Source organism: Melozone crissalis, unplaced genomic scaffold (genome assembly GCF_028551555.1).
Source record: "Melozone crissalis strain CALT ecotype California unplaced genomic scaffold, PUWL_Pcris_2 ptg000042l_1, whole genome shotgun sequence".
Lineage (NCBI taxonomy): Eukaryota > Metazoa > Chordata > Aves > Passeriformes > Passerellidae > Melozone > Melozone crissalis.
In genome coordinates, this window is record NW_026535820.1 from 28,661,213 (window position 1) to 28,733,301 (window position 72,089).

At 39.5% G+C, this 72,089-nt stretch overlaps 2 protein-coding genes across 2 annotated transcripts; one reads left to right on the forward strand and one right to left on the reverse strand.

Moving 5' to 3' along the window:
- Positions 1-21,246: 21,246 nt before the first annotated feature.
- On the reverse strand, positions 21,247-47,539 carry FBXO15 (F-box protein 15). The gene is made up of 10 exons (XM_054285111.1): positions 47,484-47,539; positions 43,920-44,033; positions 41,535-41,639; positions 37,773-38,015; positions 37,307-37,516; positions 35,349-35,478; positions 33,003-33,085; positions 31,773-31,918; positions 26,242-26,366; positions 21,247-23,163 (listed from the first exon to the last, which is right to left on the reverse strand). Exons 1-10 carry the CDS (start codon positions 47,501-47,503, stop codon positions 22,894-22,896), a joined length of 1,446 nt encoding a protein of 481 aa, XP_054141086.1. The 5' UTR covers positions 47,504-47,539; the 3' UTR covers positions 21,247-22,893.
- A 1,427-nt stretch (positions 47,540-48,966) lies between these two features.
- Positions 48,967-54,896, forward strand: TIMM21 (translocase of inner mitochondrial membrane 21). The gene is made up of 6 exons (XM_054285324.1): positions 48,967-49,357; positions 50,553-50,615; positions 50,715-50,812; positions 52,107-52,180; positions 53,964-54,069; positions 54,162-54,896. Exons 1-6 carry the CDS (start codon positions 49,069-49,071, stop codon positions 54,252-54,254), a joined length of 723 nt encoding a protein of 240 aa, XP_054141299.1. The 5' UTR covers positions 48,967-49,068; the 3' UTR covers positions 54,255-54,896.
- Positions 54,897-72,089: the final 17,193 nt, after the last annotated feature.

Consider the following 72,089-nt stretch of genomic DNA (forward strand, 5'->3'; position numbering starts at 1 on the left):
AATGCATCACCAGCTTATCTGTAGGTACCTTCCAACTTACTCCCTGCTCTCCTCTTTCCCATAACTAAACCAAATTCACAAGACAGATATTTTGTGCTATGGAAAAAACTTCACCTCCCATGTAAGTCAAAGTAGAGCTTTCTCTTTGCAGCTCTGTAAGGGCTCATTGCAGTGGGCCAGGATATCTCTAATTCCTTTTAACTTATCTAAAGTGTAATATTCCATTCCAATGATAAAAATCTTAGTAGATCAATATAGACCAAGTGTTCGTCCAAAAAATCCCACATTCTGGTAGTATTATTTTGACTTTAATTTTTTATTCCAATCTTGCTAATTTTAGAAATATCTCCCTAAAGCATTCCACAACTGACGTCTCATGAAAGTTTGTGAGAAATTCGCATGCTGTGACTTTGGAATTAACAACCGTTATAAATAGTACATTTCCATCACCTCTACATCTGCAGCATCCTGGCATGCCCAACTTGTCACTCAGAATGCCTTCACTTCTAATTAATTTTACTCTGACACAAAGCAAGCCAAGCCAACAGAAACTCAACTGGTCAAGTTCACAGAAGAAAAATACATGCATTTTTAAACAGCCACCATACTGCTTGGCATGTAGAAAATTTCTTAGTTTTAGAAATTTCAAATGAACTATTATAGTACTTGAATATCTGTAAGAAAAAGGCGGAAATAGAGTACTTGAATATCTGTATATAGGCCTTGCCCTGATAAGCTCCAGTTGTTCTTGATGGGCTGCAGCTGCAATGTCCTTAATTGGGCTGCAGCCGTAGGTAGTGAAGATAACTGGGATAAAAAGGGGCTGGGCTTGGCTAGTCCGGGAGAGCCTGGAAGGAGCCCTGACTAAGATGCAGCAACAAGCAGAGGAAGAAGTCTGTGCTGTGAAGAACTGCCCCCAAGGAATATAGCTGAGAAGGTATGGGACTCTAGAAACATGAATACAATAGGTGGTGACCCTGATGTGATAGAAGATAGGACAGCCGAGAGCTGTGGCAGCCTGAGAGCTGGTATTCTAGAAATATAACAACAACAAGTGGTGATAGAAGATAGGACAGCCAGACCTGTGGCAGCCTGAGAGCTGTGAAGAAACATGGCCCTTGAGTTGAGGAGCTATGGCAGCCAGGAGCTGTGAGAAATATGGCCTTTGAGCAAGGAGCTGCGTGTGTTGTACATGGCCTTTGAGTTGTGGGGAAATGTATGTATTGTACTTGAGTATCTGTAAGTAAAAGAAAAGGGAGGCATATAGTACTTGAATATCTGTAAGTAAAAGAAAAGGGGGAAATATAGTACTAGAATATCTGTATATAGGCCTTGCCCTGATAAGCCCCAGTTGTTCTTGATGGGCTGCAGCTGTAGCTAGTGAAGATAATTGTGATAAAAGGGGGTGGGCTTGGCCAGTCAGGGAGAGCCTGGAAGGAGCCCTGACTAAGAAGCAGCAAGCAGAAGAAGAAGTCTGTGCTGTGAAGAACTGCCCCCAAGAAATATCACCAACAGAAGGTACGGGATGTTAGAAATATGATTGCGACAGTATGGGACTCTAGAAATATAACAACAACAAACTATAACATGGGTTTCCACCTAATAAAGAAAATAACAGACTACAGATGTTTAATGGAATTAAACCAGGGAATTTTGTCAGAGAGAGATTTTGCAAGTTCTGTCATGACCTAATGATGAAAAATTGGGGTCTTCTCCTCTCGTTACCCATTCAGGTGCTGGGGGGGGCTTCCTCTAGCCATTGGAGATGGGATTAAAAGAAGGCTCTAGGGAGCAGGCAAACAGGGGCATGGCAGTTTGTGCAGGCAGGACAAGCAAGCAGAGTTACAGTCATCCTCCTGCTACTGGGATATTTATTTTGTGTTGGCTTTTTTTGTTTGTTTCTTTTCTTTAACAGCAATGGTCCCCAAACAATCAAAAGCCATACCTAGTAAAAGTACCAACCTAAACAGAACCCCCCAAGAAGGACACATCTGCCCAGACCCCTTCCTGTAAGGAGTGTTTGAGCTTGTCACTAGTACCATGGGATGGTGCAAAGGATGCCTGCCTGTGGTACATCCAGGTGAATGACCTCCTCTATCTGCTGGCTGAGCTTAAGGAGGAAGTATTAAGGAAATAGGTAAGAGGTATTAGACTAGGAGGTATTAGGGAAAGTGAAAGGAAAACAGTTTTGCCCTTCCAATACCTGAGAGAAGCCTACCAGGAGGCAGAGGACTCTCATACCACCTACCATCAGGCAAAAAGAGGAGACCTAGTAGATGAAGGGGAGTGAAAATGGGTCCCTACTGAGGGAGGTAATGAAAATTCCTCCTGATCTCCATCACCTATCTAGGTGCCACTTCAGAATAGGTATGAGGCCTGGATCCAGAGGGTCAGGCAGAAGACATAAAAGAAAATAAACTGCCCAGAGAGCCTCCCAGTTAGACTTGGTCAGCCAGATGGATCACTGCCTCTAGCATTAACAAGAAGGGTTGTCAGCAGGTGACTCCCTTCTGACGGAAACAGAGGGCCCCATATGTCAACCAGACCCATCCCACAGGGAGGTCTTCTGCCTCCCTCAGGCTCAGGTGGGATGTCACCAGGAGACTCCCTGAGCTGATTCAGCTCTCTGATTATTACCCACTGCTGATACTCCAGGCTGGTAGTGATGAGATTGGAAAGAAGGACACTTAAAGGGACTTTGGGGCTCTGGGTCGAGTGGTTGATGGGGCAGGAGCACAGGTGATGTTCTGCTCAGTCCCTTCAGTGGCAGGGACAAATGATGATAGGAACAAGAGACCCTGCATTATCAACAAGTGGCTCAAAGGTTGGTGGCATCAGCAGAATTGTGGGTTTTTTGATCATTTTATGATCACCTGGCCTGGTGAAGCCAGATGGACTCCATCTGTCTATCAAGGGCAAAAGGATTCTAGCCCATAAATTGGTGGGACTGAATTGGGAGGGCTTTAAACTAGGTTCAAAGAGGGAAGGGGATGCAACTAGGCTCTCCATAAACAAGCCCAGAGGTCATAAGCCAGAGTCAGGGATGAAATCAGCAGCCCAGTTGAAGTGCATGTACACTAATGCACACAGCATGGGTAACAAAGAAGATGAGGTGGAAGCCATGGTACAGCAAGAAACTATGACACAGTCACCATCATGAAAATGTTGTGGCATGACTCACATAACTGGAATGCTGTAATGGATGGCTACAAGCTCTTCAGAAGAGAAAGACAAGGGAGAAAAGGTGGAGAGATGGCCCTTTATGTTAGGGAGACTCTCAATGCCATAGAAATTGCGATTAATGATGATAAAGTTGAGTGCCTATGGGTAAGAATCAGGTGGAAGGCCAACAAGACTGACATCCTGGCTGGAGTCTGTTATAGACCACCCAACCAGGAAGAAGAGGTGGATAACTTATTCTACAAGCAGCTGCAGGATGTTTCAGGATCATCAGCCCTTGTTCTTGTAGGTGACTTTAACTTGCCAAATATATGATGGGAACTCAACACAGCAGAGAAGAGACACTCTAGGAGCTTGGTGGAGTAAATGGAGGAGAGTTTCTTGTCACAGCTGGTGAGCGAGTCCATCAAGGGAGGGACTACACCAGACCTGCTGTTTGCAAACAGAGTTGGGCTGGTGGGAAATGTGGTGGTTGGGGGCCATCTGGCCTTCCAGAGGACAGAATTTGGCCTATTCAGGAGACTTATTTGGAGAGTACCTTGGGAAGCAGCCCGCAAAAACAAAGGAGTGCAGGAAGGATGGGTGTGCTTCAAAACAGAAATCTTAAAGGCACAGCAAGAGACTGTCCCTATGTGCTGAAAGATGAGCTGATGGGGAAAATGACTAGCCTGTTTGGGCACGGAGCTTCTGAAGGAGCTAAGGAAAAGAAAGAGGGTGTATCACCTTTGGAGGGAGGGTCAGGTGTATTAGAAAATGTGTAAGGGATGCTTTTCTCCAACAATGCATGTTGGAAAAAAATTAAAAGAGCCAAAAGCCTAGTTAAACTCAATCTGGCCACTTGTGTGGAAGACAATAAAAATATTTTTATAAATACATTAATGGCAAAAGGACAAGGACAACCTCCATCCTTTATCAGATGCAGGAGGGAATTCAGTAACTAAAGATGAGGAAAAGGCAGAGGTACTTAACACTTCCTTTGCCTCAATACTCATCAAAAAGACAGGTTGTCCTCAGAACAACTGTCCTCCTGGGTCAGGAGATAGTGTCAGGGAGCAGAATAGCCCCCCTGTTATCCAGGAGGAAACAGTCAGAGATCTGCTGAGCCACTTAGATGCTCACAAATCTATGGGACCAGACGGGATCCATCCTAGTGTGATGAGGGAGCTGGCAGACGAGCTTGTGAAGCCACTCTCATCATTTACCAGCAGTCCTGGCTCATCAGGGAGGTCCCAGATGACTGTCAGGCTGGCCAGTGTTATACCCAGCCATAAGAAGGGCCAGAAGGTGTCACATACATGTTTTATGGAAAATCCTTTATTTAGAATTTTTTTTCTCCTGAGAAGCCTCAGGAACAAAATGTAAACAATGATCATCTGCTGCTGTGGAATGCAACAGGTGCATCTGTGATTGGTCCATGTTGATTGTTTCTAATTAATGACCAATCATAGTCCAGCAGTCTCTGACTCTGGGTCAGACACAAGCCTTTGTTATCATTCCATTTTCTTCTTGCTTGCTTGCTAGCCCTCTGATGGAATTCTTTCAGTATAGTTTTAATAGGTCACTTTAATATAATATGTTGGGGAGGATGGAACAGGAAAACCTTATAAATATGATTGCCTGGCAAAAGATTTTGAGAATATAGAAACTATAAGCGAGATTGAAATGAATGCAAGTTTTGAGATCCCTTAGTTACTGAACAACTGGAAAACAATGGTGTGGCCAGCCAAATGTAATCCCCTCTTGATGAAACAATACCCTCTGCAAGCAAGCAGGTCCAAGGGTCAGAGCAGACCCTGCAGCTTGGCAGATGGGGCCCAAAGAGTAAGATTTAGGGTTTAAAATGTAACACAGTATGGTAATGTAGTGATTCTTATAGGTTGTATGGAAATGTTATAGGATATGCATGCTGTAGTAGATTGGTTGATGAGAATCTGAATATTCAACACTGAAGATGATTTATTGTATTGTAACGGGAACTTCGTGCTCTTTCCTCGCTCTCTTTTCGTGTGCTTTTCCTCTTCTCTTCTCCCCTCTTTTTCGTGCTCTCTTCTCTCTTTTCTTGCTCACTTCTTCGTCTTCTCCTCTGCACTTCTTCACCCCCTCCTTTCCACATGCTCTCCGCTCTTAAACGTTTGTCTTTAACTCTCTTACACTTTAAGCCTCCCTTTTCTGGGGCCTGCTCTGAGCTGTGGCTGGCAGCTCCCAGCAGGGCCCTGCACCCACGCCCTTTGTAGTAAACCGGTAGTTCCACGACTTGGCTGCAGAGATCTCTCATCTCCGTCCGTTCCGACCGTGCATGACCCCCGTCACTCCTACAGACGCTCTTACAATAATATATATCATAAAATAATAAATCAAGCCTTCTGAAACATGGAGTCAGATCCTCATCTCCTCCCTCTTCCTGGGACCCCTGTGAACACCACCACAAGAAGGAGGATCCAGGAAACTACAGGCCTGTCAGCCTGACCTCAGTGCCCAGCAAGATTATGAAACACATCATCTTGAGTGCCATCACACAGCACCTAGAGGATGGCCAGGTGTCATCATCTAGTTATTAGTTATTAGAAATGCCTCTGCCTGAATTAAGGTGCAAATAAAACCATACACCAATGGCAATAGTATGGTTTTTTATTTGATAGTAAATATGAGAGAAAGAGAGAAGCAAGAGGAAGAAATAGAAAAGAGGTCAGGAAGACAGAAAGAAGGTGACACAGAGCAAGGAAAATATCACCACTCCATGGATCCCAACAATGTTCTGTTGACCCTCTCCAGCTGGTCTTCTTGGTGAAGGTACCCTCAGAAAACAGAGAATCCAATGGTTAATATACACTCAGACTAGGCAGGAAAATCCAGGCACTTCCCTAGGCAGGGGGAGTTTGCCCTTGTCTCTTACAACAGATTCTGGGTTTGCTGCATCATGTGCAGTCCTGTGGTGCAAGGCTTCAGGAATGATGTGGGGGGGGAGCCTTTGATGGATTGTGACGCCCCCTCAGCTGCCTCTCACATGAATGTCCTGTGGATGTGGCCTACCTGGGGATTCAGAGCTGGGCCAGTTTATGTAAGGGAGGATGGGTCACTGCCTCTAACCAGAGATTACACCTGAAACCTCCTCCTCCATCACTGTTTCAGGAGGAGGCTGTGTCGACCTGCATTCTGTGGACTGTGGTCTCCCCCACCCCAAACCCAGACAGGAGAGAGTTTCTGTAGTGTTTGACACTCTTGTGGATGCATTCCTTTCCCTCAGCCTTCTTGGTTTCTCCCCAGGCCTGAGATCATTGATGAATGGGTTTCTCTTTATCTAATCTCAGCAGTTTGATTTACAGCCCAAAGTTCTTCAAGGGGTTTTCTGTGGTTGTAGCTTCTTTATACAGTTTTTACTATAATGAGCAAAATTTTGTATCAATGTTTAAGGCATTAACTATTTCAGTCTCTTACACCAGGGATCACACCCAGCCAGCGTGGGTTTAGGAGGGGCAGGCTGTGCTTGAACGAACCTGATCTCCTTTTATGACCAGGTCATCCTTCTGGTGGATGTGGGAAATTCTGTGGATGTTGTCCACTTGGACTCCAGCAAAACTTTTGACACTGTCTCCCACAGCACACTTCTGGAAAAGCCTGGCTGCCCACAGCTTGGACAGGAGTACTCCTTGCTGGGTTCAGAACTGGCTGGGCCCAGAGAGGGGTGGTGAATGGTGCTGCATCCAGCTGGGGCTAGTCACCAGTGGTGTCCCTCAGGGGTCTGTGCTGGGACCAGTTCTGTTCAATATCTTAATTGATGATCTGGATGAGAGGATTGAGTTCACCATCAGTAAATTTGCAGATGACACCAAGCTGTTGATCTGATGGAAGGTAGGAGGGCACTGCAAAGGGACCTGGAATGGTTGGATGGATGGGCAGAATCCATCACCACAAAGTTTAACAAGTCCAAATGCTGATTCCTCCACCTTGGCCACAACAACCCCCTGCGGTGGGACGGCGTGGCTGGAGAGTGCCCAGGCAGAAAGGGACCTGAGGGTGCTGGTGACAGCCAGCTGAACATGAGCCAGCAGTGTGCCCTGGTGGCCAAGAAGGCCAAGGGCATCCTGGCCTGTGTCAGGGATAGTGCGGCCAGCAGGAGTAGGGAGGTCATCCTTCCCCTGTACTCGGCACTGGTGAGGCCGCACCTTGAGTCTTGTGTCCAGTTCTGGGCTCTCAGTTTGGGAAGGATGTTGAGACACTTGAGTGCGTCCAGAGGAGGACAACAAGGCTGGTGAGGGGCTTGGAACACAAGTCCAATGAGGAATGGCTGAGGGAGCAGGGGGTGTTTAGCCTGGAGAGAAGGAGACTCAGATGCGACCTTATCACTCTCCACAACTGCCTGAAAGGTGGATGTGGTCACGGGTGGTTGGTCTCTTCTCTAAGGGAACCACTGGCACAAAGAGAGGACACAGTCTTAAGCTGCACCAGGGAAAGTTTAGATTAGACATCAGGAAAAAATTCCTCACTAGTGACTGGGCACTAGAATCATCTACACAGGGAGGTGGTAGAGTCACCATCCCTGGACATGTTTAGAACAAGACTGGACATAGCACTTAGTGCCATGGTTTAGTTCATGAGTAGGTGTTAGGTCATAGGTTGGATTTGATGATCTCAAAGGTCTTTTGCAACCTAGTTCATTCTGTGATTGCCAAGGAAAAGACAAAGCTTGTCATGCTCTCATTATAAAGTATGAGATTACAATCAAAGTAACAAATAGTTAAATGGCAGCTATAGTATATTGTTTTCAGCAAAACTTTATATAAAACAGGAAGTCTGTTAGAAATCCTAGCTCTGCTAATGCTCTCATTTAAAAATGAAAGTTCTTTCCACTTTCCTCAGAGTAAAGTTTAGTATTTTCCTGAGGACACTTGGTGTTTATTTCCCACCCCAACTTTATTAATGAACCATATCTAATAAGGCCAAAGTAAGCAATGTAGCTTCTCTATTATCAGCTGTGACTGATGGAACCTGTTATATAAACTGTTGTGTATAGAACCTGATGCAGTAGGAATGTTGCAAATACCATGGCACTGCAGAGCCTGGTTGCAGTATAGCTTTTTTTGTTAAATCCCGGGTAAGTCTTATTTGTGAGATTTCACATCAGCTCTTCTGTAAAATGCAAAATCATCCTTCAAGTGAGATCAAATATTTTGTATTAGCAATCAAGTGAAAAAGCAAGAATGTGGAAGCAGCAGCTCTCCCCACAGGAGACACTTTGAAATGTGCTATAACCACAGATTAGAAGAAGTAATAAACAACAAATTAGAAAGGGCAGCAATCTTCTTTTCTAATGCAATGTTTTAATTGGGAAGGAGAGGAGGGAAGAAAGGGATATTGGGAAACAGGACTGGTTTCAACACTCAAAGTTTTAATTGAATATATCTTAAAACCTTAAAACATTTATGCACTACTGTATTTTTAGTATAAACTAAGGATTTTTGAAGGAAGAGGTCTTTTGAAGGAAGATGCCTAAATGATGAACCTGCTCAGAAATCACAGCTTCTAGAATTAGCACAGCATTTTTGAGACTGAAATCCTGGTTTGCACTGGAAGATTTTGAGTCCTAAACGACAACAATTTTATTTTGCTTGGCCTGTTCAAGACAAACTTTAAGCAGACCTTCACTTCTTGCTCATACTTAGCAAGAACTTTTGTTGGTTAAACATCAAATATTCTGTGAGTCTTGGTAGCGTGAGCAAGTGAATACTATCAGAAATTGAAAGAATTGCAAAAAAAAGTAGTTCTTACTAAAAACACTAAAGAAACTCCATTTGCATATAAATAAGATAATGCAGGAACACATATCAATATTGAGATCAAAATTCTAATTCTGCAGAAATATTCTGCTGAAACAATATGATCTGACAGGAAAGGTCAGAGAGTTAATGAACTCCTATTTGAAAGACTTAGTATAACTCAAGTATTTCCTGTTATACTGTTATAAGGACACCATAACATCTTGAAGGCATCAGAAGCAGTCACACAGGAAAAGTCAGGTTACAATAGAGCCTGGCCACTAGATAGATTGACTGGATACAAGCACTGCAGTTCTCACAGCCCTGAATCAATTGCCATTTACAACCATGGGTAACAACTTTCTTAGGAGTTAACTTCATATTAGCTTTCATAAATTTCAACCAATTCAAACAATTCAAGTTGTTTGAACAAATTCAAACAATTTCCAGTCACCGGCAGTTTCATCATTCCTCTTAAAGGGATGATTTCCTCCCATGGATCCCAGAACAGTGATATACCTGAGGAAGTGGCAAAATAATTATCTGTATGTATGACATAACAGCATATTCGCTTTGCTTTTAGAAGTAAACATTACTAAACACAGCTACCTAGGCAAATAAAGCTTTCCAGCAAGTGGTAAAGGGATATTATTAATGTAAAACGAACAGGCAGTTCCTCCTCCCCTCTCTAGATTTTTTCCAGGTAGGAAAAAGACTACAAAGTACACTGAGAAAGATGCACTATGCAGTCACATTCTAAAACATGATGACTGCATAAGAGATTTACATGATTCGATTATCTCCTTTAGAGCAGTAGGTTTTGGCTGACAGATGACTGTATTTTCATTGAGTCATCCCTCTAACTCTGATGCAGTTTTTTGTTCTCTACAAGTACACCTCTTCCCCGCTGGCCAAAGGCAGACTGTTTTGTGCTGCAGTTTTATCTTCATTCCCTGCAGTGCCTGACAATGGGGTTTTGAGACAATATTGTTTAAAACATTTCATGTAGTGCAGATAATTATGCGTTTGCACGAGTCTGTGTTGCCCATATTGATCCATTTATTCCAACACATACCAAAACCAGTAGGGTGCACTAACAAGATCCAACTGAGTGTGTAAGAATGTTATTATGCCTCCCCTAGAATAAACATCTACTGCTGTGAACAATTCAAAGTCTTTAAATGCCATCAGCATGCAAGAAAATAGAAAATTACAAATCAATGTATACCACAGATTTAAGTGTATTTTCCAGCTGCCAAAATAAATTACTCTCATAGGCACAACAGAGAACATCTGAAACAAATCAAGCCATGCAAATGTCTGATTGAGTGAAGTATACAGCATGCAACGACTCCCTAACACTACAACACTGAGTGTGCCATTTTTCAGAAGCAGTGCAGCCAAACAGCTATTGAAATTTAGTAATACTACTACTACTAATATTTACAATAATATTTATAATCTATTCTTCAGAGCATTTTCTCTACCACCATATTAATTTATCATTTTTCTGTCTTATCAGAAATTTGCTGCTGAAATGTACATCTTGCTTTTTATTTCAGAAAATCATTTATTTCCTACTACCTGCTAGAATAATCTTTAAGCTATGCACTGGCATTGCATAGTACTTAAGGTTAATCTACTTACTGCAGGTTACATCCATTATGCCACATTACTGGGCTACAACATAAACGGGACAATTATTGTCTATCATGTATAAAAAATATTGTGTAATTCTGTCATATTACAGCTGGGCCTCATTTAACCTCATCACATACATAACAGATTGTCCCTTAGCTACCTTCAGGTGCAGCACATCAATTTCAGAATCAGTGTAGCCTGCAGATTTACTTCCTTTTTTTTTAATTCTGGAGGAGGACTTTCTAATATCTCAGAATGCTTGCAATTTTTCAGCCTTGGGGCTGTTTTTTAAATCAAATTATTTAACATTTCATTGTGTGCTGTGCAGAATAGTTAGAAGCAGACCCATGCTAACACTTTGCTTCCAGTTCCTAAATTGTATCAACAGAGACCTATGCAAACACATTAGTTCTGTGTTGCCACAGCTATATTTTTCCTCAAACCTAAACACAGTTCTACAAATCTACACTAAAGAACCACTTTGCCAAAGGTTGCACTGCCAAAAGCTTAATACAAATTATGAAGTTTTCTAAACCCTATAATAAAAATAATATTTGGGATGACTCCCCCAAAACTTTGCCTTTTTGAGGTTTTCCAGTGAAGCAGAACATTTTCTGAATTTATCCAGCTTCATGTGGTACAGAAAAAGGAGCAGTTCTAAGGGAAAACTAGACAAAAACATTGTTATGATACCAAAGACAAATATCTAAGTCATTTGCAGAGCTGGGACAATGAAGAGTTTTAAAATCTATACAAATTCTTGGTCGACTAATGAACATCTGCTGGCAAAAGAAACACTTCAAAGCGATCTCTTGCTTCAAATTAGCTGAGCAATTGTTACAAACATAGTAAGGGAACAACAGGAAGTGAAATACAAACAACTTTCTATGCAATCCTTAGAAGCAAAGTTCAACTCTGACCCCACTTAAATATTTTACAGTGGAACCACCCCAGCTCTTCCACCCAAAGTTTCTTTATATATCCTGTAAAAATTGATGCAGCAGGATATAGAAACACTGGGATTGGCTCAGGTATAATGAAAATAAGGAGCCTGGAATAGAATTCACTGAGGAGATGGGAGCTGCTAGAGGGTAGATGGATTGCTGTTGAAAAAGCTGTTTAGAGCACGGTGCTAAGTAACACCAAGATCACAGGTTCAATCCCTGCACAGGCCATTCACTTAAAAGTTGGACTTGATGATCCATGTGAGTCCCTTCTAACTCAGAATATTCTGTGAAATCTGTGAGGGCATTATTCAAGACAAAAATGCAGAATCCCCAGGGTCCACAATGACTGAACTAGAACTGCACACTCAGTAACTGGCTCTTCAATGAGTGACTCTAGGGCAGTGATAACCAAGCACATATCACCAAATAATCCTGACCTACAAACTAAAGACTGTTCATCAGTGCAACCCTATGGGGAGAGCAGTTATGTAACCACATGGGGAGAGCAGATATCCAGAAAGGACATTTGCCTGACTAACCCTGGGTTTACTGCTGCAGTTTCAGGATACATTGACTAGAAAAAGGAAAATGGAAAAGGACATCAATGCTTTGCTTTGCTCAGCTAACCCAGCAAAATTGGAGCAGCAGTTCAGCTACTTTTAGAATTCCTCTCAGCATCCATTTCCAATCATTAAACTTCACTTCTCAGGAAAAAAAGTGGTTTTCAGAGAGACCTCATAAAATTACTCTTTCACAATAATCTGATTGTGAACTGTTACAAGGAGATGCATTTCACCATTCACTATATTACACGACCGCACTGCTTCCTACGTAATGCTACAAAGATAAAGAAATTTTCCAATGAACACATTGATACACCTTCTCAAAAAGTCAATGAGGGAAATGTGAACACAGAACGTAAATTATGTATTGAGTGAACTTCAGACATTTCAAATGTATGCTCACATGTTTAACTATGCTTATCACTTAAGTCCTGCTGGGATCAAACCCCTTTCCACAGATATTCTTCTGTCAATATTCTCACCGAAAAAAAACCCCAGGACCCGGGGAAAAGCAGATGATGAATTCATTCATAAAAATCTACACGAGACATATGCATAGATACTCAAAGATATTTTGTGGAAAGCACCTTTCAAGTCACTGGTTCAGTCAAAGAAATTCAACACACATTTCTTTCATTATCAGATAAGATATGCTACCTTATAAACTTCAAGGCAGCAGAGTAAGACAGGCCACGTTACTGAAAAGCAGGCAACAGAGGCATGAACTGCTTGCCTGTCAAAACCTATTTCTCCCCATAGTTACCTGAAGAAATGTGAAAGTAATGAAACTGCAGGTTTCTACTACTGTGGGGTGGAATTTCTGGATGACAATGATGATGCTAACTTGCTGCATCATCCTTACTATCCCTGGAAGAAGCAAAGCTGAAGGGACATGACTGGGAAGCTACTTGCCTGTGTCTGAAAGTGACATTCCCAGGGTGAAGTTGCTGATGCACCCTGCACCATTCTTGATCCACTCAGAATATCTCTGCCTAAAGGAAGCACTTTCCACAGCCTTATACTCTCTTAAAATGCAAACTAGGAAAAGCACCACCTATAACATCAACAGGAGTTTTCTAAATCTAATGCATAAAATTAACCAATTTCAGTGTCAATTACAAAATTCCTTTTAAGCTAACTCATTAAACTCATTTACATGCTTTCATTTAATTCCCCTTCATGCTAATGTTCTTTAGTGACAGAACACAGACACACACACAGACACACTGAGGCTCAGAGAAGTTTATTGACTGTTACCCTGCATGACCACAAGCCCCAACCTGACCAAGTTACACACACCCTGCCAGAAACCTTCCTACAATGGGGTTTTCCTGGGAGTAGTGGGTCTCTGAGGGGAAGCCCTACCCTTGGCACTGGGATGCCAGGCAAGGACACTTCCTGGGACTGAGTGCCTTCAACACTCCTCTTGTAGGAGTGATTTTTCTACTGGATACCCTTTAGTGACCATTTGGGCAAAGCAAACCCAGGCACCCCCGAGTGAGAGGGGCTTGGTGAAGGGGGGGTGTTGTTGCTTTTGTGTACCTCCATAGCAATCAGTGCCACAGAAGTTAAATTGAACTTCTTCACAAAAGCACCCCATCTTTTCTTTGCTCCCTGTTTTATATCCCATTCTTCTAGATGAGACAAATCTCACATGCCTGGGCGACTTCTCTTGCTGCCTCTCAAAGTTTAGGGAGTAAAATGTGAAAATGAGCATTAGTGAAAGTTTCAGTGGGGAAGTTCTGATTTATGATTTATATCCTTTAGAGAATAGATGACTAGAAAGTTCACTATGTCCCTGTTGCCAGATTGCAGCTACATATTAAATTAATGCTTCAGTTCACATATTCCTTAAAAATGGCTGAAATCTGTTCTATTACCTGTTCAATTCTACCAGTAGTAAAAATATGGTACTTAAGTGACATACTCTGTATAAACTTTACTGTTTTATAAGTTTATACTACCCTGCAATCTTCTGTTTCTCAGTTGCTGAAATCCACTGGGCAGCTACCATTGTTTTCATCAAGGACATCAGGAATTGCCCCCATGACTGCTTAAGATAGTTCCATGCTTGTGGGAAGAGATCAAACAAGATTTATGGTAGTCACTATATGTCAAGACAATTTGCCTGACACTGATGAGGCTAAAAAAGATAAGGTAGCTCCCAGCAGCAAACCTGCCAAATAATTCAGCAGATAAATGAATCCTTCTATGATCCCTCTACAAATATCACTAGGATTATGATATGACCAAGGCAGAAGTTGACGCAAGTGTAGGAAGAAACTGGTAAAGAAGCAAAAGCAGTAAACAAAATAAGAGAAAAGAGATAAAGATTCAAGTACAAAACTTTTTTCCACTTTCAGCTGCAGCCCTTATGCATGTTGTTACACATGGTGACCTGTATCTTGCAGATTCCCACTGCAGTTCCCAAGCTGCAAAGAGTAGCATATGTTGGCTACATTTGTTGTACCTATCCTATACCACATTCCCTGAATCCTTAACAGTAGCCCACAGCAAAGGAGACAGGTCGGTAGTAACACAATTAAATCATAGAAAGGCTTGTCAAAAACTCCAGCAAATTACTCAGTAAACTGCTCATGGGCAAACTTTGCATTCTGAGAGTTATGCTGAAAATAAAAGAAATTCACCTCCCCATAAGGATTACAACAGACCAATGGGTTCCATGGGCTATCCAAAATGACTTTCTGCTTCTACTGGAACTCCATCACTCTTTTGGGACTTGTCCCATGACAAGCTCTTTACTCTAATTTGGTCCAAGAAAGTTCACGTCTAAGGTTCAAAGGCCTTAGATTTATCTCACCTGTTTCCATGAACCTCAGTGAATTCCCTGTTACTGCAGTTGTTTGCTACCTTCATGGGAAAGAAAGAGGTACCTGAAGGAAGCCAATGAGGGGGAAACATTCATTTTCCTCCAAGAGACCAGAACCTTAGAACTTGAGCTCTTCAGATGAAGTCTTAGCATGCTATGTGGGAAACACTGGTAGCAACCCACACCTAAAAGTTATTAGGCTTTGTCTACACTATAACCCCTCCGTAATAACAAAGGTCTTTGATTCTCATACCAACATCTTCACAGGAAATAGCAAGAAATGAAAGTAGCAGGCAAGCATCTGCAAGACAAAGTTATTCACTGGAAAGAGTTACAAAGATGGCCAGACCATCTTATCTTAGACCATTTATTTGGGAGTCTTACAAAGCACCCTAACAGTAGAAAAAATGAATGCTTAAGCTGCAGGTGACCTCGCACAGAAACAGAGTGAATGCCATGGGCCATTCTCTATGAGCAAGGCTTGGTGTGCACATTAGTGTATGTTACACATCACATTGAAACAAGAAAAAGGGAATGAAGGGATTAGGCTGCTTTACATGAGACATGCTGGGAATGCCTAATGCTTGGTGCTTCTACAGGACTAGAAGAAAAAATCATTAAGGCAATAAAACAAGAATTATTTGCTACAATGATGTGGCATAGACCTCTAGAGAGAGAACAAAACAAAACCAAAACCAAACAAGCAAACAAAACAAAACAAAACAAAACAAAACAAAACAAAAAAAAAAAAAAAAAAAGAGAGAAAGAAAAAAAAATGGGGGTGGTAGGTAGGAGACATAGACATCTTGTAGTTTAAAATCATATTGGAGTCTTGAAAAAAAACTACTTCCAAAATCTCAGTCCTTGGAAAAAGATTTGAATTGCAGATTTAAAGAAGGCAGCAAATTATTTAGAGATAGAAAATGCTATAATTACCTGTTTATCAGTTTTCAAAAACAGATACACATACATGCTCTACCTAGGTAGGAATGTCTACATTATGACAATATAAGTTTAACTAGAGCCTGATAAAAAATATTTTATAATTACTAATTAGGGGTAAATCAATTTCTGTTATTCTTTTCTTTAAAACAGAATAAATTACTCTTTTGAAGAGGAATCTCCGAGAAAGCCATAGTAGTTGCTACAACATTTGGATGGTATGCAATGCTTTCAGTTGACTAAGTCATAAATTTGAGGTAGTCTGGTAAGTTTCTATAGAGATTTTGGCCAAAAAAGCAAGAATCAAGACTGTTTTTATGTGACTATCCAAGTATTAGTTGGAAACAAGCCATTTGCTTAAATAGAATTTTCAACAGTCAAGACAAAACTACCAACACAAATCAAAAATTTAAAGCTTCTTCTTCTTCTTTTTACTGAATGTAATTCTCTCCAGTTTCACTGCAAGACAATTTATTTGAGCTCTCGCAGAGATAGGCCATTATAAAGGACATCTACACTGGAAATCCTTACTGCTGGATTAGTAGGAATAAACATAAAGAGTTGAGCTAAAGCTCCAACCAAAACTCCAGCTTTAATAAATCCTGGAATAAATGTCCAATGCAACACAAATAGGGATGTACAGTCTGATTTGCAGATGGGGCTCTCTTTGGATTTCAAAATTTGCAGACATTTTCCACTTTGCACTGTAATATTATAGTACACAATTTCCACAAAATTACTGCACATGCAAAATGAGGGATCAAGGCATAGCAGAAGAAATAAAGGAAAGCTCTGCGACAGTAAATTTAAATTTCACATATAAGTGCACCAAGCAGCTGAAATGGAAGGCCCCATGTACATTAGCAATTACGCTGTACTTGCCAACAGTGATTGTGGGGAGATGCCAGAAAAAAGCCTCTGTCTCTCAAAAGCAATAAACTTTGTGACAGTTTTTTTACAGTTCTGCTTGCTGGCTAAGGAGAATTAGGCAGCGTATTTATCAGTAATGGATACATTTGGAATTTTTTAGAAAGAATTTAGTTTTTTAGAAAGAATTCACTGCAGGTTGGCTCTTAACAGAACAGAGCTGCATAAAACAATGCAAACTTTTTCATATACTGTTCAACAATCAACAGTTTAACTACCACCTCAATCCAAAAGAATACCCTAAATCCACAGACAGAGGTCTCCAGCTGCATGAAAGTAGAGTTTCAATCCTTACGACAGTTATGATCCTACAGAAATAATGAAGTATAAGGGCAAGAATCCTCATGTTCCACAAATTCTTACATAGTTACAAAAAATAGTGAAAATTGAAGGCCAAAATAGCTGCCTTTGGCTCATGCTTTGAATATATAAGTTGTAAACATGAAATTATGAGTTTCTAAAAAAGAGTATGCTATCAATTACTTCTACTACTTCCTAAAGACAGTGTTTTTCCAGTTCAGTCTTTACAATGTCTTCTACAACATTGAAAGCAGGTGCAAAACTAGAAATTAAAAAATTACTAAGTAATTCTAGTACACCATTAGTTGTTCATTAAATGTCTCTACAGGATGGATGAATGCTAGTCTTACAAAGTTCTGTCTTTCCTCACACACAAATATTCCATTCATTACTCCACAGTAGCATCAAAACTGAAATTTTAAGATCCTTACATACATGTGTCATTAGAACAAAACATGGTGGACATGTGGTATAGTTATATTATGAGGGTTTTTTCTCAAAAATATTGTTTTATTTACTATCTCATCCAGGTAGCAAACCCAGAATAAAATTATTTAGTTACAGAGTACTTTACTTCACTTTCAAGGTTTTTGTTAAACATTTTCACTAGGTACACAAGTGTGCCTCTCTTTGCACATTTCTATCAGAAAAGGCAAAGTTGCAAATCAAGGTGTTAAAAACAAATGAGAAAAAAAATGAACAAAGAACCGCTGATAATCACAAGTAAGAATAGCTTTATTCATTATTTCCAGATTTTTCCAAACATGGAGAGCTTTCAGTATACTTTCTAAGGTTTTAGGGTTTTGTTAGGGTTTTTTAAATCTATAATCTTTATTTTCAGATTCTTCTAAACAAGGGTTTTCTGCCCTATTTCTAAGTATATTTTTTGCTTGATACAGGAAGGGATATTGATGATTCTGAGCTCTGATAATCTAAGCATTTGCATTAGCTTGAGGGGTTTGGTGGTGGTATTTTTTGTTGAATGCTTAAATAGTTTCTAACCCCTACAGATTAAACTGCTTTGTAGTATTTCAGCGAATAAACAGGGCATAGCAGAGCTATTACACATTTTTCTCTACCTTGCATTTTTTGCATAACATTTCATCAAGACAGCTGAATTTAACTTTATGACTGATTCAGGACAGAAATAACAGTTAACATATATTCTAAGTGGCCTATAAGCAGAACAGAAGTACTTCTACCTACCAACAGATGATCAGTGTCTGACTCAGAAGTGCATCTCCCTTCAAAAGGTTCATCATTCTTCAAAAGGAGATTAGCAACTTAAATCCAGAAAAAATAACTCCCATTTTAGTTTTTTCAATACATTTAAAAACCTTGGTTTTCAACTTCATTATAAACCTTCCACAACTGAAGTGCATTAACAAAGTATCATTACTCCTTTTTCACCAACATTTTTAGAGGCACAGCATGAGAAAAAATTTTAAACCATTTAAGAGTCAGAAAGAATAAAATAAGCACTGCTTTGACATTCAGAATGATAAATTCCTCACCACACTCTAGTTATCCCTGTTGCCACCATTTCCCCCTCTGATTTATGATGCTTGCAAGAGACAGGCTTTAACTTTTCATACTAACGTCCTTCCAACTCACTACACACAGAGTATAAAACCCATCACTTGTTCTCATTTTAACTTCTTGAAGCACCTTTTTCTCTGTACAGTTTCTAATGCAATTATGTTTGAGTTCAATTTCAGTTATCTCAACTAACTTAGACACAGCAAATCAGCTGAGCCACAGTAGTACACAAAAAAGGCAAAAAAGCAAATGCTTTTACCTAAATCTCCTCCTAATTGTTTGAATACATGGAACAGTCTGGTAAATACAGCATAGGCTACTACGTAACTGTTGCCAGGCAGTAAATCATTCAGATATACCTAACATATAAAACTTGATCACTTGCCTAAATTCTTAATCTGAAACAGAATTAATCCATTTCAGCTGATGGCATCCTATCCATAAACTTCTGCTAAGCACTCAATCCCTAGTATCGGGTAGCCATGTACCTGGGGGGGGGGGGGTGGGAAATAAAGAAAAAAAGGAAGATGGTCCTTGTTTCTAAAAGCAAGCACATGACAATGAGAACAGTTTCAACAAAACCAAAACCATACCTAAACAACCTAGTGGATGAACACAAATCAAAACATATTTGATAAACAGGGAAAGAGGCCAGACAGAGAAGAGCAAAGTCAATGAGTCATTCACATACATATGGAAGCATATAATTGCTTTCCATATTAAATCAGAGATACCAAAAAGCACATTGCAACTGAAATGTATTATAAAAGCAATTGCAAAAAGAAGGGAAGAAAAACTAAAGCAACTGACAGGCCAGTTGGAAGAAAAATAATGTCATTACTTGCCTGTGCTACAAAGACTTCAGAATCTATAGCTGCTATTAGCTTCCCACTATGGTAAGCCAACTGCAGTAAAGAGCTAGGATTCCATAGTGGCACTGGTAAAATTAAAGACAATTGTTCAGATGATGTAAACCAACAGTTCTAGCTTGTATCAATGGAAGATCACATTAAATACCCAAAAATATTAATGAATTGCTCATTGAAGATATTTTCCCTTTAGAAATACCTCCTAAAAATATTTTTTAAAAAAATAAAAAAGACACAATACAGAAACATTTAGGTACACAGCAGACATCTATCAAAACAAGGATAAATACCAGGATTAACATTTAGATGTAGTTCTATTAGATGACAACTCCTCTACTGCTACAACAATCTCATGAAAGCCCTTTCACTAAATCACCTTCACACTGATTCCTTTTCAATGCAATTTAAACTCATTATGTTAAATGAGCACTATTATATCTGCACTAAAATAAGCATAAGTACTGTTTTTATGCTTGCCTACCATGTAAATCACCCTCTAAAAATACCATAGTTCTGTCTGTTGCAGAGTACTTAAACATATACATTTGGAAGTTGGTAAGGGTTGCTCTATTTTTAATTGGATGAGTTGGTACCTGAAGTTCACAAGCAAAATCTTTAACTTACAAGTGTTTATACTTCTCACAGAAACTGTCTTACAACTTGTATAAAGCATAAAATTACAACAAACACATTGTTCTATCTTCAGTATGTAACACAAAATTATTAAAAACAGCTGCAAGAAAAATCTTGAGTCATTAAGAGAAAAATGTGCTGGTAAGGCTTATTGTCACAACCAGTTGTGACATGACAAGATTTCAACTGGTACCTCCATCTTTCCTGTTTGTTCTAATAATTGTCTTTTATATAACAAGAATCTTTTACTGTAAAATGGTACATGCAACTCACTCTACCACCTTTTGCACCAGGTATATAAAAGGGGACTTAGAAGACTAGGAGATGATTTTATCAAAGCATCAGTTTTTGGAACAGATGGGATCTTTCATGAAATAGACCAGTGCAAACACAAACCCTTTCCTTCCTGGAAGTTCAGTCTGTGTCCTTACTTATATAAAGAAAAGAAGATGAGAGTTGAAGAAATGGAAGCTTGAGTTAAGGCATATGTAACTTACCAGGTTTGATCATACAGCTGGTGGCTACTGAATTTACTTCTGTTGTGTAAGTTAAAAGCAACTGTCAGCTGAAATCAAAGGAGTGGCATAAGCATGAGATAAAGTTTAGGTCCATCTGAGGCCTATTTCAGGACATATCCTTCACATCTTCAGAAAGGACACAATTATAGCCAGTGAATATACAGGAGAACAGCTCTGCAATATTTGGGTCCATTTTTTAAGATATTGGGACAGTTTGCTTGGGTTTGCTGAATACATGTTTATGCACAGCAGAAATAAGCCAGCAATAACCTGACAAAACTGCTCTGCCTTGTATCACCTTTTAGGTTGACAGTGCTTCTAAAGCCTTACTCTCATCCTAATCAATTCAGATAGTAAACTTTCAGGCTACTAGATTAGCATGTCAGGGGTAGGGACAGCATACTCTCCTGTTCCACTTCCAACAGCAATGCCAGCATTTTCTATCAAGCAATTCAATTGTATAAAATAATCAAATTAATCAAATAAATGTATAAAATAATCAAATTAATTAGAAATTGAAATTGCTTATTAAAGGAAGTATTTTATTTTTATTAAAAAACACTAAACCCAGAAATATTGGAATACAATAAAAATTCAGCTGGAATGAACAGTGACAGACCTTTCAACATTTGATGGCTGCTGGGTGCCCATTGTCCCTGGTGCCTTCACAGCAGGGAAGAGAACATACTTGCACATTTCAAAGGAACAATGTATCCCGAATAACTCTACATTTTTGTTTACAAGCTTAGCAGTAAGGCCAACAACTAAGAAAACTTTGGGATTGAGCCACTATTTCCTTTCTAAAACTAGTAACTCAAAAACTAAATCTGGGGAAAAACAAAAATATAGACTGGCCACTTGTCTGCACAGATCACTTTCAGCGTCTGTCATTCTGGCATTCATCACACCCAGTCCACATGTTAAAACCTTTATATCACTTCAAGGGATCCCTGTCCCCATCAGCAGTCAGTAAGAAAGAAGACAAAATGCAGCTGATCACTCTTGTTAGTCTGCCTAATGACAAAATGCAGAAACATTTCCACTGCTTCTTTAGGTAAGGTTAACAAGGTGAACTACAACCGTGTCAGCCTCAGCTTGTTGTCTTTGAAACTTAAATTAAAAAACAACTTTATGGCTGTAATATCTATCTACCTCTGTAGCACAGAAGACAAGTGCTTACATATGAACATTGTCTGCACAAACCAATTAATGTATATAAATAAATAAAGAGAGAATTTATTTTTAAGGAAATCACTACCATAATAAAGTCAGAGCAGGCAGCAATGTAATTGTCCTTGCTAGGTAATGACACTAGACTCACAATATCTTGTAATTTAGAAAAAACTATTTTAATACAGAAAATAGAAAATTTGATTCTAAAGTTAGTCCATGGAACTGGAAAGATTGGACACATATATTCAATTTTTATATGGATTCATATTGTTAGATAAACAGCATCAGATATGCATTGTTTCCAAAACAACTGAATGTTCCATACATTCCGTAAGAGCTGACATCAGCTCAGGTTGGCTGATAATTGGGACACTTATTCATAGGCCAGTATGTAAGGCAAGTATCTAGTCTCAATCAGACAAGGTTAGAACATGGGAAAACAGAACAAACAAGAATTTAGAGAAACATCATAAACAGATTTTACACAACTTTCTTAACAAATGCCTTGACTGACACATTTTCAGATCTGGCTTCCCATCTAGCCTTTCAATCTTTTACTAAAATATATTTCAGTGAAGTTTTTCTGGAAAAAGCGTTTAACAAAATGTGTTTAACAAAACTTCTCATTTACCAATTACACTCCAACAAACCTGGAGGGAACAGCACACATGCTGTTTTATTACTAAGCATAAAAGTCAATGTTCTCAAAACCAGTGTAGCTTATGGAAGGTAAGGCATCTTCACAGCATGGCTCTCAAAAGAAGCAATTCCTTAACCATAGTAACAAGTGTCTATAAAGAAGTCTTCCTGAAAATAATTTCAATATAGCCAGTGAGAAACAAGACTAACCATGTAATGTTCAACAGAGAAGAAAACCTCTCACTTATGTCAATATGTCTCTTTGATTCCTCAACTGCCTATTAAAAAATTTAGGCAATTGCATTTGTTACAGCAAACCTTGCAGGACCAGTCTTGCTTGTTGGTGTCAATCTTAAACATCACTAGTTTATTGTGGTTTTTGTTGTAGCAGGGTTGTTTGTTTGGTTCTCAAAACAAGGAAATTAGGGACCTAATTAGGTCAGTAGTTTGTTCCATACCAGCTATTTACCTTTTTGGTGCTTACATAAAGCACCAAACTGACTATAATATATTCCTTGGTTTCTTCCAACCATACAAACTCAACACAGACTTTACCCTCTGAATCTGCATAGTCTGCAGTATAGACATGACCCATGTAGTCATAAAGGCCGGATGACTTGGTAGACAATTCCATGCGGACCGGATCACTAAAACACCAGAAGGGCATTCCAGTTTCATCCAATAGAGTCAGATCCATCACAAAGCAGTCCTACAAACACAAGCAGAAGAGATTATTTCCCTATGTCATGGCAAAGTAAGTAGAGGTTCAGAGAGTTTTGTACAAAGGCTAAAACCTCAAAATACAATTGATAGTGCTTCACTGACGTACTGCAGCAAATACTTACTTAGAGGTTTCCTGTAGAAATCGAAACTGCAGCCTACACACATCAAATGCTGTGCTACAGAAGGTACCACTGCCAAACCAAATCAAACATTACTTCTTGAACATTTTTAAGCCTTTTACATCTGTTTTTCTCAACTATTAGTTACTTTACCACTCAAATAATGATGGTTCCTTCAATATGAGAAAGTAACCTAAGTTTAAAGTCAGCTGCTAAACTTGTGTGAATGCAGCAATGCTTGCAAAGATACTCAGGGACCACCCAAGGCAGTGCACAGAATTACCCTTCCAAGCCAGCTGTATACAGTACTCTCTTTTTGGGAACTGAAGGCTCACAGCTTCAGTTCCCAAAAAGGTAATATAAAGAATCTTGATGTAATTCCTCTGCTTACAAATTCTTGAAAATATTTCTTTACAAGATTACACAACTAGATAATTTAAAAATGTTAATGCCAATTCCTTGGTCTTGGCAAACTGATAGTTTCACATATCCCTTGGAAGCATAGGAGTGATGTGTCATTGTTAGTATCAGCTGTTCCTTATTCTCATGAGTTCTGAATCATTAAATGAATCAAATTATCTTAATTATGTTGTATCTGTGCTCCAAAAGCATAAACAAACCAACACCACATATTCCATGCCAAAAAAATTCATTTGGAATGCTTTATTTCTCTGTACTACATAGTTGTGCTTCTGTTGCTCTAACATTGCTTTCACTATTACTTTACTTCAATCAAACAACACACGGGCAGATGGCACAAACATGAGGCAATATGATACACATAGTTTCCCTAAGCTTTTTACTGTAGACTATGCTGAAAATACAAAATTCAAACTGAACCTAATGATGGTGTAATAAACTTATATGAGTGACAGAATCACTGGAAACATGAAAGAATCACTATTTTCTGGTCTGACAGCTTGCATATAAAAAGCTAATTATGAATAGTAAAGTGGGATGGCATTGGGATGGTGGGGTCTTCCCATGCATTTCTGTCCTGGTTCTGGTCAGGATCTGGTTAATTTCTGCAGTAGCCAGGAGGGAGCATGGCTAAGATGCTGGTTTTTCTACACCACCTCACCCCATTTCCAGGGCCAAGGAAAGGGCTTTCTTCTCCTTAGGGGTATTGCACCATGGTCAGGTTTGTGCTCCATGGTGAGCATTTGCACATGAATCACTCCCCTCTCTTGTACATTCTTGTTGTTAATATTATTGCTGTTACTCTCAGTTTTCTTATCTCATTGCTGCTCTTATCTCAACCTTGATCTTTACCTTTTGCACCTCCACCTCTCCACTCCAGCACAACACAGGGGAGAGGAAGGGGAAAGCAAGCCAGTGGAGTGTGATTTGGAGTGGTTACAGTAAGAATACATAATTGGAAAATACCATTCCTATGACAATTTCCAACTATCTGTACTTCGGCAATTAATTTTTTTCGAAAAACCCAGAAGTGCCACGGAAGTTTTTAGGGGTTTTTTGTTTCTTTAAAGTATTAGCTAAAATTCAAATAAATTCAAAGTAATGGAATGTCCTACTTTTGTGGCTGATGTCATCTGGCCTTCACATGCTTCAAGAATTTTAGAGACTTTTGGTAAAAACTACACTGAATTTGACCCACAGCTATATGCTGACATATTCTATCTCTCATCACAAAATGAGGTTTAAAAAAAATACTGTACTCTTTATTTTGTCCTAGAAACAAACATTAAATATAATTTATGCTGTAAGCACATAGAAAAATGATTAAAATTGAAAAAACTCAAGACTACAGCCATAGCTCTCTGTTTCCTCTGACAGATAACGTAAATTCTTATGTACTACTCAGGATTTTTTTCATTAAAACAAAAAAAGACTCTGTCAAGCAGCTGTTAATCCTATAAAATCATAGAATTATTTGGGTTAGAAAGGGCCTTTATAAGTCATCTAATTCCAGCTCTCCTGCCTCACCATGCGCAGCATGGAGTGTCCACTTTAAATCTACTCTCTTTCAGTTTAAAAACATTGTTCCTTGTTTTGTCACTACATGTCTTGGTAAAAAAAGTCTCATCAAAGAGTATTCCATTCCAAATTTATACAGGATTGGCAGAAACAACATTTTTATTAATTCTGAGGGTTTTTTCCAAAAGAAGTGCCGAAATTGAAATCAAATGTTGAACTACATGATTTTTCAGTAGTGCTTAAGTCATATTTATCAGAATCTTCACAGCTTCTGAAATATTCATGCTGATAAAGTAGATTTAAAAATATGTGCCCTCACCACTATTGCAAAAGCTACAGAACCACTCTGAAACTTTGTTTGAAATAATTCTTTTAGGAATTTTATCCAATAGAATGTGTGAGCATTCCTCTAAAATAAAGAGTTAATCTAGCTGACTGATGTACCTGACTGGAGCTAGGTGCTGACTGTGTGGATGTGGACTGTAGTTTCCTATGTCCACTGGCATTTTAATACTCCCCAGCAGTTCCTAACTTTCACTGCACATACAGCACAGACCTGCAGAGTATTTCCCCAGAGGTTCAAGGCTTATTGCTCACAAAAAAACCCCAATCAACCAACCAAAAAACCAAACCAAAAGAAATAAAAAGCACAAAACAACAAATAACACTCTCACACCAAATTAAAAAAAAAATCCTCACAAAAAGTACACCTGCAGTACATTTTTTTGTCCAGCATTTCCATGGGCTGGTCAGTCACAGTATCTTTGCTGAGAGGAAAGCAATCACACACAGATAATGGGTCTATCTGCAATCCAGAGTCTATGAGAGAAAGGAGAAAACTCTTTTCCTAAAAATTCAGGTTTTTTTGAATATTGGAATAGAGGTTTTGTCCAGTTACAGACAGCTTCTACAAACCAAAAGGTTGTTTAAAAATTAGCCTATTTAGGATGCACAAACACAACTCTGTTTTGAGGTAAGCATTTCCAGAAACAAAGAATATTTCTGACCTTTACATTGCCTTTAAATACATCTGTTTCCCAGCATATGCCAAGTGTCCCAATAATAGGCAAGTGCTTCCTGTTATCCTTTAAGTTTACAACTACGAGCCTCACGTATCCATTTTCAATGTCACCTGAAAATATAAACAATATACAACATTACAGCAGCATAAATCAAATTGAGCTCAAGTACACTGTAAATGTTCTCTTATCTCCTTTCCATGTCTTTTTCTTCCCACTCACCAATAAGAAACCCTGGCATACACCAACAGCTAAATATCAAGCACTTTATAGAGGAATCAAATTGCAGTTTGGAGTTTTGATTCTGTGATTCACAGTAGAAACTGCAGATAAAAAAATCTTTTGTATTTTTTAGTACAAAAATAGGAATGCTACCTAAAGAACTTACACAAGGGTGCAAGGAGTAAATTTCACACCCAGCATTTCAATTTCATGCCACCAGTGCCTCCATAACTTCCCACTCCCCAGAAGTCAAGCTCAACACTACCACACAAAATAAAACAATGAGATACCTCCCCAACCTTTTTTTTTCAAGTTATTTAAATATCTCTTATGTCTGACTGGAAACTCAAATAACCCAATACAAAAGGCACACAGATAACTATTCCTCCTTAGAAAGGATAATGCATCATTTGAATTGACATGAAGTATGATTTGATTTGAATCAAGTTTTTAAATTATGGATTTTTTCATTTTTTAAATAGCTTTCCAAGGCCCCTGGGGTTTTTGTGGCAGAATAACTATGATTTGTGATTTTTTTTATTACTACATATAACCATATTTCTTTGGAATCTCTTCCTCTCCTCTCAAAAGAGATTGGCATTTTTTTAAATTTTTTTTTTCTTTTGCTGTCAGAGAAGGAAAGTTAACCCGGGAATCCAACAGTCTAATTATAACTTGGGGTACATCATAGTGAACATGATCTGACTACAAAGAAAAGTAAAAATAAAAGCATCACATCATGACACAAGCAGATTTCTTGGTAAGACATCCCTTAAACAAGTTTCCTTGAACAAGAGATAATCTCTCAAAAGAGCAAACCAAAAGCACTAGAGACCTCAGTAGAAAAAATAAAGTATCTAGCACATGCAGGAGACAGATACAAAGGGAGAGAAGAATTCCCAGGAACATAATGCTTGTCAGGATCCAGCAGTAGGTCCTGGATGGTAAGGTAACAAGTGAAGGGATTTGCAGAGATTTAAGATGTAAGTGACAGAAGTAAAAAAGGCAGAAGTGTTTTGCCTGTGATTCTCCTTCAATCAAGCCCAAGCAGCAGCATGAGGCTACAGAAGCAGCAACATCAGGAAGGCTGGCTGTGAGTTCAGTGGCTGCATCCAGCATGCAGCGGCAGCAAAACCTCTGCGTGGTGGCTACTTGAAGCAGACAGTTGGAGGCAGTGATGGAGAAAGAAAGCCCACACTTGAACACAGAGGCCAAAAACTTCTCTGAATTGTTACTGTAGAGCCAAGCAACTCCCAAGATAAAGCTGGCCACAAACCAATGCTGGAAAGGCATCGCTCACCAGTGGGGAGTCCAAAGAACAGTTATTACAGAAAGGAAGCTGCCCAGCACATGACAGAGAAGAGAGCTGCAGGTTTTTCGGTACAGACACTGTTTGGAATGGGAGTGTGAATACAATGAAACCAACATGACTATGCCCAGGAAATGTTTTGTAGGAAATACTTCGTTATAGTTGAAGGAAAATGCAATCCTCCAAACTGCGATACCCACTTTCAGTGAAGTGCAAAAGAAGTCAGTGAGAAAAATGTAAGCAGAATTCATTGCCAGGATCCAGCTCAAAGTAGAAAAAGGCCATAAGTTACCACCTGTCCAAATGGTCCAGTTCCAAAACCTCAGTAAATAAAATTCAATGACAAAATTTCATTCAAGGTAAAAGTATCTTATTGAAATAGTTTACTGACTAACCACTGAAAGTCCACATTTAAAGCTGAGCTTTTATACAAGAAGCTTGAAAACATCAGTCAACAAGCATTTTTTCCAAAAGGACTACTTGGTTATGCACAATCCCAATCTGAATGGAAGTGTCTATTTCTCTTATTCAGATCAAATGAAGTTTGAATGGAATAAAAAAGGATTGAAAAAAGCCTTCTTCTGCTAATAAATTCCTATTGCATGGCATTAATACACATTGCTAGATAGATCATCTGGCTATGATGTGTTGCAGTTACTTCTTAACTTTAGCCAGAATGGAAACAGGCAACAGATCAGGAATGTGAAGGCTAATTCTTAATGGGTTGGTTAATCCAGACTTTATATATCTTTTTTTTTAATATAAAAGCTCTATTTCAGTCCTCACATTCAGGAGGAAGGAAAAGCCTGGCTAGAAACAAGCAAGAAACTGAAGGCTAAGTAATGAAATCTCCCCTTCCTCACCCCAGTCAGATGAGAAAATGAAATTAAAGGGCAGGATAACCTATGTTAAACATACAAAGAGAAACATAGAGGAAGCAAATTGGACAGGGCTTTCTTCAGGCTGAACCAGACTTTGTTTCATTGTCCCCTTATAACATCTCTAGTCCTTGATTCATGCAAGACACGCATAGCAACTGCAAGCAAAGCAGCAGAGTAAATTATAGGGAACAAATATTTCCAAATACAGGTAATACCAACAAAGGGAACATATAACATGCAGACAAACCTCAGGGGAATGAAACAAACAGACTAATTGTTCCAAAGCACTTATTTTAGCTAAAAGCCAAGAAGTTTGTTTTGCTAACCAAGCATTTGTTGCAAGTTGTCATTTGATTGGTATTTTCAGAGGAAAAGCTATGCTTAACACTAATTTGGGTGCCAACAACCAGCCTTTTCACACTAAAATCATTATTCAAACTTGCAAATCAATCTTCAAGGCCAAGCAAAACATTTCAAATGCCTGATATGAAATTTTACAAACAAAGCTTAACAGTTCTCTAAATACACCAAAATCAACCCTTACATTTTGCAAGCACAACACATCATTTTACATCAACAAGAAACGACATTGAAAAGCAAAAGCTTAAACTACCATGAGGCTACAAAGCTGTGCTTAAAAAGTTGAAAACCTAGGTAAATACATTTCAAAAATATTTATGAAGAAGTTGGATCCATGTCTTCTGGGAGTCATATGAAAAGCCTGTCATAACTTCCTGAAAACAACGAAAATTTTCTAAATATTTTCAATTCAGTTACAATATATTTAATATATTCATCCTACAGTACCTGTCAATTCTGTTTACATGAAAAGGAGCATAAAATAAAATGCTAAACCCCAACCAAAACAGTGAAAAAACAGCTAGTTACTGCAATGCAAATATAATAACAGGAAAAAAATCTGTAGCCATACACATTCCATCTGCTTGGTCCAATGCAGTGTGACATAACATTTTTTAATTTAATATTAAGAATTCAGCAAAATGAATTGAAAATGGAGTAGCAAAGTGCAACACAATATTAATATATACTAACAAAAAGCAGACAAAAATTAATCTTGAACAAATCAGTTATTCTGCAAAATACAAATGGGCATTCTCCGGTAACCTAGGAATGCCTAAAGCTTCTTAGTGAAAAACAATAAATAAGTAAAACAACAGAACTAGCTCACAACTGGTATGTGCCTCAAGTTGTGGAAACTACCAGGGGTATGTTGCATCTATAATTTAAAATAAAACTGGACTGGGTAGAGAATTTTCAGAAATAGCAAGACTTCCCAGTATGTTGCAGGACTTCCACGCTTCAGAGTCCTCCCAGAGGATGGGATAGAGTGCATTATTAAAATGGATCCTAAAAATAAAACACAAACCATCCAACACAATCAGTGTGGATAAACCTGGCCACATTGAGCAACACCATGTTCACCAGAATGAGAAAAATGAATAACAAATCACAATGAAAAATGTGACAGCAGACAGCCATATGCTGCCTCACCACACCTTTTTGGAGGAAGTCAAGCATTTTCCAAAAGGAATTATTGTGCAAGCACATGGAAGGGATTAGATGACAAATGAGCTTATTGTATGCAGAACCATGGCTTCAGCTGTCTGATGTCCTTTGAGACCAGAATCTGATGGCTGCCACATTGCTGAAGGTCACAAAACCAAAGCAATTCAGAAAACACTTGTGAACATAAAACATTCTGTAACTTGCAAAGTGAGATGGCATCACAACTGTAGCTCATGGACATTTGCTTCAATTTGCATAAACTTCAGCTTGATCTTTTGTGGAAGTAGCTTCCAAGCAGCAAGAAAGTGATACCAAGAAAGGAAGTATGTCACATAGTACTTTTTCTTGTGCAACTGTATTGCTAGAAGTATAACATTTTCATTTTAGAAAAATGTGATATTCAGCTAAACAAGAAAAACCCACTCCTCTGGCCAATTTTGAGAATATTTTTTTTCTGAGAACATAAAGAGGACTCTTGTACTACATAACACTTCAGGTAAGATTTCTTGCTACATGCATAGACTTTCGCTGTAATTTTATCCTTAGAAGTATATTTCAGGTTCAAGGACAACACTCCACACCGCATAAGGCTGCAATCTAAAGCACAGTTCTTGGAATCACCAAACACAAATGAGAAAAACCAAACCAAATCACGGGGAAATTCCGCAGCTCTGTAAAAGAACTCACGCCTGACAACAGTGCCCTCTACTGACAGAAAAACAACATGTTCTGAAACCCACACCGCTCAGGAGTGCCGGTATCTAACAAAAATACTGGGGAGCAATAATTAATTTACAATACTTAATTCTAAATTAAATTAATGGCAGTGTACAATTTTAATATTTTAACCTATCTCTGATTACAGAAAGACAGCTGTGTAGCTTAGGAAGTTATGCTGAAGTTAAGTCAAAAGAGAGATCCCCCATGTACTTTTCAAAACCTCAGTAAAATTATGAATTTGGGCTGTATGAGAAGAACAGGGATGGCCAATCATGTCTCATGGAAAGAAGCGCTGAGAACAGAATGCAGCAGCAGAAAAAGACTGAAGCTGTTTTCCACACAATGAAAGGATGTCAAAACAGGCAACCTTAAGCTCACCAAAATGGAAACTCTAAATCTTAAAGTTCACAATAACTTGTACAAATGTATCTATACATATAATCTGTCTGCGCACCCAAAGTATACTTGAAGAGAATTCTACAGAAACAAGATTCTAATATGTATCCCTCTCTCCTTTACAAAATATATGTGAAAGAAACATCAACCTGCACCAAGAATTGTGCCAGTGTATTATTAATGTAGCACAGAACTAAAAGAAAAGACCCAGAATATCTGCAGAATTTGTGTGCCAGGCTGACAGTGTCAATTAACAGCAGGCAGACTTCTTACAGACGAGGCTTAGGATGCCACACAAAGTACCATGCAGATACAAAGAAACCACATCACAAATAGAAAGATAGCTTACTCTTAAAATTCCATTTCAGTTTCACCCCTTAAAACAGAGAAACTGGATATAAGAAGGAAAGATGCAACAGCAGGGATCATTTTTAAAACAGACATTATTGCTCCATCAACTTTACGTTTTCTGCAGAAGAGGCACTTGAAGGATCCACACAGGTACATGCAGTTTCTGCCATGCAGATCAAGATGCAGCCTGTAGTCATGCAGTCCATATTCTGAGTCAATATCATCCAGTAAAGGTCTATTAGGTGGAGGAGAATATTGACTTGAAAAAAAAAAAGATAGAATTTAGCAAGGGAGGATGACTTAGTAAAGATATAACACATAGGCCAACATTGAGACTATCATCTTAAGACAGTTTCAAAATCAAACATCTCTAGTTCATCATAAGATACTACAGTGTCTAATATTGCTGATCAGCTGTTCAGCCTACCCAAAGGCAGAAAATACAGCAGTCAACTTTAAAAGGTACATCTGGTAAACTTCAAAACATGGACTTGTCTACAAAAAAGAAAAAAGCATCAGCTCAACTACACATATAAAAGTCCACTAGCTCTAGAGACTTCTCTGAAATAGCAAATATTGAAATAATTTTGTCTGAGGCTAGCTAAATAAGTACTGCACAGAAGTGACCTAAAGAGAACACATGCCAGGGGCAACTGAGCAACTTCTACATAGGATTCAATTTGGTACTAAGGGAGATGGTGTTAAATCTTACATTCTGTGTGAGAAGAGCCACACTAAGTTATAGTGGGCATTTAAGACTACTGGTAGATACAACAGTATCTGACCAGAAAGCTGAGTGGGAAATAAATTCCCCAAATACTATTCTAAAGCTAAAAAATCATGCAAACACTTCATAGGAAACCCAGCTATTTTCTCAAAAGGATTAAAAGATTAATGCAGGCACCTCACCAGTTTACCAGAGTTTCCCCCCTCTTACACAGCCAAAGGATACTTCCCTACTTCCTGAAATGTCTCTCTCTTTTCTTTCTGTTTCAGATAGAAAGAGGAAATAAGAAGACTGCTTGTGGAAAGGGAGAAAGTGTGTGCAGTGTATTTCTATCTTTCTCAATATGGCAAGTACCAGTACACTTGTATAACTAAATTATCTTCTTAATAGCATAACAATGGCCATATTTTAGCATGAAAATGCTTCTACAGTTTTTTATTTAGTTACTGTAACTGTTGTTTATATTAAACAAGAATAGTTAATTACTGCCTAAATATAAACCTCTTACCAGCAGCCAATTTTAACTGTAAAATTCAAAGCTTTATTCAAAAGGTTATCTTTATTACCCACAAAGGAAAACTTACACAGTAGCAGAACCCAAAATGCTTCTACTTACACGGTAGCAGAACCCAAAATGCTTCTCTCAAGAAGGTGATTATAATGAAGATTCGCCATAACAAAAGCAATTTCATTTTTCCCCTGAAAAGTTAATTAAAGTAGATGTATTTTCATCTGGAAATTCTTTTTTTCACAAGGTCTTTCTGAGCATTAAAATTCATAGATAAATGCTGCTGCTTATTACTCTGTCAATTACTATAATAATGTTAGTAATGGCTTGCTTTTACACTTGGACTCATAAAATCTTTACTGTCTTTTCACAAGAACACAGAATAGTTATAAAAGACTGCAACACTTTTATATTACGGGGAAAGAGAGAGAAGCCAGCTATGGCAAGGCAAAAATTATGAGAGCAATCCAAGATTTGTACTTCCCTAGCTTCTACTGACCACTTTAAAAAAGATACCTAAACAGAATCAAACAGCACCTATTCCCGACTACCGAAGCATCAAGTTTATTTTCATGTCTAAGAAACTATTTCCAAAGAGGGCTAACATCAGTGAGGAACACAGAATTATTCAATAGAAATTGTGAATTTCAAAGTAAAAATTGTGTCTTCACCAGATTATTTACTCCTGGGAAAACATTAAAAACATAACCTTCTATAGTCAAAAAAAATCTGTGTGAAAACTAAATAGAAACAGAGGCACGTATTTACTTCAACAACACAGAATGCTAGGATCTCAGGTTTTTTTCTTTAAATGCATTCTTTAAATCCTACATTTACAAACACCCAAGTCAATAGGAAAATTATTCACTGCCATACTTTCCTGAAATATGGGCAACTACTGTTTTCATCTCTCTGGGTTACAAGAAAATTACATCCTCTATTCAAACTTTTGGCTTTTTAACTACTCCTGTATGTTCATAGTACAAAATTACTGCTATAAAGGATTTAACCTGGGAGGTCTATCAATCACATAATTTCTCAGTCTTTCTCTATCCAAATACCAGGAGGCCCACATAACCTGCCCTTGGTTTCTGTTATGCAGCTATGTACTAAAAAACAAGATGTGTGGCATTTACAATTATTACACCCACTGACACATAACTACCTCGCATTACTCTGCCTACCCAGAGAGTGAGAACTGCTGTTCAGAAAAACAAGCAGGGACAATATACTAGATTGAGGCACTCCATTTTTAACAACTATGTGGAACTTGGTTATGACTGAACCATTTCCAGGTGCTGAAAGAGCTCTCTTTCCAAGCATGGATGGGGCCGATGCATAAGCAAGACCACAGAGCCAACAATACAGGGACACCAGTCTATAAAACTTCTGAAGATACAAGAGAAATGGTTGCTCATTTAGCAGAGCTTTTCACAGACTGAAACAACCTGTAACAGGTTTATGCTGGTCAGGCAGTCTCAAGTTTTCTAGGAAATGGACTTTCACTATTAAGAGTGAAAGGAATAGTCCTTCTGCAGTTTCAAACGTTGCCTCTGGTGATCGTGCACATTTGAGGCAACATGCTTGCAGACAGAATTTAGACAACTTCCAAGAATTGTTCACAGCCTCCCCATGGAAAGTTCCTTGCCAGTGCCAAACAACCTAAGTCAATGTCAACAGCATGACTGAGGGGAGGAAAAAAGAGCTGCCACCTCTGAATTGAGATCAAGAGCAGAACACCTGAGATAGGCTTCCATTGCACGCAGCCCTGCATAGCAACAGGCAGACACAGAGGTCCCCGTGCACCCCATGCAAAGATGCAGACTCCTTTTGTGTAGAAATGTACTTTAGATGTTCTGCACTGCCTTCTAAAGAGACTCATATGTACACCCACCCTACAGAGGCTAACTGCTTAACTTAGACTCTTAATACAAGAATTTAATACCCCCAAAAGGGCACGATTTACAGCATTCCTACTGGTGGAGCAGGATACAGCTATCTGGTGATGTAAACCAAAGTTAAGTCACTATGTGGGAACTCATCACTTTGAGTGATATGGACAGGCAATGGCATGAATCACAGGAAGAAGCACTTCTCAAACCATTCTATTGAAAATTACTCTAGGATATTGAACTTGGGCATGTGAAGACTGCAAAATAAGTAAAACTGAACACAGTATCTAGTATAGAATGATACATAACTGATCTTTTAATTAGAAGTAGATTTCTTTATGCATATATACTCCAATGACAGCTCTTTAGGATACAATAAATCATCCACTTACAGTCCCTACATGTGTTGCGTGGTTACTAGTTTAGACAACATCTTTCAAAATCCAAACGGAAAAAAAAAAAAAAAGAAAGATTTTTTTAAAAAAACCCTCCCCAAACCAAAAAAAAAACCCCAACTCTTTTCCTTCAAATAATAAAATAGTGAAACAAAATGTTATCTTACCTTCCACATTCCTACTAACAGTCCTGGACTCAGACTGAAGAGCTGGACAAGCTCATCAGCACCAACCACTACACTATTTTCAGTCAGGTTAGCAAGATGGTATTCAGCAATCAAGGAAAATCGACGAGGTCTTTGAAAAGAACATACAGAATGTAGCAAAAGTTTATGTCTCCTTAATCATGTAAAAGTTCAGCCTAATTACATTTTTAACTCTGAAGTCTGACCAGCAAACATGATGAAAATGGTTTTGAAAGCATTTGGCATGCAGAGTCATAAACTATACATTTGAACAACTACAGTGTACTAGCAGGATCTGAACCTTTAACAAGATGAGAAACAAAAAACACTATATGACCTTCTAAAATACTCTTTTAAAAAACTTATGCGCTTGCCCAACTTTTCAAAATACAGAATTACTTTACAATTTGTTTTTGATACTTTATTTGTTCTATACGGAATCACTGAACATTTATCACTGTGAAGCAAAATTCAAAGGAAAGGATCAAATTGTATATATAATGAATTAAAAGTCTGTGTTATTCGAAGCTTTCCTTTTTTAGATTTTTTTTATTTTTTACCTATAATTAAAGCCATTTAGCTCCAAAACACTCTTAAATATAAGTTCATGGACACTCTTATTAACTAATGACACATTTAAAAAAGAGCAGAAAGTAGAGTTTGCATTACCTATTCAGAATGAAGAAAGTCTTTCTAAAATCCTTCTCAGACTTAGGCTCTTATTGTATTCAAAACAGTTCCTAGATTTCCACTGGTATCACCTACAACTACACACTGAACACAACTACACACTGAACATGCCTGGGATGGGGCATCCACAACCTTCCTGGACAACCTGCTCCAGTGTCCCACCACCCTCACAGTAAAAAATTTCATCCTAATCAACATCAACCCTTTCCCTGCACTTACAATCTTAACAGTCATCAGGCCTGTCCCTGCACTTACAGTTTTAGCAATGACCAATACTGAAACTGGTGAATCCACTGCCTTCATCTATAATCACAATTTGTAAAAACCTGTAACTCTGTGAAATAAGTACATCAATTGCCTGCAAGCTTTCCTTTTTATTTTCTACATATGAATCATCATCTTGGCAAAACAACTACACTTCCTATATAAACTGACTGCAAGACTTGGTCAGCTAACTTTATACATAAGTTTCTCTTGATTTATTTCTTTTTTAAGTAAATACTTTTCTTCTGGTTGAGGAACCCAGGGTTTTGTAGGTGAATAATTCTCTCTCTTTTCAGAGCTCTATGGCTAGGGGCTTTGTGTAAGAAGCGTGTACTTGACACTGCACTTACTACACAGCCCAGATGTGTGCTAAGCTCCTTGACAGGAAACAAATACCTCAAATAGACACTTTTCATTTAAAGATATTCTTAGACTGTAACAAGAAAAACCACTGTACACATTTAAGTTAAAAAACAAGGGACAGGCTGTGGACTGTGTGCTTTATATGCATATGCTGAAGATTGCATGCATAGTTAAACAACAAGTTCTCTAAATTCACACACACACCTACCAGACAGAAAATAAACTTTAACAACATAGATTACCTGACTGTAGCCACATAAATACTGATGAACTTTTCCAAGATAAATTTCTCACAATAAATTCTCCTAGATTTACAGTTTTCTTTCATGCTCATTTGTGTCTATACCTTAGATTAAGCTTTCCAAGTCAGGACCTATCAGTTTGCATATCACATGCCAATAGCTACATTAACCTATGAATTAATTTCATAGCTTGCTGAATTATACTATTTCTTGCTGAAAAGCTCTACCAAAGAAGATAAGAACATAAAAAGAAAATTGCAAGGAGGCTTTCAAATGAAGAGTTAACTTCTTGATTAAAACAAATGTCAGATAGCTCATACAGACACATTATCACCCAGTTGCACCCAAAAAAATCCTCAAAACTCCTATGTCAAAACTCACCCATTGTTGTTGGGAGGTATGCTTTGGTCAGGAAGCAACGGTGTAACTCCAAATAGCTTCAGGGTTGATAGGATGTCTAAGCATGGCCAGTCTGTACCATGCCAAAGTACAGTAAGAGATGTGTCCTTAAATGATAGGTTTGGCTTCTCTACTACATGTTCTTTTCCATTTTTGTCCTTTAAGACAATTATCCAACTCAACCCAGAGACTCTGTTATTTAGGAATTGAGAGAGGAGAGGGGTGTTTAAAAACAAATTCCCAAAATGATGAAGCTTAAACTATGCTTTCAATAGAATTTTTTAATTTCTACTAGCTGCTTATGTTCCTCAGTTTCAGTCACTTATAATTATCATTGTATCTTCCCATTATGATATACATTTTTTAGCTCTAATTCTATACCCCCTCCAAGTCATTAATATTTTATACATTGTTCTCAAGTAAATCTTTGTGACAAGACATTGCTTACTTCATAGCTTCTTTGTTTTTGCATGGAAGACCTGTATAAGGATCTAGAAATTTAACGAGCCGCATTACTCTAGTTTTGAAGGCAGATGTTTTTTTTAAGATGTATTCTTTCTTCCAGTACCCAGGCCCTTTATCGTGTAAAGCAGCACAGCCCAAAGAAACAGTTTCTGTTTGTTTAGACTTCATTTTCCAAATTGTCCGTTTTGGGTGCAAAGAGCTGGAATAGAGTTTCAGCCAAATTCCACTGAAAATAAAAACAGAATAAAGAGGAATAAATTTCAAGAATAGTTACTTCATTTTTTATATGCACATCTCAGCTACCACCGAGCATAGTGTTAGCACAAAACAAGTCTTGTCCGTCTTCCCAAAGATATGGGAGCCAGGATGAAGCTCTATGATAGCACAGTCATAGTCAGCAAAGTAAGTGAAAACTGGTAAAGGTTAAGCAGAAAATTTTGAAAATTCTACCCCAAAACAATGATTCATCCTCCTCATAGAAAATCAGCTAGTGGGAAAAGTGGTTTAATACCTCCTATTCAACAAATAATCTGTACACTTCAAGTTTCACAGATCCAGCTGAAAGTGGTGTGGAGGAGGACAATTCAGAATCACCTTTGTTTGGTGGTGTCAATGTCATGTTGATCCCTTCTGCACTCTCTTTGGGAAAGCCCACAGAAGACATGACTCACTGAAGTCAAAGAAATGTGACTGTAATGATGGGCTCATCTCTTTCACACCAGGGAAACTATGAGGTCACATTTCAGCCTCTCATGCCCCAGTATCTCTAGGACAGTTCACAGAATATTGAGTACAGGAACCTACAAGAACTCAAACAATAATCTTGAGAATACAGGCTGCCAGTAAGTTTTCTCATTCTGAAGTGAGCTAGACACGTAGTGTACATAACTGCACTAAAAAAATAAATAGCAAGGGCAACAAATTCTTAAGAGACATTTTCTACCACTTATCAGCAAGATTACCTTCACCAGTTCTCACTTATCCTCAGGCAAACTTACACTAGTGAGTATTGTATGGCATCTTCCCCTCTCCTCAAAGCATTCAAGGACTAGATCCATCCCACACTGCCTCCTACCCATCAAAACTATTCTCAATTCATCAGCCACTGAGAGTAAGCTCCCACATGCTGAGAGCCAGGCTCTGCTTATTGATGCAAACCTATTCAGGGATTTTGCAAAAGCCTTCCAGCCTGCTGCTCTGCAGATATATACAGAATTCCCCACTGCCATTTTTTGAGATGAAAGTGTCTAAAACACACAGACCAATAAACTACTGTGACTTGTAAAAGTGGGGTCACAGTCAACATGAGTTTTCAACCTTCCTTTCAGCAAAAGCAGGGTGGAAAGGGTAACATAAAGGATAATCCCATAACTGAAACAAAATTTTAAGATACTTCTATTTTAAGACCATAAAAGGCAGCCAAGTTACCAGACAGTATATGATGGAGAAGGAAAATTCTTCTTTAACTACAAAGCTGCTTAGAATTGTCCAGTGATGAAAAAAAAGAGGGATGTCCTTAATACAACACCACCAGGGGAATTTGAGCTGTGTATCATCCAACTGATCTTCATCAGCCTAAAAAGTCCAGTAAAATAACCTCCTATAAAACTCTCCTGTTAACTAGAAACCCCTTCCCAAGAGAGACATCCTTTGATGGAGGGTGATACTCTGCTGAATTATGCTGAAAAAACAGGGCTTAGTAGTAGGCATTTCCTGCATTTTGGAGTCGCAGACTCAAGCAATTTGGTTGACTGAAAACAGACTATAACAAATACCTAACATCCTCATACTCACTCTCAGTAATATATTGCTTCTTCCTTTCCCAAAACAGTGTTGTGCAAGCAAAGAAATTAGTTCAAGAAACTCAAAAATTCAGCTAGGGCAGAGAGACAGAGAGCAAGATGAAGGAGGACTAGAATCACAAGTGTTTAGGAAGGTATCACTGCCCCTTTATCCTCAACTTCTGAAGAATTCAGGACAAATAAATCAAAAAGGCATCCAACAGGGAAGCACAAGTTTGCCTCTTTCACAACAGAATATAAGCCCTTTTTTGCCTCAAATTTTAATATTCATCTCAAGACCTCTCACTGGACATTAATTACTACAACAAGCCTTTAACTGAAATGCCAGAATCAGGCACATCATCATCAGCCATCACTTGACCACAATGCCCAAAAGACCCTGTGCTCTCGCTTCCTCTCACACAGGCACGTTCTTCTGGTGATCAGAATCCTCAAGTTTTTGCAGGCAGACCGTATCTGTGAACTTCCCACACTGCATGATAGGAAGGCTGGAATACCCCATGCTGGGGCACAGAGGGGGCAGAAAGGGGGGGGCATAAACTTCTTGTCTTCGACAGCTATATTGGAGACATCAGTGCTAAGAACTGCTCAAGCACACTCATTATATGAAAAGCCAAAAGAAAAATCACTGCGTTAGGCAGCACAGACATACCACAATGAAAGACTGATGGTCCTGTTGCATCAAAGACAGCAGAAATATCCTAAAAAAGACACTCAGTCTAAAAACCAAGGTCAGATTTGTCAGAGAAATATGCAGGGACTCCAATTAAAACTTCTGTTCATACACTGCAAGACTCAGGGTCTTAAGAAGGTCCATTAAAATCCACCAGGAAGAAATGACGTGGGTCCCACTGAACCAGTCAGGCTCCTAGATAAGGGAAAGTAACTCTTCCCCAAGTCCTATTTGTGCCCACTCACTAATCTCTGTTGAGATTAGAAAACGGAAACACAGATCGTCGAGATGGAGACAGATGAATCATCTTCCCCTGGACAGCCACAGTGATTTTATCTTGCCTTACCACCCTGAAGTGGAAAACACATGCCAAGACTGGTAATTTGTGTCAACTATGCAATTTTTATCTACTCTTACCTGCTGACAGCCTCAAAACCTTAATCTGGACTACAGATCTTCCCTTTAAATTCATCAGTTCTAAAGGTATCAATGCCAAGGTAAAGAAATTGATTCACCATACAAGTTTCAGTAAATAAGGGAGAAATAGATTAATACCAGGTACAGCAACCTCCTATAGAGGAAGACATTTTCTCATTCAGACAACACTAATGCAGTAGAATCCTAGAAAGAAAAGGATGCCCAGATCCTAGTTACCACATAACAACCTGGGTGCCTCCTCTTTACCCTTTGACAAAATTATCATCATATTGGAGCAATTTATGAACTCTGAATAAGCAATCCTTATAAAAAAATGTGTCAGTATTTATCTTCGTCTCTTTTGTCTCATTAAAAATCACCAAAATTTCACAAACAGAGCAACAGATAAAAACCACTAGTGGATCACTTGATTGAATCAATCCCTCTGCAAAAAGCTGATGAAAGAATTAAGTAAGTAGGACCCCAAAATTGTGAAAGCTATGACAATTTCATAAAGCTGCTGGAGACACACCATTAAGGATCACCTGAACTGAGAAGTTTGTGCAGGTCCATGTGAATTCAGACAGAAATTTTAAAACAAAAAAAAAGTGCTAACAGCAACATTTCAAAGTACTAGATTTAGTTTTTACCTCATAACTCCCATTAAACAACAGGCCCTGCACAGCTAGAATTCCATGCAACACATGCTGCGGGCTGTGCAGGGCAATTTCAGCAGAGTAAGTGCCCATAGGTGCATGCATCAGCGCTCTGGCATCAGAGGAACTAAATTAGAAGGACTCATAATTCAGGCAAACACATCTACTGCACAACTGAGACCCTCCCTCTTCCTTACTTATCATTGGCCAGCTCATGGAAGCGCTTATTCACACAGCCAACAGCCAACAGGGACACAGCATCCAGATAGGAAAATATCTTCAGCAGCATTTCTGATGGCATGCTGGAAAAGAAAAGAAAAATGAATACTGTTAGACATGCCAGCAAACTCCAGAAATGACAATGGCAGAGAATTTAAATTTCAAACCAGACAAAAACAAAAGAGGTGAAAACCAGCAGGTTGTAAACAGATGAATCAAAAATCACCTGAAGAGTTAAACTGTGGAGTTTGGGTTCTAATTTCATTCTCTGGTACGTGGCATTTGCCTAAAATAATTCATGACAACTTATTCAAGTGGCACAGCATAATTACCTGAAAAGTTTTGTGTTTGCACTTTCATTAAATTTTGTTAACTTTAACTATGTTTGACATGAAACTACCTTGTTTTGCTTCAGTTTCTTGCTGCTTGTACTATTACTTTAACATTTATTCCATAACCAGCATTTGCAAAACTGCAGATATATTCACCCTCCCTTTTGACTGCTGTGTCAGGTGCCAGGAAACACCAGGACAGAAATGTCCTGGTCTAACAGAAAGATCATGCTCTACCTCATCATAATCTTCAAACTGTACATGCTCAGGGGGCCTGTGCAATTTTTATTTATGTCACCAGAAAGATGTGAACTTCAAAGTAAGAACCAAGTGACATCTTGAAAATGTCAATGTCTCTGTGCATCTGGAATGCTGCACGAAATGCAGGTGCCAGTCTAAGCATGGCAAGCAGAATATACCCTGGAGATGAGCCAATGTGATTTCTGCAGTAACAGACAGGAACCCTATACCATCTGAGCAGTACCTCATAACTGCACAGAGTTTAAAATACATGCATTTTATACTCTGATTTCCTTAAGCATTGAGTATGGTCACATCAAAATCACCACTGAAAATAAAAGGTGCTTTGAAAGTCAATGCTCCAGGTGTGCCTCTTGTCCTTTTACTACTGGGTTATTTGCAACACTTGTTGATTTATAACACTATTTCAGAAGCAGAGAGCTTTAAAGGGTAGCATGATAATGCCAATATCTCAGTGTTTGTATTAAACTCAGAATCTTAGTTGCATTGACATAGAAGCAACATGCCAAAACTGCACTGTTATTATGTGAAATAACTTATACACTGTAAGCCCAAAGCAGTTAGTGCACTCATTCCAGAGATAATTTAGACATGATACCTTAAAAGGCTGCAGATTAGCTAAAATAATACACTTGATCCAGAATTTTCAACCATATTCTTTTTCTTCTGAAGGAAGCTGAAAGGATTTTTTTCTTTTTTCTCTATTACACCCATCTGACAGCACTGAAATATTAGACTGGCCATCCAATGCAAAACAGAGAAAGCAATACACAGAAAGCCATTATATTTTCTGAAAAATCCTTTCCTTAGGATTTTTTCTCCTGAGAAGCTGAGAGGCCTCAGGAACAAAAGGTAAACAATGGTTATCTGCTGCTGTGGAATGCAACAGGTGGATCTGTGATTGGTGTCATAGAGTTGTTTCTAATTAATGGCCAATCACAGTTATCTGGCTCGGACTCTCTGTCTGAGACACAAGCCTTTGTTACCATTCTTTCTTTTTCTATTCTTAGCTAGCCTTCTGATGAAATCCTTTCTTCTATTCTTTTAGTATAGTTTTAATATAATATATATCATAAAATAATAAATCAAGCCTTCTGAAACATGGAGTCAGATCCTCGTCTCTTCCCTCTTCCTCGGACCCCTGTGAACACCGTCACAATATCAAATGTATAAAACAAGGAAACTAATTAGTTTCTCAGGTAATATATTCTTAGAAATTTTTTTTGTGAAAAAATGTAACTAATTTTCAAAAAGAAAACTCACAATTATACTGAAAGTGCCTTTTTACCATCAAACAGGAAGAGAAACATTTACCTTGTAGCAAATATGCAGCAGCCACTTATTCCTCCTCCCTCATCCCAATCCACCATTCTCAGCCTCTCTATACACTAAGATCCACTTGATGACTACCAATAACCAAGAGAAACAGAAGTAGTTTAATTCTGAACTGGCTTTCATTGAAGGAATAAAATACCAGTTTTTATTCTCAAGGAACAACATTGCCCATGACTTGCAAAGGAGTTGCTGAAGGCTTCACATGGCTTGGAAAACGTACATATTCCTTATGAACTTAGAAAAGAACACAAAGGAAAACTACAACAGAAAAGATTAGAACGTGGATACAGGATCCTAAAGTAGGCCAGGAAAGCAAATCTTTTCAACTCAGAGTACCTGACCTAGAAATCGCTAAGATATGAAAATAATTACTGCAAGCAGTCAAAAGACAGCTCACAGGGAGACCTCCACTCTTACTCCTAAAAACATACTCACCTCTCAATGCGCACACTTGGTTTCGGTTTTACGGGAGGTGTCAAGTACAGACTTTTAATTCCAGCATTTACAGTTTCAGAACATTCCCTAGGCCTGGCAGCAAAGGTCCTTAACCTACTTGTAAGAAGGAAAAGCTGTTAAGAGTCACAGATTCACAAAATGAAGAAATACACATACTGTGCACACTTAGACACAATATTTCAACCAATGCAGGACGCAGGGAATACATCACATGACAACCATTATTATTTGAACAATTACACCCAAGTTAAAATACCTGGCATGAGGAAGATTCAGTTTTAAACTCACAGCTGTCAATCCTGTGACAGATCTCTCACAGTAGGCAAAGGGAATAACAGTGTTCCCTCAAATCAGTTTGAATCCTGTGGAGATCTATTATCCTTAGACAGCAGCACCACTGCTTGGCCACCACAAACAAGCTCCCACTGAGGCCCCTGCAGTAAGTCAAACTCACTGATTAATCTTCTGTTTCACAACATTAATCCAGAGACATTTTTGAGCCACCCAACTCTGTTAAATTATTAAAAGATACCAGATAAAAACAATACATTGAAACTTCCTCAGAAACCGTTGCGGTTCAAAAAGAATTTGTATACTTTCATACTATACCATCTTCTTTACTTGCTTGAGCAGCAAGAAAGGAGATTTAATCCATGAAACAGAGGGCAGCTAGCAAGCTCCAAGGGATGTCCAGATGTTAGACAGATAAATTACTTGTGGGTAGAATTACTTTGTTAAGGTTTAGAGCTTGACATGCTTCACTGATTTCAGACCTAGGGGGAGGCTAACAAAGCTTGGGAAGAAGGATGGCCACTGCTAGTGGCAGAAAGAATGCAGAATTTACAGGCCACAGGATACCTGGAACAACTCCCAAGATAAGGAGGAAACTATTACAGCCAACTCAGCAATTGTGCTGAAATCAGCTCCAGCTTCCAGAAACGTGAGATTGCAATCACTGACCCAAGAAACTCACTGGCTCAAAAAAGATAAAGACTGAACATGCAAAGTAATTAGCATGAGAAGGAAGAGAATCATTATCCAATAGAAGATAGAAAACTAATTAATAAGAGAATTATGGAACTGGTAGCCAATGAAAACTAATTCCTTCCTCAGCTAAAATGTATAAAATAGTAAAATGTTTTGACAGCTGGTGTGCCAGCTTTGTGGATTCGCCACCCAGCATCCCTTCCGTGCAGAACTGTAAATATATCAACTACCTCAACCCTGTGTCTGAATTGGCCTCTTGCACATCACACTGAAAGAACCTATTCTGGAAACACTTCCACATCACAATTTGGATAGAAAATAAAGGAACTTTGCATCTTTCTAACACAAATTCTCAAAATCCAACTGCTCATACATTTTTCCAAGTTTTCTGATAGGAAGGACTTCATAAGCTGTAATTGCAAACACATACTATCATTAATCCATAGAGAAAAATGGAGACAGAGTTTCAATCTTAAACCAAATACACCAAGCAGGCACAGCTCCCCATTCACTGCATTACTGATGTTTTAAATTGCCAGCAGATTTCTAACACCTGGCAAAACCAGCTCTGGGTTTCTAGGAAACCAATCCATATGGGGGAGGGTGGAATAGCTATTTTTAAACTATATGGCTACCATATAAATTTAATACCTACTGATGTTGATTTAAGATTGATTTAAGCTCAAAGAAAAATAAAATAAAAAGAAATTAACAACTCTGGTCTACATTGTCAACTACACCATGCAAAACAAACAAACAAACAAAAAAAAACAATACAAGACATTTTACTGAGAATTGTTATAAGCTTAACAAAAAGACATGCACATTTCAGCCTGGGTGCCAATCACTGACAGACCAACTAAATTAACAACTACAAAAAAGTAGTCTGATAATAAAGATAATAGAACCTGGAGATCAAACAAGGGTTTTACTCATGTATCGTTATCAAGAACTCCTAGATGATGAGGCACTAACAAACTGCCATTAGAGGGATTTAGGAACACAAGTTGTGATCAACAGCAGCAGAGCTATCACTTCTGTATGTTTCAGGGCAGCATATCCCAGGCTATTCTGCCCTGAATCCATGCTGAAAGCAGAGAGTTTGGACATACTCTATAGGGACACAACTTCACAGACTCCAGCCATGGGACTAATTCTGATAAGAAGCTGGATTCTGGATTTTAAAACACACTAACTTGGACAAGCATAACCTGGATAGCCTGTATTCAGTCTGTCTTGCTCATTTAAACCACCCCCCCTTCCTTTACCCCAGGGAGAAATATCTGAGGAAAGAAACATTTTGCCCACACATGCCTTGAAAAGTTTAATGTAACAGCTATTGTTTTTGTAAACTTCAATTTAAAAAATAAACTGCAGAACTTTTGCATCTTCCAAAACAAAAATATTCTCAAGGTGTGAAGAAACAAACAGCAAACCCAATCCATAAATTACTTTTCAAGTACTGTGTGTGCTAAGATTTTAAATTAGCATTAACAGAATGCTTTTACATTGCATTGACACAGCTTGGGCAGATAAGCCTAAGATAAAATCAATGACAGCTGTTACACCCCCTCTTTAGAAACTTCTAGAACCACTGAGATGATCTTATGTAAGAAGCACAACAACTTCAATTGCTTTTTCATTAGCTTTCAACCTGTGTGGCTCAGTTTCATACCAGTATTTCACTTTCACACTTTCACATAATACTTGCAATGTGCCCTGGTTTTTTGATGGTCAGCAAACCATTGTCTTTCCAGTAACATTTCAAATAACATAAAGTTTTAAGTAGTGATAACACCTGTCTCCTCCACGTGTTAGAGTGTATCTGGGGATAAACAAAAATAACAATAATGTTTTGACATGGGTTGGTTGGGTTTTGTTCCCTCAGCTAACAATTTCAGTCTTTTTGAAAGGTGGGTATTACCTCAATCCATTTGCAGGTTAAAAAAAAAAAAAAAACACAAGCAAACAAACAAAAAACAGCAGGGGGAATGAAACTGCTCTGAAACTCAAGGTTGAAGAAATGGGTTAGCAGAAAAATCTGCTTTCTCAACTCTGCCTCTCAGACTGATGCTTTAAAATTTTGAAAGCTAAACCTGCACTGTAAGAATTAAGGTAATCACACCTTCCCCAGTGAAATCCTCCTACTTATTACACAGACCTAACCACATAAAGTAGACATTAAACTAATTTTGTATATTCTCATTATAACATCTCCTCCAAGCTGAAGCACATATCGAAGTTTAGGCTCCCTTTTCCAGGCAGAAAAAAAAAAAAAGTGTTAAACTCAGGCCACCATGCACCTGCAACACCAGCGTTTTCCCGCTGCAAGGCGTCCATAGGGCCAGGGGAAGGGAGGGGAGAGCACTACGCCCACAGCCGTAGCCGTGAAGAGTAAAGAGCTAGAAACCAGAGCCGTGGAGCAGGTGAACTAACTTTCCCAGAGGAGCAACGGGAGCTGAGGGAAAACAGCAAGCCACCCTCCCCGGAAAAGGTGAAGAAGGCCGAGCAGGCAGCCCCGGGCCGGCCGGCCCCGCTCGGCGCGCCCGCGGTTACCTGCCACGGCCCGTCGCCATGGCCGCTGCGCCGCGGGACAGCGGCGGCCTCGCACCCCCGGCGGGGAGGGCAGGGGAGGAACAAGCGCTGCCGCCTCCCGTGGTACGCCCTGGGGCGGGGTGGGACGGCGGCAGCTCGAGGGAGGCGGTGCCCGGAGCGCGGGCGGGGGAAGGCGGGGCTGGAGCACGGCAGTGCGGGGATTCGCGAAGCGTTAACGCTCCGGGAATGGCGGTGTTGCCGCCATGAGCATGGTAGCACCTACCCCGGCCCACAGGGAGCTCGGGGCTCTCGGGCACTGTGTTCTCGGGTCTCAGAAACACAGAACTGATTAGGTTGGAAAATACCTCTGAGATTACTTAGTCCAACCTGTGACTGAGCACCACCATGTCAATTACACCACAGCACTGTGTCAATTCCACTATGTGTCAATACCAGTTTTTCCTTAAACATCTCCAGGGTTGGTGGTTCCACCACCTCCCTGAGCAGCCCATCCCAATGCCTAATCAACTTTTCTGTGAAGAAATTCTTAATGTCCAACCTAAACCTCCCCTGGAACAACTTGAGGCCATTTCCTCTTGTCGGAGAGCAGGCCGTCTCCCACCTGGCCACAGCCTCCTTCCAGGGATTTGTACAGAGTGATAAAAAAGTCCCCCTGAGCCTCATTTTCTCCAAGCTAAACATCCCCAGCTCCCTCAGCCACTCCTCATAAAACTTGTGCTACAGCTTCACCAGCTCCATTGCCCTTCTCTGGACCTGCTCCAGCAGCTCAATGTCGTTCTTAAATCGAGGGCTTCAAAACTCAACACAGTACTCAAGGTGCGGCCTCAACAGTGCCAACTACAGTGGGACAATCTCCTCCCTAGTCCTGCTCACAACACAGCTTTTGATACAGGCCAGGAAGCCATTGGCTTTGGCCACCTGGGCACACACTGGCTCACGTCCTTTTCCACCAGCACTTTTCCAGCCACTCTGTCCCCAGCGCTGCCTGGGGTTCTTGTGAGCAGGACCAAACACTTGGCCTTGTTGAACTTCATGCCGTCCATCTCAGCCCATCGATTTAGCCTGCCCAGATCCCTGGAGCCGTCTCCATCCGCGGAAACCTCAATGCATCGCTTTAACAAATATATGTGGGCAAGACGAAGAAAAACATGTATGAAAACACAACTTCACAAGGGTGACCGGCACCGCATGCGCGGCGAGCAGCCCGCCGCCTTCCCACCCCCGAAAGGAGCCGGGGGTCCCCGCCTGCGGAGGGCGGGCTGTGCCGGCGGCAGCGGCGGCGGCGGCGCTGGGCATGGCGGGCGCTGTAGTGACCTCGCTGCGAGCCGCTCCCGGCGGCGGGCGGGAGAGGGAGCCTGCTCAAACTACGGCTCCCAGCGCCCGCCGCCGCCGCTCGCTGCTCCGCTGTCCCAAACATTTCCGCCGGGGCAGAGGCCAGCGGGGGCTGTCGGCGGTAAAGGTTCAGGTGGGCTCCTGAGCTAGAGCAGCGGCCATCGGGGCGGGAGGCTGCCCGGGCACTTCCCCGGCGAGCGGCACGAACTCTCCGTTCGTGCCCCGGCCGTGCCCTGTGCGGGCGGCGAGAGCCATGCCCGGCGTGCTGCCCCGGACGCTGCCCGCGGCCCTCGGGCGGGGCTGCCTGGGCCGCTGGCTGCTCGCCACTCGCGGGTGGGCGCTCCTGGGGCCCGGCACCCCGTCCTGCTCCTGCTCCTGCCCGGGGTGGCGGCACCAGCCCCCGCTGCTGCTCGGGGCCGCCCGGCAGAGCTTCGGAACGCGGGCGGGAGGGCTGAAAGCTGCAAAACCGGGAGGTAATAGCAAGGATGTGTCCGTGCAAAGGGCGCTGAACGAGGAAACGCTGGTGTCGGCGGCTCGGAAAGGTAAGGCGGAAGATGCTGTGTGCTGCTCCGAAGGGCTGGAGACGGTTCCTTCTGCAGCTAAAGTTTTGTAGTTCCAAACATCAAGTATCTAGAAAAAAAACGATCTCAGCACACCAAGGTGGTTTCCTTTCCCATCGTATTGTTTGGAGCAGATGTTACATTTCTCTGTATGCATTGCATAATCAGAATAAATTATAGGACTTCTTCTAAACAGCCTGTTGATCTAAGTAATTATCAGGCACAAGATATAATAGCCTCTCATTTTCCATTTCAGAAGGAAAACCTATCACATGCGGCCTGTCTGTACAGCTGTTGAAATAAGTTCACCTCCAACAAAATAGTTAAAGCTCTACCTGTGATGGTAGTTTCTTTATGGATTGCCTTCACTTTAGTTGGTCTCATTCACTTCAGTGAAAAGTGGTTACTACATAATTAGCCTCAGAAAATTTAAGTACTTTGAAATTACTTACGAAAAACACCTTCAACTGATTAGAAGACTGCAGGAGAAATAGTTATTAATGTTTCCTCCATAACTTATACTCCACTTTATCGCTAAAAGATAGTAGTCTCTTTCCAAGTACTCAAATATTTTGAAACAGAGAATCTCCTATGACTTATTTTGTGGTATATACTGACACTTGTGCTTTCGATCAAAATTGAAAGATAAAAACTAATCAGACAAACAGCAGTTAATGTTAAAAAATTATTTTGGTGTAATATTCCCCTTTTTTATTTTACTGTTGATTGCAAATTCATAAAATCAGTTCTTTTCAGTGTGTGCAACTTATAAGCTTTTACTTTTTTGTTTTTACTTCTTTTCTTTGCATAAGGATTTCAGTGGTTGTGGGTTTAGGTGGTAGCGTGAATACTGCAGTGCTAAATCCCTCATTAGTTCCTGAAAAATCTGGCTCTCATGCACCCAAAAAGTAGCAGTGATTGCTACTTTGGAGCTTGAAAACATCTGACAAACAAAGTAATAAGGCTTAACACAGAGATATAAACATGCCCTGTACAATATAAGAGAGGTTCCAAGGTCTCTTTTACATCAATGAGGCATTAAGGAAACTTACTGAAATTTTTTCCTCTGCTAAAATGTTATTTGAGCTACAGACTAACAAAAGAATATTTATGTAAGAAAGTCATACAAGTGTTATTATCCAAGGTTGTAACTTGTGTGTTTTCTGTTTAATTTCAGTGAAAGAAGCTGGAAGAGACTTTACCTATTTTATTGTGGTGCTTGTTGGAATTGGTGTTACAGGTTATTTTTTTAAATTACATTCTTTATTAGAAGACACTTTTCATTAATTCCACCTGGTTTGAAAAGTTTTCATTCCATCTGATGTTGTTTCTGTTACAGGTGGTTTGTTCTATGTGATTTTTAAAGAGCTGTTCTCTTCTTCTAGTCCAAATAAGATCTATGGAGATGCCTTAGAGAAATGCAGATCTCACCCTGAGGTTGGTTTTTGAACTTTAGTCCTAAATTTTTGTTTCTCAGTAGTTACTGTCTCTCTTCAAGTCAAAACTTTGTGCAAGGAATCTCACAAGCTACGTGAAGCCCCACGTGGTGCTTGAGCAGTTCTGCCAGTGCTTTTAGCTGGCATGGGGTGGCACAGCTCCAGAGCCGAGCCTCCCTTAGGACAAGTCAGTGCAAGCATTGAGCTTGTGTGAGCTAGCCCGCTAGAAGCCAACTAACTGTGCCACAGAACAAAAACTGATATAAATACAGTGTGCCCTTCAGAGCATGTGCTTGTGTCACCATACAGAAAGTCTTGGGGACTTTTCTTATTGCCTGCTAAATGTAGCACTTGAGTTCTCCGAGTCAGAGAGGCCACTGGTCCCACTAAGCTCTGTAGATCTTACCTGCTGCCTTTTCTCAGCACACTAACTCTATTGTGACAGTTCACTATGGTTCTGTCATTCTGTGAGGCGCTGTGCTGATACCCAGGAATTTAAATTTTTCATTTGGAGCACAATTAGCATCCTTTTGGCTAACTGGAAAACAGGTAGAGAACAGTCATGGGATCACACAGTTGTCATAGCTATGTGTAAACAAAAATCAGTATGAAACTAGATTAAAAAAAAAAAAAAACCAATTCAGACAAAACAACCTTCAAGCAAGGTTGCCACAGATGCCTTTGAGGATAACCTAGAAATTAAGTGACAAGTTGTTGCTCAAATAAAAATTAAGACTGCTTTGGAATGAGTTTGTAGAATTAAAACTTCTTTCCAGTGCTTGCAGAGTAAAGCTTAACCTCCCCTTCTAACCAAATTTAAAGTACGTTTACGACTAAGTTGATCTACTCTGACTCTATAGACCAGAAAAAAGATTACTAAATTTTTTATTCAGTAGTGGTTTTTAGATAATATGAAGGGGAGTACATTTGCATTTTCAACTTTGAAACATATTCTCTTGGAGGAAATGTGAGCAAATATTTTGTGCTTTTTTTTTCTTTTTACACAAAATATCAGGTTACATGTCTTTATCTCAGAGAACAGTACAAATAGAGGATATCAATAAGATTTATTTTAGACATTTAATACGGCACTGTAAAGAATAAAAAGGACTGGAATACAGAGGAGTTTTCCTTAAACTGTTTTCTTTCATAAACGCTTGTATTCTTGACATGTTAAGTTCTCCAGAGGCATTTTGTTAAAAGAAGATGCATTCACAGCAGAGGCAGGAGCTGATACTGGAATATGTGTCCATATGTGATCCTTTCTGACAGCTCAAACCTCTTTTGTCTTGTAGATAATTGCTGTTTTTGGTGACTCTATCAAAGGTTATGGAGAGGCAACAAGAAGAGGAAGACGACAGCATGTCAGGTACCCCTTGGTGTTTGCCCCATAAAGACATCAGTTTTTGCACAGCAAAGATATTTTTGGATCACAAGTTAGTTCTAGAGTGATGAACTGTATGTGACATCCCGTCACTTTTGATTGAACATAGAAGTTTTTTCCAGTACCTCTTGTGTGCCGTACACCACTAAGTACAGTGTATGTAGAATATAAAATGCCAATTCTGAGTGCCTCAAAAAAAGCTATATCATTGTGGTAGACACAGAGCTCTCCAAAAAATAGGATGAGTCTAAAAAGAGTAGTACAGAAGCCTAGGCTTGCATGGGGGAGCAGTAATCTGACAGAAGTTTTCAGTCTGAAACTATACTGAACTGATACGCAGAATGCTTTTTGGTACTTGAGGCAACATCTCTACTGTGTATTTAACAGAACATCTATCACCTAAACCTTTCATGAGTGTCTCTATTACTTTCCTTTTGAAAGAAACAACAGTATTGTTTCTTACCAAACATAAGTCCTCCCTTCTTTATTGGGTTATTTGGCAGGAATATATTCAATGAGGTTTTATATAGAATGAGACACGTAAACCCAGACACAGGTTGAACCATGAAATTGAGATTTTTTATTTTGTCTGATGAAAGTGTCTTTTACCCATTGAAGCTTTATCTCTCACCAGACTCTGTGAAATAATGTTTAAAGTGAAGCTGCTAAATGAAATTGATGTGCACAAATATTCTGAGCACGTGTCTGTAAATAAGTAAATTTACTATGAATCAGCTTTCCTAGTATTTAATTTCAATAATTTTGAATGCCTTGTATTTTAAAAAAATTTTTGAGCTGAGAACTGGGATATGATTGTAGAGTTTGCATCTGCAGTATAAGAATGATTTCAAATATTTGTCTCAAAAATCTACAGGGTTTTTTGTGTATGAATACCTTGAATGTAAATTTACTGCAGTAAGGCTCTTTGTTCATATTTGTTCTCTCTACCCCATCATGTCACTTTAAACTGTATTGGAAGTTCATTTCACAGTGTGTACCAGGGCATGCCTTATAGAAATAAAGATTGGTGCTAAACAGCAGTTAATAATTTCAGTAGGAAACATAAACTGGCACCAGAACCCTCATGGGATCATTAGTTTCCCAAAGTGGTCACTTTGGAAGTGATGTGCTATTTATTTAATACATGGGCATAACCCAACTCCAGTCTAAATAACAGCATTTAGGTTGGAGATCTCAAACAGTGCCAAAGTTACACAATTTCAGCAGAACAAAATTATTGCCAAAGTAAGTAAAGCACATTGTAAACTGTTTGTTTTGATGTGGTTTAACCAACCTGATAATTTGGAAAAACATGCTCTGTATGTTTTGGCTTGATGACTTAGTTTAAGTGCCTAAGAAAACTCAAGAAGTCTTGTTGGTGTGGGGTCTCTTTCTAGATGTCGGGCTCCAAATCTCCAAGTCGGGGTTTTTTTAGAATAAATACAAGGAATTTCTATAGTCTTCAGCAGTGGATTGCTTTTCAGTTTTGAGGGGAGGCCTGGGGTGAGGACATTTAAGCATTTAATCTCATAATGCTCAGCAGCTAATTAGCTCTTCTAACTCCACTAGTCCTTAGGCACTCACAGTAAAGCTTGAGAGGAGCAGTAGAGAAGGAAGCCAAGGTAGCATAAGGACACCACCGGGATACACTTTCTTACAAAATAAGTAAGCAACTCCTCTAAGTAAGTTTAAATTTGAAGTCTTAACTAGCATATAATCTGTATTCTTGCTGGGTGGTTGGGTTTTTGTTTTGTGTTGCTGTTTTTAGTCACATTGAATACGTAAAGGATGGACTGAAACACATGCGTTTGAAGTTCTATATTGAGGGCACTGAATCAGGGAAACAGGGAACAGTCCATGTGGAAGTCAAAGAGGTATGTACAATTGCTTGATACTCCTGACAAGCTTAGTCTTGAATTTAAACTACCAAAGAGAAAAAAACACTCTGAAATTCTTTTCTTTCCAGAATCTTGAAACAGGAAGATTTGAGGTTCGCTACATATTTGTGGATGTTGAGACGTATCCAAGAAGAACCATTGTCATCGAGGACAACAGATAGCCAACAATCAAAGCTGCTGCCTTACCTCACATTGGAAAATGTGGTTGTAGCCAGCCTACATATGGATTGTGTGGTGTTGCCAATTGTGTCGCACAGCTTCAGGGCTGTGTCAAGGGAAGTAGCCTTTCAGGCCCTCCACTAAGGACTTTTGATAATAACAGATATGGGATTTAAAGTGAAACCAATGAAATATAGCCAAAGGATCATGGTAGATATTCTTGACATAGGAAAATAATGTCTCCTAATAAACACTTTATTGCTGGATAATACCTCTGCACACCCAAGACCTGAGTTTTGCAAGGTTTTAGGTTTGGATGGGGTTTTTTGTCTTCCTTGGCTTGGATTTCCCACTACCACTGCAATAAAGAAAGGGTTAGTTTAACTGTAGACAGAAGTCTACTGTTTTCATTTTGGATACCTTTGTAGGTAAGAAGGTAAAATGGTAGTGATGCAAAAGAGATCTGGGCATGTAAGGGTAGGAATGGTGGAGGCACACACCCGTAACAAGCAACTGAAGACTTCAATATTGGTGTCTTCTAAATAAATTACCAGCAAGCAGAACATCACTACTGTCTGCTCTTTCTGATGTTTGCCATTCTGCTCCACATGGTTGTAGCAAGATGAAGGTTGGCCATTTCTCCCAGGCAGACTAGTGACAGGACAAGAGGACATGGCCTCAAGCTGTGTCAGGAGGGATTTGGATTGGACATTACCTTCAAAATATTTTGAAAACCACAATATTCCATTTAAATTTCTGTCTTTCCCACCTTGCCTGCATCTTCATGTGATAAACACACATGTGATGTTTATCAGGGCATGTCTTTAGTCCGTAAAGTGTTCCACATTATTTTCTTTTACTGCCTGCATAACCTTTCTAGCTAAGATTTACTAGGATGTTTGTGTATATTTCATGAAAGGGGGACACAGCTGGAAAGGACATCACTTCTGTGTTGTGAAAAAGCTGAGAATATGCTTGATAAAATGAAGACAAAAGGTAGCAGAGGAAATCCACCTTTACCTGACCTTAGATGTGTTAGTGTTCTTAATTTGAACAAATGATAAATACAAGGCTCAAATGCTTTCCAATGTCAGTGGGAGAAAGCTTTTTGGAATTCTTTTTCTAGAACATCTCATCAGTGAAGGAAAAAAAAAACTTCATAGCTTGATTTATCAACTTTGTACTGGCTAGATACCTATCACCAGCAAGATTATTTAAGCCCCTCAAAACTTCAGGAGTATTCAAGCTTTGGGAACTCATGACTTCTTTCCATTGTCCTCCTGAGGCTGAAGTTCTCCTGGTCTTCAATGGAGTGGGCGGGCACCCATGCTTACAAAATTTTCTTAAATTCTGTTTTATGCAAACACATATGGAGATACCTTAATCAAAATTAGGTGAAGATTAGTTGAACAAGACATCTGGAATAGAGAACATTGATCTCTTGTGCAGTATCATCTTTCCTGGTGGTAGTTTGCACTGGAGGGGAACAGCTGCATTCACTGAGTTCAAACATGTTTTGTAATTTTACTTTCTGTAATTCTGATGTGTGTTAGCCTCAGTTTTCCTTATGAAGCTGCCCCTGTTTCACTCAATCAGTGCACTACCAGCAAGTCTTGCAGAGATCCTTTTCCATGGCAGGGAGCTCAGTGTTCCTTCCTCTCACTGGAGGATGTGAGGCTGGGGGACAGCAAAATAACTGAAATGTTCACCTTCAGTTGTCAGTAAACACAAGCAGTAACCATTTCACTGTTTCCTTTTTAAAGCTCTTGCTTCATTTTCTCCTGGGAGAACACAAAATATACAGCCAGCTACTTTCTCAAGTAAAAGTGTCATGTTAATAAAATGTTGGGAAAAAAAATCACTGCTAGCAAGTCAGAGCTAGAAGAATGACATTTTCATAGAAATTAAACACATTTTCCAGAGTTCAGTTTTGATTGTTGCAGAATTAATAAAAATACATGTTCTCAAAACCCCTCTCTCCTTTAAGAAATTAAAATATGTCACTCACCAGTGAAAGGTTGTTTTTCCAGAAACACTGTGTGGCAGACTATTCAAAACATGTTTTGGGTAGGTGTACAATTTGGTCTTAATTTCCGATCTCTACATTAGTTTTTGTGGATGCCAAAACCTGTGTGTGCAGCATAGGCAGCCAATATCCTTAGAAGTGGTTTGTGGGAATAATGTTACTGTGTCATCTCCTGTGTATACTTGCTGTACAGTGACAAAAAGAAATATCCCTCCAGGAAATGAACTCAGTGGAAACTTAAAAATATATAAAAAAGGGAAATCATTATTCTTTCAGTAAGCTTCAATAAACAGAAGCTCTTGCAAAGAAAAAGTAGTTGTAGACAAGGAAGCAAAGGTGTTATGCATGACTGAGTTTAAAAATAGCCTTGATACCGAAATATTTTCTGCACAGAATTCAAGTTTCAACAACTGATTTAGGCAGTAGAGTCATGATCTTAGAAATGGTTGCAAACAAATGCACGTCTGGTACAAGAAACTTCAACAAACTCACTTAACAGAGAAGACAGGAATGTGAGTAAGACAATTACTGTATCACATGCCAGCTGCAGGGATAAAAAGCCAAAGAAACCGTGCTGGGAGTTTCCACAATTGCAATTCACTTTGCTCTCAGTCTCATTCACACAACAGATGCCATCCACCCTAATACTTGTGGGCTTATTCCAATATGTACATTGTCAGCAACCTAAAGTGTTGCAGGTTTTGCCCAAAAAACATTGAGGACACATTTTGAGTCCAAGCCTGCTTTTAGGATTCACTGCAGCTTGTAAACTGACAGAAGTATGTCAGGTAAGCACAGAGATTGGGGATAAAATTTCAGGGGAAAAAAGTTCTGAAAAAGCAAGCTTAAAGGTGGCAGTAAGGGCTGATAACTGCTCTCTGTATATGGGGTTGTGAAGTCTACTTGATGATCTGGAAGTTGGCAGTGGAAAAACAAAAACTTGAAAGCAAAAAGATCTTTCCCCCCCTTTTTTGAGAGGGGGAATTTGCTTAGTCCCTAGAGAGATGTTCACTTGCTCTGAATAGGGAATAATAGAACTCCAGTAGAAATTTTCCTTGGGCATCTGGGAATGTATATTGTTATAATATACAGTGATTCCAAACAGTGCTATAAATAATTGAGCAGCAGAAGTATTTGATAGTTTTTCTTAGTAAATTTTCAGGGGTTTTTATTCTGTATGTGTTATGTAAAATAATCTATAATTAGGAATTATAGAAAAATGTGAATTGTATTCACATCCTGTATTCAAATTCAGTATATTAATATTTTAATGATATATCATTAAAAGTTGAAAATATAGCAAAAATGTTTCACAATTTAAAGGAAACATAAACAAAATAGCTTTTTGGACTTCTTCTGGTTGTCCTGGGAGAAATATGCTGTATTTGATTGCCTTCATCTCATATAGGTTATTGTGGAACATTGGTAACTCAACAAATAAAAATATTAAGCACAGATACCCATTTCAGTAACATCAGTGTGGAAAGTCCCTGTTTGTCTCTCAGGGTTCAGTATCAAAACACTGCACTTCATTTTAATATCTGTGTAAAAAAACTTTTATCAGTTCTGGAAAAAGCGTCGTATGGGAGGAATGCCCTCACCTGCTCCACCCACAGCCATCCTGCAGCAGATCAGCCTTGGCCAGCGCCCAGAGCTGTTGCCCCCACAGCAGGATGGGGGTGGAAATGGGCACCAGCAGAAATGAGAAGAGCAAGACAGGAAGATCACTTGCCAGTTGGTGTTGCAGGTGAACTAAGCTTCAAAATGAGCTCAATTTATTGCTTTTTGCTGGCCAGAGCAGCAGCGTTGGCAGTGTGCCACAGTGGTGAGCACCCAGCAAGGCTGGCAGCAGCAGTGTCTCCACTGCCAGGTCACGTACAGGCGTCTGCCTCCACATCTTACACCCTCCCAGTACTGTGCTGGGAAACCTTTTCAGGATAATCGTGTTTATCCAGCCTCTATTTAATTACAATTCCCCTTTATCAGAATCACAATTATCTCCTCTAGCATGAGTTGCTTTCTTGTATTACTCCCCACAATTAACTCTATTAACCTTTTATCCAAGCACATTTTTACTTTTTATGGGAACCAGGTTGTTTTACAATTTCAATCCTAATTCTTCTTTTTTCCATTAAAAACATAACAATCTCAGCCATAACAACATTTTATTACAGTTATACACGTACTAAATCATGGCTATGTTCCCTGAGATGTGATTTGCTTCATTAGTGCTACAACCTCCGTAGAGGAGCTGGAAGTGAATTGCTACTTTGTGCGCTGTCTGGGGCCATGCATTATCCCGTGTTTTAATAAAATGGAGACAAATGCCACTGTTGGAGGGCAGGTTTGCAAAATGTCACCAGTTGCTTTTTGGTGTGATAGCTGGTGAGGTACAGATGCCGTCCTCTCCTCTGTGTGGCTGCAATACCACCACATTCAGGGGTCTAACACTGGTGTAAGGATAATAGTGGTGGAAAGAAATAACTGAGACATCTCAAGATTTGAAACAGCAGCTTTCTATCAACTGCCTTGAGCGTAAAACCCTCCTAAAAAGCCACAACTCTTTTTACCTGAAAACATCCACAAAAAAATGTCCTGCTGTGCTTTTTTTTTTTTCTTCACCTTATTTTCCTTGAATTTCTCTTTTAACACCTTTTTTTGTGGGGAGTCCTGCCAGCCTTTGCATATATTTCTCTTTTCTTTCAAAATACTGTGCTTAACTTCTGTATCTGCATGTCTTTTCTTTACCTATACTTAATTTAGCAGAATTAAAGCTAATCCCCCTCAACTTCTAATCATAAGACATTTTCTAGACCCTTCACCAGCTTCATTGTCCTTGTACATATGTAGCCCTAAAAACCATTATAAATATATAATGTGGAGCATATATGTTATAGAATAAATATTATGTAGATAGAATAATGCCTATCTACACATATGTATATATTTGTGTTCTTGACTTCATCTTGAAAGCTTTTCAGGTAACTTCAAAAGAAATCAGCTTCTAGGGCCATTCCAAAGCAGACACCTCCCATTACTGTCCAAGTCATGTTGCAGAGCTGGTCTCCAGGGATGTTCCTGAGAGCACTGTGATCCTCATAAGCCACATGGAACAAACAAGTCTTGATTTCTGGGTGGTGGGTCTGATTGACACATTCATTTCTAACTGATACCCACCACCCCATCCAAACCTTCGATGACTGACCGGTACAAAAGCTCCAGACATCTCTCAGTGGCAAATACTTCAAGGTGAATTATGAAGAAATCAGATAAGCAAAAGGATGTGACTTGTGCCAAGATTAGAGCCAGTCAATTCTAATCTCTTCTGTACTGAGTGAGTCATGGTGGCAGTTCCTTCTTGATAAGCCATCCTGCATTACGATATAAAATAGTAAAACAGTCCTGCTTTGCTGGTGGTTGTCAGACTTTGGGATGAAATTAGAAGTATGCTAACATGGCTTTTGTGCTTTTGTAAAAACATGCATTTTTTATGTGGGAAGTATTAATCCTAAAGCAACCATCAATGTCACAGCCAGCCCCATCTATCCACTAGGCCATCATGCTGTACTGCTCACACAAGGGATGTGTTGTAGGGACTTCCTTTTCAAGAGGACAAAATCCATGCTTCCTAAACAAAGTGTTCCTGCATAATGTCTCCAAAGTAACCATCCACCACAGCATGAATATCAATGCATACACAAACTCAAGGGAAAACTAATACTCTAAAAAATGAAACATCAAGGAAACAATATGTATTCCACGGACTGAAATCAATGTTTTTAGATTTAGCACACTTCTATGAACATCACCAGGTAAAGCTGTAACCAGTGAGCAGTCTTGCTGCGTGAGAGCATTAAATACACTGCTGTGTCCATTTTTGGATGCGGTCACATTGCTGTCCCTTGCCACAGAGTTCAGGAGCAGCCAGCACATACATATCCCTGTTGAGGTCATTGTGATGACTTTTATAAAGGGTTCTGCTGCTGTGCCAGCTGGTGTCCTGCTCGTGGGAGTCTCCTGCTTTCAAATGGCAGACATCTGATGGCTTTCTAAAAATACATTCTTCTCAGCCTTGGAGCCCCAGGGATGGTTCTTGTCTCTAATTCATCTCTTCTCAGAGAATAGGAGGCCATTTGCTGGAGGCCAACTAACTGCAGGTTTGTCTTTTAGACCTCTGCAGGCCACATATGTCCCTCAGGCCATGCTTTCTGCAGCAGCTCCGTGCAGATCTCACTAGGATTTTAAAGATGAGAATTTATTTTGGAACTGCCTGTACATTACATTACCACTGCTTCGTTAGGGTTATGGGCAAATCACACTTTCATACTGAAATAATTTACTTAGTACAAAGAAGGAGATGTTAGTAATGATAGAGATTTTTTTCATCACAAAAATAGGTAATGATCACAGACCTGGCACTTAGAAAATACTGATTCTATGATAGATTCTTTCACCCTCCTCTCCTGTGGACCAGGAGTGAGCATTTTTGTATTTGTCTGCTACAATAATCACCTATTACAAATGCTGTGAGAATCAGGTAAGGAACTGAAACTGTAGACAGCCTGAGCAGGTGAACAGGAGCCCTCAGAACAAAACAATGAGTTTGAGGAAACCAGAGGAATCTGTTTTCATAAATCCTTGATTTTTAAACACATTTCAAGTCAGTACTTGAAACCAATTTTCCAGGAAGAAGATCTCATCACTTCTGTCTATTAAAGTGATAAGTAAAGAAATTGTTTGGTAATATGTCACAACATTAAGGAAACAAACACTATTAACCTTTCTCTCAGGCCATTCCTCAAAAAAAATACATTATTTTATAGGAAGTTTCATAGGAAACTGATAATTATTAGCACTGATAATAAAAACTTGAAGTGTCCAGTAGCCCAAGCCTGATATTCCTTGACATCCCACATACCTGCACTGCAATTAATCTCTGTTTTTAGAGAAAAAATTCTTCAGACTTGAAAAAGAACATGACCAGAAGCAGAAGCTCACTTTTAAACTCCGGTTAAAAACCAGCAAACCAAAGAATTTCATGCATAGCAGACCAGAGCCGATCATTTGAGGACAGTATGAAATTCTTTATACATATGAAGAATAAAATCTATTTCTCTGAGCTGGATGCAGCTTTGTTATGAGGCAAACATTGTCTGTTGTGAGTGGGAGCACATACATCACTCTACAATATAAATGGCCTAAAAGCCACAAAGCTGAGAGCAGATCTTGATTCTCACATGACAAAAGTAAGAAACACTACTAGAAGAATTGAGCTTTCCTAACAGTGAACTAGGAACTTCATCAGGAGATGATAAATAATAGTATCCTAAGCCTATTCACCTTTATTTTTACTTCCTTCAGCATTCCTTCTACAGTCTTTCAGGATTTTAAGAAACGGCAACAACCATCAGTAAATCCTTTAGCTGCAGGGTGTGCAGCTCTTGCAGCTTTTTCCATAATTTGTAGTTTAGCACCACCTTCCTAGACATCGGAGAATGGCAGCTTTGCACTGCCAGAACATTTGGCTTGAAAGCCTTAGAACAAAAAGGAAAGTGCAGAGAAAGGTGGTTATTTCTCTATCTGTTTTAATTACTAGACCTTTTTTAACAAGGCAGCTCTGTCCTTAGCAATTTTTGCAGCTCATAAGTTTTCAGAAACCATCCCACAGACTAATGCCCCCTGTAGCACTTCATTTATGGCTCTGTAATTGTGGCTCTGTGCTGTCACTATTTCAGGGCCCATCACTTTTGTTTCCAAGTCATGAAAACTGAAGTTTCTAATGTTAACTGTATTTTCTGCTAATGTAGTGTATTTTAATGTTTAAAAATGAGCTTGTGAATGCTTAATATGAACATGCTACTTTCAACATTCACAGGCAACAAATTTCAACCTCTTTTCTGCACTTCATGATAAATAGCTGTTAAGGAGACCATTCTGATGTCTCATTGAAAAAAACCAGAACTGACACTGGTATTCTGTAGCCTCATAGTCCAAAATATAAATATTTTCTTCCATAATCCAAGGAGTTGGTAAGAAAAATGGTAAAGGTGACAGACACATGGGTAACCAATCTGCATTTGTGTCAAAGACAAACCCATACCTCAAAGAAAATTCATGCAAAGCATGTAGGTTTTTTTTTTATTCATTCTTCAATTTTCCCTTCTTGTGTGTTCCCCAGCATGCCCTCACTTGCATGGGATATTTCCAAGATCATCTACCCAAGAATAAGCTTAATCACAAAATTACCTTACAGTCACCCCCTGCTAGGCTGATCTCCTTATCTTGTGACTCAGAAGCTGCAAATACCCTCCATGACATGACCTGTTTTGGAAAATTCTCATATATGATCCCTGAAAACAGTCCAGAGGTCTCTGTGTTTGGTGCTTGGCTTCGTGCTTCCCATCAGCACTGTATGAGGAAGTCCCAGGAGGTGCTCCATAAGACATGGTCACAAAATTCTGGGTGACACATTACCATTTCCCCATGTTTCTCAGGACAGTCTGGTGGCTGAGCTGCTCACTGCCCTGTTGGATACCAAAACTCCATCCCCTCTTAAGCCTTTGCTTCCCTCTCTACTTTATTAACCAATTAGAAAACACTTTTATTGCTGGGGAGACCTCTTTACATTTTGTTCCTTCATTTCTTCGCCTATGCAATCACTCAAGTGTAATTTGGCTGTGAATGTAAAACAACCCCTCATTTTTGTGTCTTTGAGGGAAGAAAAAACCCCATGATACTGCATATTAAGCAACATTTTCCCTGCTAGGTATCCACCCTTCTATCACACACTTATTTTCCCAAAATCAGTACTCCATGGCAAATGATGGCAGTTATAATTAAGGTAGCAAGTTGAGAAATGCACACTCATTTAATATCTCCTGACTGTGGGCTACCACACAGACAGAAAAGTAAAGGATAAGAAAGGAGCTGCAGGTGTCAGCCTTTAAAAATCTTCCCTGAATTCCACATGTAAATCAGATAAGGTTTCTGGAGGCTAACTCAAGAAAATGCATGTGAATGAGTCTTTTAAGGTGTATTAGTTTAATTTCTTTACACTTTTATCTGGATATTCTCATTCTGAATAAAAAAAATCCTAAAGTGGCCTTAATTTAATTTATTAAATTTCCAATGAGAACTAAAGCAGATTGAATTAAGGAAACTGAAATTCTGGCTAGGAGTGCCCATGTAATACTTTTTAACGCAGTTTAATTCTTGACTTTTCAAATTCACATCTTAATTTGTTGTGGGTGCTTTTCCAGTGCAGCCCTGAGGAACCAAACACCAAATGCATTACTGAGAAGAACATCATGACAGTCTGCAATGCTAAACAAATATATATTAGTTTTTGTCCCAGTTAATGGAGTCTACAAGTATTTCCACAGACATTGCTACTCACTAGAGGCAACTGCATCAACACATGCAACTGTGTGATCATATGGCCCATATTTTTGATGCTTCTGTTAAAATTTGAATTTCACTGTAATTGCACTTAGAGATTGCATAGAAAATGTGTTATATAAGAGCATTCTTTTAACTGTATATGATATTTACCTTTGCAGGAACTACTCATTTCTATGCAAACTTGCCCAGTGTAAACAGTTTAGCTCCTATACAGCAGAGAAATTGGTTTTAGTTGTCTGTAATTCCCTGGCTGTCCAGACCTTCTCAGACAGCAGTCAGCATCTCTAAAACCCCTCTGAGATTCTCCAGTATCAGATCCAGACCAGCCACAGTGTAGGACAGGCAGCTTGGTTGAAAAAGCCATGGGGACGACTTGAGCATCATGGCATTTTCCAGTCATAATATTTATATCTCCAGTTCCTGAAGTTGATTTTGGTAGGTTCTGGCTTCTCTTTGTAAATTAGTTCTGTAGTGAGCCAGCAGGTATCTCGGAGGTGTTGGCACTGGATGAAAAAGCCCTTTACAGCTGTGGTCCATCAAAAGTCACAGTCCTGGAAAGCACAGCCAGTGCAGCAGGCAGCCACCCTGGGCTGCTAGTAAATACTCATCTTCCTTCACACATAGCATTGCTGGCAGTGCCAGAGGTCACCCAACAGCAGCACCTGGGACTCTGGGGTACTGTGAAAGAGGAGTCTGGAGAAGGATATGTGGGCTGCCCATGAGCAGAGTTATGGACTTGAGTCACTTTGATTTAACGCTTTTCTTCAGTGTAGTCCATCTCTTCTCATGAATGACAGATGAGGAAGTCAAACTATTGTGAGCAGTGAGATATGTCTGCCTCAAATGTGCTGGCCTGGTGAAGACATTTGTTTACCCAGCAGTTTTCCATCTTTCAGGTAAGTGAACTTCCCAATTAGCTCCTGAGCATGGTATTTGCAAGAAAATTGTTCCATTAACAATGCTCTCTTTGTCTCCAGCTGCTGCACTTCAAATTTGATGGCATTATGTGTTGTTAGAAATTTGAACAGAACAAAAAGCATACAGAGAGAACAGAAGGCACGCAGAATTAGCAATTATTGTTTGATGAACACAAAGTGATAGCACCAGCTATAAAAGCTGAAAAAGTTGTGCTTACAGTTCTTTAACAACTTGGAATTAAATTTTACACAATGAGCATCTGTTATCAGTTCATTTTCCTCCACTGCAAAAGCTTCAATCAAGATAGTTTGCCCATTTCTGGGGCCAAGGCTGAGGAAAAAACATGTCACTGTTTTTCTTCTGCCTGATGTAAAGTACCAAGACCTTCTACCAGCTCCAGCAACCTCAGATTTGAAGTAGGGATTTGGATTTGCCTGCGTACAATTTGTGTTGCCATTATATTGTGAGGATTCCTTATTGCTAGAGTTTCATACCTCCTTGATGTTTCTTGTAGGCACCTCCTCTAGGCACTGACTTTTCCTTGTCCTCACAGCAGCCAACTGACTCCAGTTCTCCTCAACTAACCAATCCACTGTTTTATAACACTCTTCTGATTGCCTACAGGTGTCGCCTGTTAACATCAGGCCTGCTCCTAATCCTTAATAGTTGTCTCAGCTGCAACTCTTTAGGGGTAAGATTACATTCTATACCACCTTCATTTACCCATACTATATCCCCCTAAAAGTTTTGTAGCAGAAATCTGCACTTTTATTCCCATGAAAATCCAGGCAAAGGTTTCCAATAAATAAAAGAGTGATGAGTGTACTTGTCTGCTTTGCACAGACCAAGGCCAAAGTCTCCTGCCTGTGGTTATTCCCCAGCAACCGGGACAGGGCAGCTACCAAATGCCTTGGGGCACTCAAGCCCAAGCATCTCAGGGTGACCATGCCCCATGCTGCTGGGTCATATCCATGTGGATGTCCTGCTGGGCAGCAGGAGATCCCCTGGAGCTTTGTAAATAGCCTTTCTTCATTATCTCACCCTTTCCCACAGCATTTATAGCCAGCAGCAGGGAATAATTTTTCTGTGAATTGGAGGGCAATAAAAGTGCTGAACAGCTATAAAACAAGTGTCAGAAAATGACATCAGAGAAGAGCCAGTTGCAGTAAGATGCTGGAGACATGCTCTTTGTCTCTCCTGGTCTGTCACAACAAAATTTACATGTGGCTTTGGGTCATTCCTTCAAGCTGTAAAAAGCATTATAGTCATCTTCTGACTTATGGTGGTGAGTGGTGGGAGAAAGAGGGCTTATACTGTGATTGCTTTGGACTACACATTCATTTCAGAGTGATTCTAGGGATAGAATTAAAATGACAGTGTTTCTAGGATATCTGAGTAAACCTGATTCTTGTCTTAGTATCTGTTTTAGCTCTGTGGCATTCTGTGTCCACAGCTATTAGACACAACATAAAAATACTGCAAGATACAAAATAGTGGAGCTAAGCAAAAAAGTGAAGTACCCAATGGAATGCTATATCTTTTTTAATGCAGTTATGGGAATGACACCTTTAAGGAATTCAAGGAGCCAGATAAATTCAGTCAGAGCTATGCACTGTGACATGCATTGTGTGCTCTCCCCCAGTATGTGTCTACTGGTGGTGGACAGAGGAGCAACCTCCCTGCTCATAATGCTCATTCTCAGTTTGAAAAATACCCAGCTTGGGGCAGCTCACTGCCACACAGTTCTGGAAAACATTGCCTAAAGTGGGTGGGTCTCTGGTGTTGAAAATAATAAAAAAACAACCCTTGGAAAGCATCTGAATGTTTATTGAGGTCAAAAGCCAGCAAAGCACCAAGCTGGCCAATGTGCTCTGTCAGCGCAGCTTCCAGCTGGGCCTGGTGCCTCCCCTCTGGGCCTGGTGCTGTGGCAGTGGTGCTGTGATGGTGACAGCTTTACATAGTCTGTCTGCTGGCACCGAGCACAAGAGCGGCTGGAATGGCTGCCTCCAGAGCGGGCACATGGCACTCTGTGTGGCCCTGTGCTGGGTGCAGGCAGAGCAGAACCCGTGGAGCCAGAAGGGCACACAGGCTGTCCTCAACATCTTCCAGGGACAGGGGCACTGGTGGCTCCTCCAGGCCTGCCTGTGGCTCATGCTCCTGCAGGCCTGGCTTAGTGGTGCCCAGTGCCATGTCCTGCCAAGAGAGCCATTCAGAGTGTTGGAGCTTTTCTTGTGCTGAGAAAAGAGGAGAAGAGAAAAGCCCAGAGAGCTGTGGGGGAAGCCCACATGGATCTCCTCAACCATTCCCCAGCTTTCAAGCCACCTGGGGTGAGATGCCAGGGGAAAACTGTGGTGAGCTGTCAGGGAGCACCTGAGAGGAGAGATGGAACCTCCAAGCCCCCAAAGCACCGTGCTCTTCACCAGACACCGGCTGGATTAGCACAGGACACGTGCCTTCAGGAGGTGTCAGAAAATCTGGGCAATATTCAGTGCTACTGAAATCCCTGGCACTCTTCCTGGTATGTCTGGTCCCAGGGCAGGCACCAAGGACTCTACACAGTCCTGCACAGCTGAATAGAGGAGCTGGAAGCGCTGGAAGTGGGGTTGAACCTCAGGGTCAATGTGTGATATGGGACCAGTGTACTAAAGATGGACACCTGGAAAACAGGCAGCCCCACACTACAGTGGGGGAGCCCTGGTGAGCTCCTGAGTGCCAATGGAGGATGCACCCCAAGGATGCTGTTGAGTCAGGGACAGAAAGATTTCAGTCTTCAGGTTGATCAGAAGGCTCAAGAAGAATCTTTATTAGCAAGAAGCAAAGAGCTTTATAGTCTCTTGCTATGAAAGTCTGGATTAGTCTCAAAGTTTTCTACTTTGAGACTAATCCAGTCCCACTTGCTAAGTGGGACTGGATTAGTCTGAAAGTAGAAAACATCTCACATTATTGGTGGCTATGAATAGCACGCTGTAAAGAACAATAACTTTTAACAATGGTTACAGAGAGATAATAATTGTTCAAATTCTTTTGTCTAAGACTCCCAGGCTCAGCCTGGGAGAAATTGTCACTGTTCTTTTTTCAACTGAACTGAGAATATCCACATCCCAACTCAGCTCTTCCAAGGGCTTCACTGGGGGTAGAAGTTGCTGACCATTGTCCCTGAAGGGAAAGGCTCTGGGATGACAGGTAAGGTTGGAAGAGAACTCTGGAGGTCACCATGTCCAAGGTCCCCACTTAAGCTAGGTCAAGATGAACAAATACAGGTATTAGAGAGAATTTACTTGAGAGTAAAGAATAAGAAATTTTATCTCATAAAATTTTTATCATATTCTGCCAGGTTCCTTTTTGGTCCTCCTGGTGCCAGTCTGCAATGGAGTGATCAACAAAAGTACAATTAATTGCTTTACTGGAAACAGCTCCTGCCATATTCAGCATTTATCCTTCATGAGCAGCAGCAGTTGTATGTGTTAATGAATTCTTCATCCACCAATGCTGAAGGCTGTGAACATTCTCAGCCTAAATTTGAAATAGACTAACACGCATCCTGAGTAACTGGTTTTCCCACTTTTCTCTGTCTTCTGCTCTGTTACTACTTGCCCTGTTGCTACTTCCATGCAGAACTGGTAAGAGCCAGCCTTCCCTTCCTGAGTAACCAATGGCAATACTCAGTGCCTGATGTGCTCACTCATATATAAATATATATGTTCATTCAGTTGTTTCAGTGATACAACTATTTGTCTTTCTGCTACTACCTGAACTTCCGTGGCCTGTGAAACTTATTTTCAGGCTTCTGTAAATAATATTCTTAGTAGCTATTAAAATTATTAATATTTACATTATTATTTTTAAAGTTATTACCTCTGATTGCCCTTCAGAACTTAGTGAAGAACTGTGAAATACAAAACTTCTAAAATTTTCTATTTTCTATCTACTCTAAAAGACCAGTAATTCAGTAACCTTTTTAATAAATATAAGTGGATCTCTCATTATCTGCTGTCCTGAGACTTTGAAAGTGTTAGTAGAATTCTTAGTCCAACCTTACCTATTCCAAAAATCCTTCTGTCCCAATGTGTTTCTGTCTTCCTTGGGTCCCTGATGACTCTTCGAGACATGATGCATATAAGAACTCTTTTTGTCTTCAGTTTTCAATGAAAACTCCAAAAAGGAAGATTCTTCACAAGGAATGAATGGTACATTTCAAAGGACATTTCTAGATTTTAGAACCCCAGAATTGAGGACTTTGAAAAAGCATTATACTTTTAGGAAAATGGAGCTTTATCAACCACATCTTTTTGGTTGTTGTATCACAACCAAACACTGCCGATTCACTAATCAAGGCTCTTGAAAAACATTTCTAGTCCTTTTCCTTATTGGTCTATTTAGGCTTTGAATTACATGCCAATATGCTCTGATTTGCATCACAGTCACAAAGCCTACAAACTCATAAACTGAGAATCTTGGATAAATACTTGACTCTAGAAATTGAAGATTTATGTGCATCTTTTTTTAAAAAAGTAACGCTGCAAGTAAAAGCCTATAAACTAAAGGGAAAGAAAATTGTATTACCTATTTCTAGTCAAATTCAAGGAGTAGACAAGAAAATAAAGGAGGAAAACTAGATTAGATACTTTAAGTCTTTCTTTTTCTGTAAGAACTCTTGATAGATGAGGATTATTTACATCTGAAAGTATAATTTAATTGTTTAATCTTCACTGTTGTGGTTCCACTAAGAGTTCCTAGTCACATTTGTTGGCCATGAAACATGCATGTCTGGAGGACACTGGAAAATTGTATGGCAATTCCTAAAAAAAAGTAAAGCAAGGCTTCTTATTTCAGGTAGAAGCACAGAAAACCTAAGCTCACTTCACTGGAAATGGAAAAGTCTCTTCCCTTTGGTTGTTTCTTTAGAATTTATAACATTCAGAAAAAGGTTTGAGTTTAATGACAGCAGAAGGGATCGTAACAACCCTACACAGTGATGTCTGCTGCCTCAGATCTGCTGATGCTCTGTTTTGAGGGGGATTGATCACCACATAAAAATCAGTCCTGTGAATTATGACTCTGCTTCAAAACTGTTTTGTGGTTATCTAATGCTTCCCACTACATTGCACTGTTGCAATGACAGACATTTTACCCAGAATGAAAAATAGATGAAAGGTAGCTGGAAATGCAGTTTCTTTGGTTTTTTTGCTGAACAATATCATTTTTTTTCCTCTATTCATAACCTAAGTTGTTCAGCTGATCTTTACAAAGAGCAGGTATAAGTTTTCATAGCGCTTTTGTGTGCATCATGCATCACTTTTTACATAGCTTCAGTGACATACTATAAAATGGGAAGAATAACTTCCAAACAATGCTCACAAGTTTACCAACTTTCCCTGCTAACCAGCAAATTTGGCTAGATGTCTAGTGGTTTTTTTTTTCCAGTGCCACATGTCAACCAACTATGACTCATACCAAATCCACATAGCCCCTAAGAGGATAATATTAACTCTGGCTGAAGCCAAATAACTCAAAGTCTTTGTGTGTGAGCAAGAAACAGATTCAACACAAATTTTTGTTAGATTAACATAGCAATTAAGTGGCTGCAGCAGGCAGAGGAATGAGCTGTTGGTTTGGATATGCCTCGTGGTTTCTGAGAACTGAAAAAAATGTCCTTCAGAGCCTATGGGAATTACCACAGAATCAGGAGGTCATGGCAAAAATCCTACTGAATTAACTGAGCTATTGCTGATTGGATGGATGTTCCCAGATATTTAATTGCTGACTTGCCTGGAATTCATCCTGACAGGTCAGCCTGCAGGCACTGATCCTGAATAACACAGAAGAATTTATGATGGCTACATTGGCTGTGAAGTACATGTTGTGTACTGGAAGCATAATGATAAAATTGTGTTACATTGCACAATAACCCTAAAGAACATACACATGAAACCATAGTAACTATTTAGAGTTAACAACTTTTAATCCTTCTCTGTTGTGCCAGTAAAGCAGAAGTAGCCTATTAGCTCAAGACATTCACTTTTTTCTAGTGTAGCTGCAAAATATTTTAGTGTATCATCACAAAATTCAAATGAAAGTGTATACTAGTTTAAATGACCATATACTGAATATACAAGCTATGCAATAGTTCTTAATGCAATTCTTTACCAGTAAAGAGAAAATGTTAAGACTATTAAAGGAAATCACAATAGATTTTAGCTCTTGTACAGTCCCCTGCTAATTGCATATTAATTAAAATTAATTAAAATACAGTCATCCATCTTTTCAATTAGTAAATAATTTACTAAAGCTGGAGTATTTTCACCAACACAATTCTTTTTGACACCCACAACTTTAACTGCTATTGGTTTCCACAAGGAAGTCACGCAGCCAGCAGTCATTTACCCTTATCTGTGATGCTGTGTGCCTCTGCAAGGCAAAGGGAAAGGTGAGTGTGCAGATAAATGAAGTGTTTGGTCTCCTGCTGCTGTTCTCCTGCTGGCTCCAGGGTCCTTGGAGGCCACCAGAAAAATATTAAATTCAATCTCCTCTCACCTCTGAGTATCTCAATAGGCATTGTATAACTACACAGAGATTGAAGCTTATTAGGTGACAGCATTATAAAAAAACAATATTGTAATGGGGTTCATTACTAAGGGGCTCACTCAGATTAACTTTTTCACCTCAACTTCCATCTGACAGCTATAATAAGTGAAAACTCTACAGTACCAATTACTGAACAGACATCTAATTAGTTTTATATCATACATTTCAATATTTTATTTACAATTGTGGCTGATGTGTAATGTCTATTTTCAAAAGTAGTACCTGGGAATATCCTACCCCTCTATGATTAAACACTTGTAAGAATTGCTTAACTTTGCTACTAGAGCACAGGAGCAGAGTGTTTAGCAAATGTAAAGTGGTGTTTCACTAAAACATGTTCATGCAGAAAGTTGCAGCAAACAGGTACTGGAACTAGTCAGCCCCACCTCTGTACACTCAAATGGGGGTTAGAAAGAACACAAGATGCATATGTGCTGAAAGCATACCCTTCCAAGATTATTGTGGCAGCATGAAAAACTAAGGATATATCTTTACAGCATGGCACTGGGGACGTGTCTGCAATAGCTGAGACTTTTGAAGCAGCATGTTCTAGCTCAGGCCAAGTATCATGCTTCCTCAGCCCACAAATTCTTCATACTGTATAGAAAAAAGCTCTGTTTAAAAAAATAATTGACTTCAGTTTAAGAAGTGACCAGCACCCACAGAAACTGTGTTTAACAGCTTTGCTCCAGCTTTACCCAAACGTCCATGCTGACCCTGTGTAGGACCTGTCACTTTTGCACAGTGCAGGGAGGACAACCTACAATGTTTCCTAAATCCATGGGCCAGACTACCTGAATGTCTGTGATTCAAATCGCCTGCTACAACCTGTCATGGTTTCATTGCTGACTTTTGCTCTCTTGTTCATACTGCCTTTGACCTCAGTGCCAAACCGCCATTTGCTAAA

Coding starts and splice junctions, on each gene's coding strand:
- FBXO15 (XM_054285111.1), bottom strand. CDS start 47,503: ATGGCGACGGGCCGTGGCAG. Junction 38,016..41,534: donor CATGAGCTGGCCAATGATAA/GTAAGGAAGAGG, acceptor TTTTATTTTCAG/TGGAATTTGGCTGAAACTCT. Junction 33,086..35,348: donor TGTTAGTAGGAATGTGGAAG/GTAAGATAACAT, acceptor TTAACTTTTCAG/GGGAAAAATGAAATTGCTTT.
- TIMM21 (XM_054285324.1), top strand. CDS start 49,069: ATGCCCGGCGTGCTGCCCCGGACGCTGCCCGCGGCCCTCGGGCGGGGC. Junction 52,181..53,963: donor GGAAGACGACAGCATGTCAG/GTACCCCTTGGT, acceptor TGCTGTTTTTAG/TCACATTGAATACGTAAAGG. Junction 54,070..54,161: donor TCCATGTGGAAGTCAAAGAG/GTATGTACAATT, acceptor TTTTCTTTCCAG/AATCTTGAAACAGGAAGATT.